The sequence below is a fragment of the Cydia pomonella genome, unplaced genomic scaffold (genome assembly GCF_033807575.1).
Source record: "Cydia pomonella isolate Wapato2018A unplaced genomic scaffold, ilCydPomo1 PGA_scaffold_68, whole genome shotgun sequence".
NCBI lineage: Eukaryota > Metazoa > Arthropoda > Insecta > Lepidoptera > Tortricidae > Cydia > Cydia pomonella.
The window spans coordinates 81,373-153,461 of NW_026907901.1; the positions used below are offsets into that span (position 1 = coordinate 81,373).

Here is a 72,089-nt window from a genome sequence, read left to right on the forward strand (position 1 = left end):
GTATGCTGCGCTGGGCGGGTGGAGTTACACTTAAGAGGCTGTCAACACCCAATGTCCTTGAAATTGATGTTACTTAAACAGTTTTTTAAGAAAGACTATTTGTTTTAGTCAAGTAAGAAAAATATATGTTCATATTAATTATATTTCAAAGACCGTGGTTGTACTCGATACATGATTGAACGAAATCGGCTCGATAGAAAATAATTGCAAAGATTGGTCTTAAAATCACAATTAAACGGTTTTATGTCTTTATTGTTTTGACTTATGGGTCTGCACTTAAAAATCACAATTTCAAAACATTTATATCTAAACCGCTGTTGAGAAATATTACACTAGTAATCCACTTTTTTTTATTTAAATATTTCTCTTATTATTCCCTTGCCCAGGCCCAGTAACATGCGACAGTGCTATCTCATTTACTCCGATACAAATAGACAGTGTGCGCGCTTTAGGTATTGACAGCCTCTTAAGGACAAAGTGCGCAATGAGCACATAAGGGGGATTTCAAGGTTGCACCTATTACAGAGAAAATAACTGAGACTAGACTGAGATGGTTTGGGCATGTGCAGCGTAGACACGATGGCCATCTTGTTAAAAAGTGCCTTTCCATGACTACACAAAAGAGGGAAGGGCAGGCCACAGACCACGTGGATGACTAACGTCCAGAAGGACATGAAAGAATGTGGCCTGTCTGTCGACGATGCAAAACAGCGGAATAGATGGTGACTCAAAATCAAGAAAGCCGACCCCGCGTAACGGGATAAGGCGAGGACCAAGAAGAAGTTAATTTAAGTCCATTTTTAAGTTATCATTGATTTAAGTTTATCCAATAAGGCCCTTACGAGCACGTACACAGGGCCCGAGGGCCTACCGCGAACCACGTTCGACGTGTTGCCTCCCTGTCACACTTACGTACGAATTTACAAGGTGCGACAGAGAGGCAACACGTCGAACGTGGTTCGCGGTAGGCCCACTGATTACATGTTGATTTGTGTTTAGTACGAGTTCATATATTTGTTACGAAACGCAAGTATGTACAATAGGGGTTACCGATTTTCGAAATGATATAGGGACCGTGCGCGTTGGAGGGTCTGCCATCTTGTGGCCTGAATCGGAACCATAAACATGCACATTTACACGTCACGTGTTTTCTTGTGCATAGTAGGTTCTGCCATCTTGTGGGCTACATCGGAACAAAAAACATCACATTTACGCCTCGCGCCAAAAATCTGACGGCTCCTGTGCTGCCTCCTACAGTTCATGCACGCTCCCTATTTATATGTCATACCTAGTTTTCAATTGTTTGGTTGAGTTTAATATGTTAGCATTATATTAGCCTGTGATACAACAACGCTATATGTAGCATTTAAATATTTTGAATGATAAATAAATAAATATAAATAAATAAGAAAATTAACCATGCCGTTTAGTTTCCTTGAATGTACGAATGTACTACATAGCCAACGAGGGGGGGCCATATCAACGAGGGGGGTGGGTTTAGGGTCGGCAACGCGCATGTAACTCCTCTGGAGTTGCAGGTGTACATAGGCTACGGAGACTGCTTACCATCAGGCAGGCCGTATGCTTGTTTGCCACCGACGTAGTATAAAAAAAAAAAAAATTAGCCATATGCCAAAGTGAACGGAGTTTTATAAAAAAATATGATGATGCGTGTATTGACATTAAGTATTTGTATTTGTTGCAAGCTAACCTATTAGAGAATAACGAATCAAACTATAGCATGAAATCTCTTCTACGAGTATTATGACAAAATATGAAGGTAGGCAGAGAAATTTCTCAAATTATTAAAACTGTAGCATAACATTTTGTCAGAAATGCTTAACTAATCAACACACAGCATAAAGATTTGTTAAAAATCCTTGACAGGTTGTTTAATTTCCAATACAATGTACTGTTTTGTCAAAAATACTTAACAGTTGTGTTTGCTTGCTTATTACACAGAAATAACTTGACTTGACATAGGTATGCTATGTAAAGTATATGTTATACTATAATTAAATATATAATCGAAAAAAATAAACGAATACCAGGATAGAACGCAGTGTCGAGCTTCTACTTGCCATATTGATTCACTACTAGCAGATAACATTGTTTCCAGTAAGGTTTTATTTTTCTCCTTATTCTTTATAATATAAATGATCCATAGAAATTAAAAAACTTTGAATTTACATAAAAAATAACATGCCTAATTATTTTCAAAGTAAGTGTTAAGTATACTTGACTGTGCCAAAGGGATAAAATTGCATGATTTCTATAGTAATCTAAATTGTATTTTTTCTTATTTAATGCATGTTAATTATAAGATGTAATGTTTTGAAAACATGTGTCCCGCCGAGATTCTTGCCGGTCCATATTGGGATACCCTCCTCCAATTGAGGGGGGATTTCAATCTTCTCGGGTCAGAGGTGTAGGGTTAGAGCCAGTGTAGCGTTTTGTGTTGTGGGTACTCAAACAATGATATATACAATTACTTAAATACATAGAATACATCCATGACTCTGAAACAAATATCTGTGCTCATCACACAAATAAATGCCCTTATTGGGATTCGAACCCAGATTCGGGATTGATGCATAGAATTAAAAATAATAATAATATGTGCGATTTTAGATTTTTTTATTTGTGTAAAAATTTGGAGCAGAAAACGGATTTTATACAATTTATTTAAACTACTAACTTTTATAATAACTAAGGATTCAAAATATCAAACAAAGGGGCATAGCTATATACAACAGTGGGTCAAAATATTTTCAAAAAGGATAATGAGGACTGTTCGTATGAGAAAGCTTTATCGTGCAGGTCCTCCACTTTCATCTTAATAAATAATAAAAAAGCCTTTTTTTTCTTGCCTTATTTTAACAGTTTACTTAACACATTCACTGCCAGACAAAAAACGGCGCACTACCCCAGAAACCGGTGGTCTATAGCTTCGTACAAAACAACCTGCCCAGCGGGTTGTCCGGCATCTGAACAGGTGGGTTCCCGGCAGTGAATGTGTTAATTTGCTAATACTAAATGTTAATGTTCCTCCAAAGACAGCAGCTTACCCTCAACCAAGCAATCCCCAGCTTACCCGCAGCCAAATTTAGTGAGGAGAACATATGTTATGTATGTATGTATGTTGTTATGTAGCGTCAGCTGAGAATATGTTTGTGCCTATACATTTTGAGCAAAATCATTTTAAATATAACGGGACGGCAGTGGCCTACCATCTTAAATAAAAAAAATCAATACAAGGTTTTCGTTTATACTCTGTATCTCTAAATAAAAGTAAACAAACAATATGTACATTTTCGGGCAGTTATAGCAGTTATAACGTGTTTTCCTGATAATGGAAATGCAAAATTGTAGCATAGTTGTTGTCATGGTCAGAAACAAAGTATTTATATTGTGAATTTAATGAATTGGTGGCGTAAAAGAAGCACAGAGGCAAAAGAACCCTCGTCATACTGTTCCTTCTTCCAAACGTAAAACAAAATATCTTTTTCTTACCCCACCTGACTAGAAATGAAAAGTCACGTGTCGTGATCCCACAGGAAGGATTCCACATATATATATTAAGGTCATATTTTTACTTAAAGTATATAAACACGTGCATTTTTCATGTAGGGAGCTGCATCTACCAAAACAACAGCTTCATTCATTGTTTTGATGAAAAACAAATGAAAATCAATTGAATAAAGTAAATTACTTACTGCTTCATCTTAAAGGATTGGCAAACAGTCGACCACCGTTGTAATGAGGTGCCTGTTGCTCTTGAAAGTGAGTTGACTAGATGTCGATATTGTCGATAAATTGTTTTTGTTGTTGATTACTGAATGCAAACGCCACCGGCTTCCGAAACCGAATCCAAATGAGCTTCGGAGTGAGTTTGCAACAGTCAGTGTTGCCAACTTAGTATTCAAGCTTAGAGCTAGTGTTGTGCCAAAAAAGAGCTGAAAAAGAGCTAACTTTATCAGCTAAAGAGAGCTAAATAAAACTATTCGAACTTATTATATTTTAATCAATAAAAAACAATGTTCTTAATAATAGCACTAGGTATCATTAATCTTCATCTGACCATGAGTAACATATGTTGTCGTCATCGTGAAAATCAATCACCAAGGAACTTCCACTTGGGCCTGCTGTAGCCTGATCAGGGTTGTTGTATGAAGCCATTGTCCCTATTTTTTTTAGTACCTCAGTTGGCAGTATGTAGTTGTGACAGCATTTTTTTTGACGCCGTAATCCTGCCCTGATGGTAATAATGGCATTCGTGGTGGTGTTGTGTAGTCTATTGCGAGCCTTGTTTTTAACTATATTTAGTTGGCTAAAGACTCGTTCAACTTACCCATTAGATCACGGCAAAGAAATCATCGACAAGGCAAATGAACACAATTCTATAAAAGGATTATTGCCAGCTGCATCTTGATATTTCCAAACTTCGGACCAAAATGAAATAGTGTTGTCCTTTTTCTCCCATGGTACAAGAGCTATATTGACCCACTGTGTTTCTACCTTCGCGATAAAATCCTGGCTGTGGCCCGTTTCTCGTACTAGTGAAGTTATTCTTTCCTTTACTTGCTTCAATGTGTTTGAAACTGACAACTGGTTGACTTTTTTCAAAACATTGTAATTTTCTGGAAGTCTCTGTTTCAGTTGTTTTATGAGCTCTACTGTGAACTTCACACATTTATCCCTGAATTGCTCTTCATCTTGGGTTGAAAATCGATTGGTCTCTCGTATTTCTGAAAGCTTACTTTCGACTTTGAATCCTAGATAAGGATGTGGAACCAAGAAATCTTCTAAATTTTGTATTTCGAATACATTGATGTTCCTAGTAGGATTCAGAACTTTTTTCCCGAGAGATTCTATAGCCGTTATTAGGTCATTAAGTAATTTGCTAGGATCAATATTATTCGACTGAATTTTTTTTACTAGCCCCTGTAATTGATCCAAAACGCTGTGGATATATAACAAATATGCTTCGTTTGTGGGATTCGTGTATAAATTGTAAAGTGTTTCTGCACTGTAGCATTTTTCAGTGTTCCTTGTAATACCAAAATGTAATTTTAATTCTATCCATTGGTCTAATATTCTTTTAACTGCAGTTTCAACAGAAAGCCACCTGGTTGCACATGCTTGTGTAATTTTTAGCGGTTCTTCATCGTTAATTGTGAGATATAAATTTCTGTATGCGTTTTGTCTGTTTGACGATTTCGAGAACCAGTTGTAGGTTTCCTGTATAATATATTCGAGATGCCTAGGTAAATTTTCGGCAGAAGCATGAGAAACTGCTAGTTGAATTGAATGGCACGAGCATTTAATCATGACGAGATGGGGTACCTCCTCTTTAAGTTTCTGGTATACTCCGCTATGTACACCTGTCATTACATTGGCGTTGTCAACTCCTATACCAGAAAGCTTTTTGATGTCAAGTCCATGTGCAAGTAGTGTTTTTTTTACAGTTTGCGTAATGGATTCAGCGTCCCCTTTACTTAACTCTCCAAGCGTAAGGAAATTTGACACTATCTCATATGAAGTCTTACTAAAATATTGAATAACAACTCCCAGTAACTTTGTTACACTTATATCAGTGCTCTCGTCTAACAAGAGGCTGTACGGCCCATCACCAACATCTTCACGTAATTTGGACGCAAAATGTGGCGCCAAAATATTTTTTATTATAGCTGTACATTTCGTCCGGTGCAATTTTATATCAGCTTTAAATTCTTTTTTACATAAAGCCCCAAGATGGTCTACCGGTAATATTGAAGAATGAGCGGCAATATACAATGACAGAGAAGCCTCAGATGAGCTCTTCAATTCGTCGAACTTTGGCTTTGCCTGAAAGGTCAATTTTTGTTGTCTCGAAGAAAAGGGCTCCGCAGCTTTCAAGTGTTTTTTGCGCTTTATGTGATTAATGAAGTCATTTTTTTGGCGTTTATTTCGCATCGACAATAACTGCAGAAGGCTTTCGTATTATTATTGCTGACTTCTTTTAACCAGCCCTGAAAATCAGGCTCAGAGAGCCATTCCTGGCGGAATTTCTGGGTGTATGGTTTACTACAGGACATAATTTCACAATAGCCTTCACTTCAGTCACTTTCTTAACAAACAAACTTAACTTTAGAACAAAACAAGCACCAATCTCTCAAATGACATAAACTTTTCACATACGTGTGAACCAGATCCGTGACCTCGGCGTAATCATGGACTCAAAAGCTTACCTTTGTACCCCACATTGATAATATCTTAAATAAATCTTTTAAGCAGTTGGGATTCATATTGCGCGTAGGTAAAGATTTCAGGAGACCTTCGACGTATAAGATATTATTTAATAGTTATGTCTGTAGTCGATTAGAATTTGCTAGTTCAGTGTGGAACCCGCTATATAAAATTCATGGCGATAGAATAGAGAGAGTGCAAAAGAAGTTTGTAAGAGCAATTGAATATCGCACTGGAAATAAATACATAGATTACACTACCGCTATAAATTAAAATTAAATTAAATTATCATTTATTTCGACCATCTGGGATCACACAACAAACAAACAAACATAATACATTACAATAAATTAAATAAATAAATAAGTTAATTAATAAAATTTAACAATATTCCGATTACATTAAAATTAAATAACCATGTTAGTACCTACTTATCTTACGTCTAGTGTTAGTATACAATATTATTATTACATATTGTCGAATACATGGAGCGCACTGCAGTGGTTCAGATACGCACCATCCAACCTGCTTGCAAACATTGCTAGGATGCTGTTGGTGCTGGCCCTCACCCTGCTGATCAGCGAGGCGGCGCGTTTGCGCATGATGGCAGAGAAGCTGTCCACGCGCGCCTCCGCAAACATTAACGATGCGCTGCAGTAGCGAGGCAACCCCATCAGCACCCTAAAAGCATTGTTGTATTGCACTCGCAACGCGCTGTACTGTTTCTGCGTGTAGTTAACCCACAGGCTACTCGTATAAAATGAGGTACAAAATGCTCGGAATAATGTTACCTTTACGGCAGTTGAGCTACGAGCAAACCTGCGGGCAATCATGTTTGCTCGAACAGCCAGCGCCCTTCGCTCCCTTTCGACGTCGGCACCGTCCTTGAAGTCAGAGGTGATGATATGCCCCAAGTATTTAAACTGATTGACCAGCTTCAGGGGATTCCCATTCAACTTTAAGGCTGGTACTGTCGGCAAACACTTCCCTCTGACTCCAAACACCATTAACTCACTTTTCGCGGCATTGTACTTGAGCCCATGCGTAATAGCATACCTCTCACAGACCGCTATGAGTTTAGAGAGACCACATGGCGACGCGCTCAGCAGCACCATATCATCCGCGTAGCTAATATTGTTTACGTTAATGCCTTCCACGTGACATCCGATATGCGTACTACTGAGCTCGTCAATTAGTGCGTTCACGTATAAGTTGAAAAGCTTCGGTGAGGTTAACCCGCCCTGCCTCACCCCGCATTCCAACCTATACGATTCCGACAGCGCCCCCGCCCATCGAACACTGTTGACCTGCCCTCTATACCAGAATTTAAAAATGGATATGAGCTCCCGAGGGACCCTCATATCCACCAATTTGTCCCAGAGTATATCGTAGCTGACTAGGTCAAAAGCCCTCGACAGATCTAGAAAACACGCATACACTGGCGTGTCTCGGGCGGTGTAGTACTTGACAGTCTGCTTTAGACACAGTATCGCACTTTCCGTTGATAATCCGGCCCTAAAACCGAACTGGTTATCGTGCAGCTGTACGTACTTATCTAACTGTGTGTTAAGCAGACTGTCCAGCACTTTCGCTACAATAGTGGCAAGCGAAATTGGTCTGTAGTTAGTTTTGTCCGATGTGTTTCCAGTCTTGTTTTTCACAATCGGCACAACTATTGTTTTCATAAGCTCAGCCGGTAAATAAGAGTGTCCCAAGCATAACGTAAATAGCAAAGCAAGAACACGAGGTAAATGCGAGCCAGCATGTTGTAGGTGTTCGAGGCTGAGTCCATCATGACCTGGGGATTTGCCTCTAGACATGCTCTTTATAACCCTAGCTACGTCTTGAGCGGTTACTTTTGTCCCTATTATAATAGGCTCACTCATGGTCTCAGCCTCGACCTCCGAACGTGACGGTCCCAACGGTGATTTAACTAAAAACAGTTGTTTAAATAAGTCTGCTATTTGTTTGGGATCACTGACGCCATCGATACTCGCGGGAAGACCAGGTTTAGTACTCATGCTATTTGTACATTTCCAAAACTGCTTAAAATCTTTATTGGAATGTAATGATGCCATTTTATCAAATTTAATTTGCTCCTCGTTCTTCTGACACCATTTTAGGCGCGATTTAAATACCCTTCTGCTCTCAATCATTGCATCATATACTGGACCCGAAATAGGCCGATTATACCACACCCATGCTTGATAACTACGCCTGGCCTCCCCGTGAGCTTTGCTGACGTACCTATTCCAGCCTGCGACTATTTTGTTTTTTCTACGTGCCTGCGTAGAGTTGCTAATGATAGCCGAACATTTGAGGGCTTCTATTACATCCTTATAAAGTTTGTCAATAACAGTTTTATGCTCAGCTATACAACATACTTTATGCGACATATAACATTCACATAAATGACCCGGTAAGTCTATAGAACCTAAGCGCTCGTGACATTCATTCTTATACATTTCTATCTGTTTCGCATTTCTGTTTCCCCAGATTACCTTATTTAATACATTTTTATAACAAGACTTTATGTTCAGTACTGTAAAATTGCATTCAATTATGAGCGGGTAATGATCGGACCACATCACATCAAGCTTAACATAAACATTCGTAATAGTATCTAACGTGGCATTAGATACCAAACAATGATCCAGCCAACGCCGTGAACCGTGAGCCTCACTGACGAACGTATACGATCCCGACTGTACGCCCAGCCTCTCAACGTCCGCGCATACCCATTTCACCTCGTCGCAAAACGACACCAATTCGGAGTAAAAGGGCTCACCCGGATGTGCATTAAAATCCCCGAGTATATAGATCGATTCAATGTTCTCACTCGTAATTATTGCACTTACCGTCGCGAGGCAGTCCGTAAATTCCGGTAAGTTTTCCGATTTATCCGTGGGCATGTACACACTAATCACTAGAAAGGACCTATTATTCGAAAAAATTTTAATGGCACAGATTCTTGGATTATCACTTTTGATTACTGACACCTGTTGAAAAGCTCCCTTTTTCCAAAGAAGCGCAACACCGCCGTACGGCCTACCTCGCAACATTCCAGACGAAGTGTCAACGGCAGAAGTCCCCATACCCTTAAAATTGGCATCGATACCATCTAGGAAAGAAAGTTCATCCGGCAGCAACCATGTCTCCTGTAGGGCAATTATGTGACAGGAACGGCATAATTCACGTATGCTATCAACGGAACGCTTAACGTTTTTGCAATTAAAACTGACTACTTTACATGTGTCCTCTCTATTCATTAACAACACGATCATTAATGCCATTGACAGCGTTATTTGAAATACGCTGCTTATAGTGAGCAAACCGCTTGAAAACAATGCCCTTAGGCCATATTTCCGTATCCAGAAACCGCGGCAACATTTCTTTACTTACAAAGAATTTATAAGCATTGTGATCATCCTTTCTCTTTATGTCGAGTTTTTCTAAAAGCACTCTTTCCTTAGTTTTCGAATAAATATGCTCACAAATGTCCGACTCTTTGGTGTCCTTATGTACTTTTGTTATGAATATCGGGACTTTCGGCTCCGCTGCTTTAAACTTGCAATCCAAATCGCTTCCCGATCCTATCTTAGGCCTAAATTGTGGTTTAGATCTATTTTTCCTTATATTTTTCTTTTTGCCAACAATATGCCAAGTATCATCACTCTTAGGCATAGAAGGCGGACTTGAAGGCATTATCGGTTTCGTTTTCACCACCTCGGCTATAGTTATATTGCAAGTGTTTATTTGTTTACTTGAATTCATAACGTTATCACAATCTCGGTCGCTCAACTTATGAGCGGTCGTCGAACTCGATGAACCGGTTTCGCGCCCCGCAACCTGTATACTAGTTGCATCTATCTTATCGCTACCTGCCACCGGGCTTTGTGTGTTTGATTTTGCACACGTTTTTTGCTCGCAATCGTTGCTCTGGTATAAAAATGATGATGATTTTATGTTTTCACTGCTAGCTTCTACAACTGTCTCATCCAGGTGTAGAAGGCCTATAGGACCGCTGTCGAGACAAGCGCCTCTTATTGTATTTACGTTCCTAAAACATGGCGAAGCCGACATAGCCACTGGTGTCGTATACAGTTTGTTGTTTTTAAATTGACTCACTAACTCTTCAAACTGATCACTTGTCACATAATATGAAATGCTATGAAATGCTATGAAAAGACATAATATTTTACCCTTGAGCTTGCGTCGCGAACGCACTGATATTATACTTCTCTATAAAGTCATTAACAACATCATCGACGCCCCTGAGTTATTAAAATCTGTTTCATTTAGAGTACCCCGTCGTTGTGAGCGAGCATGTAGAAAGAAGAACCTCTTTTATATTCCTCGTAGTCGAACCGCATATGCGAGAAACGGTTTCATTAGAAGAGCATGCAGGATATATGATGATAAGTTTCAAAATGTAGATATTTTCAGTGAAAAGTTCGGTAGTTTCAAACAACTTACATTGAAATGTATTAATGGACTTAAATTAGATAGTTAACTTTAATTTAATTGCAATTATTGTTTGTTATTAGTGTTATTGCAATGTACTTCATCTTTGTTTTTATTTTTGTTAGGATGTACGAGCATTATTTGTAACTTCGATTTGGCAACTTAGAATTTCAGGTTTAGTTTAGTAATTATATGTATTTAGGTTATATGGTTTTCATACTATATTTAAGGAAACTGTAGGTCTATAAGTTTATTACCCTATATTGTAACAATTTATCAATATAAGAGACTGTTTGTTTCTAAATAAAGAAAAAAAAAAAAAAATACGTAAAATGAATGAATACCATGTAAGCGCAAGGAAGAAATCGTGTACGGCGACTGTGGGGAATTCCCCGTTCGCACCGCGCCGTCGACCCGAATCTCTTTATGATCTATGGTTAAGTACAATACAAAATGGTTGCGTTCAATAATTAACCTGCACTTTGGTAGTGGATTCGAAGCCGGAAAGCCACCGTGGTATGGCTAACTGAAAAAGAGCTGGAATAGTCGTAAAAAGAAGCTAAGGAGCTAAACGGGTTTTTTTAGAGCTGATACATGATAAATAGAGCCAAATCTAGCTCTAAAAGAGCTGAATTGGCAACACTGGCAACAGTGCTGCCACTGTTGCCAGCCAAAACTGTCACAGTTGTCATAACCTGAGAAACCTGAGAAAACTTCAAAATTCACAAGCTTGAAATAAAAAAAAATGTGTTTTTTTTTTTGAGAGAAAAACATAAATAAAGATTGTAAATGTAAATACACAAAAGCTTATTTGGTAAACACATGATGTAGAGTATTATTAGTATTTAAACTATATGTTCTGTTTATTTTGTATTATTTTAATATTAAACTTAGACATTTTTACTAATTATTATAAGCTTAATGACTGCAAATTATATATATTGTTATTTATAGCGTAGCGGTCACCATGTTACATTTGAAACGTAATGTATTCTTTGATTTAAAATCAAATAAAGCACGGTTTTTGAGTTGCCTGTTACATTTATAGTCTGTGCTAATTATTTTTTTACGACCACAGACTGATGAAAAGAGTACGAAAATGAGATAATAATAACAGCCATGAAGCATAGGAAATAGAAAACAAACGGTGTTTGATGTTTTTTTTTTTACGGCATCCCCATTTTTTTAAGGCCGCGAGCAACGCAAGCTTTGATAGACATCATTATAAATAATATTTTTAAGTTTAGTTTATTGTGTTATACCGGTAAGTTTTACAATAATTTGGTTGTTTTTCATATTCAAACTTAAATAAGGTAATTAATTAATTGTGGTGTGAGCTTTTACTTTGTTTTTCGGCACGTGTCGTTAAGCCTTTCGGTTTTCGCTGAATTTGTGAAATGAAGGATCATGTTCTGTGAAAATACTAAATAAAGTGTGTGTTCACAAGAAAACACGCTTGGATTTATCATTACCGGCTGATTACCGTTGAAAACTCACTTGTTTACGGTTATTTTAATGTTTTATTTTTGACCGTTATGTTCCCATTGTCTGACAGGCCGTTATTGAATTCTATGAAGTTCGTTTGCGTCTCAAACTTTTTTTTTATAAAAAAAAATATATTTATTTGAGTACTATTGCATTACGCGAATTGTTTATAGACTGCAATGTAATATACATCGCGTCTAGCTTTTCCCATTTTGGTATTTCAGTTGCAACTTCTGGCTTCACCTTTGTTCCCAGTACCACTTCTAGAAGGTCATGGCTCCGCAACAAAATCATGGATTGGAATTTCCACACATTCCAATTCGAGGCTCCTTCCAATTTAATGTGATTTCCGGACAATTTAGTTTCTTCCATGGTGTTTCGTCGTCCCGTCCTTGCGTTGCAAGTATTTTTCCTCCCAGTCGACTTAACCTCAAAATGCGCGCAACGTGCCGCGCCAGTGCCGACAGTAGTTTTCTTCGACTTAACAGTGTCCTACTCAAATGTTTTACTTTATTTTATAGGATTATGTGCCTGGGCCCATAACCTCTTGGAAATTAAGTAAAACAAGTGATTCTTTTCACAAATATAAATGTATTTTACTTTATATTCACTGCAGTTAACTTAACCCGCCACCATAGATACACACAGTAAGAAAACGCGACAGTGCTGCCACCATATGTCATAACAATAATGAGTAAACGACTAAACTAGATTACATTGCAGTCTACCAACAATTCGCGTAATGCAATAGTACTCAAATAAATATATTTTTTTTTATAAAAAAAAAGTTTGAGACGCAAACGAACTTCATAGAATTCAATAACGGCCTGTCAGACAATGGGAACATAACGGTCAAAAATAAAACATTAAAATAACCGTAAACAAGTGAGTTTTCAACGGTAATCAGCCGGTAATGATAAATCCAAGCGTGTTTTCTTGTGAACACACACTTTATTTAGTATTTTCACAGAACATGATCCTTCATTTCACAAATTCAGCGAAAACCGAAAGGCTTAACGACACGTGCCGAAAAACAAAGTAAAAGCTCACACCACAATTAATTAATTACCTTATTTAAGTTTGAATATGAAAAACAACCAAATTATTGTAAAACTTACCGGTATAACACAATAAACTAAACTTAAAAATATTATTTATAATGATGTCTATCAAAGCTTGCGTTGCTCGCGGCCTTAAAAAAATGGGGATGCCGTAAAAAAAAAAACATCAAACACCGTTTGTTTTCTATTTCCTATGCTTCATGGCTGTTATTATTATCTCATTTTCGTACTCTTTTCATCAGTCTGTGGTCGTAAAAAAATAATTAGCACAGACTATAAATGTAACAGGCAACTCAAAAACCGTGCTTTATTTGATTTTAAATCAAAGAATACATTACGTTTCAAATGTAACATGGTGACCGCTACGCTATAAATAACAATATATATAATTTGCAGTCATTAAGCTTATAATAATTAGTAAAAATGTCTAAGTTTAATATTAAAATAATACAAAATAAACAGAACATATAGTTTAAATACTAATAATACTCTACATCATGTGTTTACCAAATAAGCTTTTGTGTATTTACATTTACAATCTTTATTTATGTTTTTCTCTCAAAAAAAAAAACACATTTTTTTTTATTTCAAGCTTGTGAATTTTGAAGTTTTCTCAGGTTTCTCAGGTTATGACAACTGTGACAGTTTTGGCTGGCAACAGTGGCAGCACTGTTGCCAGTGTTGCCAATTCAGCTCTTTTAGAGCTAGATTTGGCTCTATTTATCATGTATCAGCTCTAAAAAAACCCGTTTAGCTCCTTAGCTTCTTTTTACGACTATTCCAGCTCTTTTTCAGTTAGCCATACCACGGTGGCTTTCCGGCTTCGAATCCACTACCAAAGTGCAGGTTAATTATTGAACGCAACCATTTTGTATTGTACTTAACCATAGATCATAAAGAGATTCGGGTCGACGGCGCGGTGCGAACGGGGAATTCCCCACAGTCGCCGTACACGATTTCTTTCTTGCGCTTACATGGTATTCATTCATTTTACGTATTTTTTTTTTTTCTTTATTTAGAAACAAACAGTCTCTTATATTGATAAATTGTTACAATATAGGGTAATAAACTTATAGACCTACAGTTTCCTTAAATATAGTATGAAAACCATATAACCTAAATACATATAATTACTAAACTAAACCTGAAATTCTAAGTTGCCAAATCGAAGTTACAAATAATGCTCGTACATCCTAACAAAAATAAAAACAAAGATGAAGTACATAACAGATATCACCTATATGACAGCCGACATGTGTCCTGCTGAGCCGTTCGATCAGCTCATTCACATATAGGCTAAATAGGACGGGGGATGACAGCCCCCCCTGCCTTACACCACAATTCAGCCTATACATATCTGAGTCAACCCCTGCCCATCTGACGCGATTGACCTGGCTGTTGTACCAATATTTTAATAAAGCCACGCACTCCCTAGGAAGATTGGTTTTTTGCAGCTTGTCCCATAGTATATCGTACACAACCAGGTCAAACGCTTTGGACAAGTCCAGAAAACACGCATAAATTGGGGTGTTCCTGTCCTTGTAGTACTTGACAGCCTGCTTAACGCACAAAATTGCACTTTCAGTCGACAGACCTGGCCTGAAGCCGAATTGAGCGTCGTGAATTTTAATATGTTTACAAAGTTGCACGGTAATCAAGCTGTCAAGCACTTTTGCTAGTACAGTGGCCAGAGAGATAGGTCTGTAGTTCCCCATGTCCGAAAGATCACCAGTCTTGTTTTTGACCAACGGAATTACCACTAAACTAGTAAGTTGCTGGGGCAGATAGGTGTGCCTCATACACAGAGTAAAGAACATTGCCAGCACTCGCGGCAAGTGAACCCCAGCGTACTTGAGGTGCTCGATGCTGAGCCCGTCATGTCCCGGTGATTTACCCCTTTGCATGTCTTTAATGATTTTGTCAACTTCACTAGCTGTAAATCTCAGGGAGCATTCACCCATGACAGTCTCAGCATCACCCACCTCACTCACATTTGAACTCAGCAAGGGACTCACGGCAAACAACCTGCTGAAATTGTCCGCGATAGCCTTCCTGTCGCTTTCTCCCCCCACGCTCACAGGGACCCCTGGTTTCTTGTTAAATTTATTAGTGTTTTTCCAGAAAGCCTTAAAATCCTTAGCTGTGCGGTTCGAGGCAAGAATATCACTCTTAATTTGTTCTTGCCTGTCCTGACACCACTTCAGCTTGGATTTAAAAAGCTTCCTGGCTTCACACATGTCCCGGTAAACGGGCCCCATTTTAGGCCTATTGGCAGACACCCAGATTTGAAATTTGTCCCTGGCATCCCTGTGAGCATGAGCCACGTACCTGTTCCAGCCGGCCACCTGTCTCTGACTGCAGTGTTTTCCCTGCGTTTTCTTGCTAGACTTTTTTGCTGCCTCCGTCAGCGTATTCACTATATAACTATGCATATTATCTAATACTAGTTTATGATTAGATTCGCTACATAGCCTATCTGCGCATGACGTCAACTCAGCAGGAAAGTCTAGCAATTTTAACTTACTGTGGCAGATTGCTTGGTAGAGCTCCACTTGAGCTGCCTCTCTTTCACCCCAAACTACGCCCTCATTCCGTGACGTCACGCTATCGCAAACAATCTCAACTTTATCCAGGTCACACTCCATTACAAGCGGCAAATGGTCGGACCAATACACGTCGTAGTCAACCTTGACATTTCGCACTGTTTTTCTCGCTGCCTCTGTGACAATGCAGTGATCCAACCATCTGTCACAACCGTGGGCTTCACTTGTAAAAGTATACGTATCAGAGTCAGCGCCCAAAAGCTCAATATCTATACAATGCCACTTTTGTGTTTCACAAAACTGCAATAATTCATTGCAAAAAAGCTCATCGGGATGCGCATTAAAATCCCCTAAAATGTACACTGCCGCAATACCGGGATTGTCCTGACTGATAGCGCTAATTTCACTTATACACTCAGTGAATAACGGTAAATTTTCCGGGGAATTAACTGGCATATACACACTAAATATTAGAACCTCAGTATTTGCCATTGATATCTTAATGGCCGCTAGCCTAACACTACTACACTTCACAACCGATACGTCCTTAAACGCCTTTTTCCTCCATAGTACCGCTACTCCACCGTGCGGACGCCCAGTTAGTAAACCGGCACCGCAGTCGACCGCCGTAGTCCCAGTGTAAGCGAAGTCGTTGTGTACCGTGCCGAGCAATGGCAAGTCGTGCCCCAACAGCCATGTTTCTTGTAGTAATAGGACATCAGCTAATTCACACAACTCCCTTACTCCTGCTAACGACCGCTTTAGAGACTTACAGTTAAAACTTATCATTCTGGTTATGCTACTACTCATTTCGCTTCGAAAGATCCAAATTTCCACTCTCATAGTCTTGACTCGACCGCTTATCTTGCCTATCCCTGACGATAAAGCGCCTGAAATAAACACCCTGCGGCCACAAAGATTCATCCATAAATATGTCTAATTTTGCACTTGAGACGAACAGCTTATAAGAGTTATAGTCCCTCTGTCTCCTTGTTCTCACTTTTACTAAGGACACTACTTCTTTAGTTTTATGTTGAATATATTCCTTGATGTCATTCTCCGACACTTCCTTATGCACATTGTATATAAACAAAGGTATCTTATCCTCAGCCGCTTTAAACTTTAGATTAACGGTAGGTTCCGCATTACCCTTAGACCCAATAAATTTGTTCTTAAGTTTTTTTCTTTGAACCTTTTGCCATTCCTCGTCAACTTTTTGCGGTTTCCATTGCTCCCCATTTTTCAACAGGGCCGCAAATGTTTGTTTATCATTATTTCGCTCCGTTCCGCATACCTGTTTCTTTGCCGATAATAAATGATTCCTATTAGATATGTCCATATTTTGCTGCACCGGAAACTCAACCTTATTGCCCGTTGACTTGGTCGAGAACGCCTCATCATCATGCTTCGTTCCCTCGCTAGACCGGTCCGGCGTAGTACATTCGGGCGGTAACTCGCATACGTCATCGTGCGCTTGCGCTAATGGCTCTGTACCTCTAGTCGGCCAACTAATCTGCGCTGGCGCTTGACCTTGGCACGGTGAATGCAACCCGGCTCGGTCATTGCCCCCTGACTCGCCCGGTGATCTATCGCCTAGCGACAATATACCCATCGGGCCGCTGTTTAACAAATAAGCACCGCGTTTTGTATTAACATTGACTTGCCCGCGCACTAGAGCTGCATATTTATCTTCATTCCACTTGCTTTCCAGATTTTCTAACTGTTTGTTTTGTAATAATGTTCTATAATATATTAATATAATAATATATATAATCCAATTACAAGAATGTGTCGCCAATATAATGACCTACTAGCCGGTGATCATTGCCGGTGATTTTGACCCCCACATTGCTAGGTTTAAGAAATGCTTGGCCGACATCCTTCTCTCCTCTCACTGACAGATGACATCAGCTTTGACTTGGGTTTGTCTCATTTGCGATGTTAAATCTTAATAATGTAAAGTAAACTCTGTTATAGTGTAATGTTTAAATAGTTATTTTATTTGTTGATATGGTGTTCAATCATTTGTAACATTTGCGCTTACTTGTAAAGCATGCTGTGTACATGCTGTTTGTGTTGTTTTGGATCTCGTGCTAGATTCCAAGCCACGATATGCAATTTCCCATTTACCCAATAAAGTTAAATAAAATAAAGTAACTAGTCCAAACAAATTTACGGAGTCCTCAAATGTGTTCCAAGCATTTCCCTTTATTCCTAATCACTAGATATACTCGTACCTTACTGCCCGGTCTGTTTATGATTATCAGATAGTGTTATTTTTAATTATTATATTTTTCATTACGGCGATCTTTTTGTGAATTCACGCTGTTTAGATACATTGTGACATTTGTAAAATACCATGCAATTTTCAATAAAAATAAAATTGATCTAATCTAATCTGATTATATTTTATGTTCAACTTAGTGTGGGTACAAAACACTTTGCCACGTTGCACTCACCACGCCGTAACCGATAAAATATCTAAACACCGAAACGGTATTCTAGCCTTGTTGGTTGGTAGTGACGCTGCCTATGCCTATTTTTATGCTATTGCTTTCGCTTTGGTCGTACAGTCAGCATAAGCAAAAGTAGCGGATCAAATAACGTTTCATAAGTATCTACCATTCTGTAATAGCTTAACAAAAAGTGTCGTCTTTAATATAGAACAACTAAGACTGTAAAAGATATACTTTTGAGCGCAAATTTTAACAATTTATCTATATTTGGAAAAGTTATCCGGAATATCAGATACTTTTGGCACGTTGTTTCATCCGCTACTTTTGATGCTGACTGTACACACACAGAATTCGATTTACTACCAAAAGTTACGAATATTGATGAAACTCATGCTCACATTTTTGGTACATACCTACATCTACAGAAACAAGTATTAAGTAATTATACCAGCAACTTAATTTTTGTTTTTCTGTGTGTGTAGCTATAACGTAAGTGTGTATATATTTTTTCCAACACTGACAAATATCTACTAGAATAACATACATTTATTTACTATATTTAACTAGGGACATTCCCCGGCTTCGCACTGGCTACACAAACAAATTATACACCTAAACCTTCCTCATGCATCACTCTATTGATTGGTGAAAACTGCATGAAAATCCGTGCAATAGTTTTCGAATTTATCGCAAACATACATACACACAGACAGACGCGGCAGGGGACTAGTTATGTTTTTTCTATCACTTATTTACCACTGTAGAGATTGAATCACAAAGCTCTACATAAATAGTTTTTTTTTATATTATGTATATATACTAATTCTATATTAAAAATACTGGTAGAGTGAATCTCAATACCATGATCATCGCTGGCCTTTCACATGAATAATATGATCGTTTAAGCAATTCATAATAAAACAATATTATAATTGTTACTTGCTCCGGGTTTCGGAATTCAGGTCATGCTCGCGCTTCTTTTACAGGTGGAGCCACTCAATTCAAACTGTGATTCAACCTCTACAACATACAGTTCGAAATCAACTCACGCCGACTCCGTTGAAACTCACCTCCGCACCAATATGACGATGGTAGTGATGATCGCTACGAGGAAGACGATCGCGCCGAACGCGCCGAGCGCGACCACGGCGCCGAGGTTGAGGCGCGCGCCGACAGTCTCCCGCCGTTCGCCGTCCACTGATTGGGGCACGTTGACACGGGGGGTTTGCTCGGCGCGGATGTTGTTACCGCTGCCGAGAATCTGAGGAGACGTTACAGGTGTTTCATAAAAATAAATTCAATGACATGATTAAGATTCAAAATTAAAAGATTTACTTATTTATATTTTTTTTAATACCTTTTTAAGATAATATTCTGCAAAAAAAAATCATATGTCAACGAAATTGTTTTTTTTTACGGGGTAGGCCTTTGTATGGAAGGTTGGCTGACTTGAAACACCCCATGGAAAAATAGTATTTTATACAATCGGGATATAATGAAGAGCTTTCAGTCAACCGACGAAGCTTTCAGCCAACTGAGTGTACGAGATTGAAAAGCTTGATTATATGATTATTGTAAACAATACTAAAATTACCTAACGTAATACTTACTGTATATAGGAAAACAAACATACAGCTAAAATACGCGAGCAGCCATAATACCTTTATACACGCCCGGCGGGCTGGTTAACGACACCTTCTCGTAACTCATGAGGGCCTGGTACTTACTCCTTACTAAATTCAATTTTTGAACAGTTTTTTTTTCTCGATTTTGGCCACAGTAGCCTGTAGAGACTAACATAAAACGAAAAGCGGTCTTCGTAATCTATGGATATTGCTTTTTTAAGGGTTCCACATACGCGTTCTAACCTATGAAGCAATAGTTGTTACTATAGAACTTAAAATACATAATGATTTGAGCTATCGTTTTGTTTCGTCCTATCTACCGCGGCGACAAGTGATTGGTCAAATTCATTATAGTTGACTACAACGTTTGCTTATGAATATTATAGTTGAGTCAGGAACCCATAGTGAAAACTATATTTCAGTTTGGTATACGAAGTCTTAATTCAACCATTACAGTAGACGAACAGAAAAATAAAAATTTGGCGACAAAAACATTTTTTTTTTTCTTTTTCCTAATCAGAACACAATACCGAGGGCCTACCGCGAACACCGAAGTGCGCAAATTGCGGGCGTCTTTCTCTGTCACTCTAATAACGCCTTAATTGTGAACGGATCCCCAATATTTTTGTTACAGTCGAGGTCATAAATATGTAGGTATACATTTTACACCTTATTGCAATAGATTAAGGTGAAAAAATTTATACATATTTATGAACTCGACTGTACACCTTGTGTACTTACTTGGTTCTCCCTAGGATGACTGGCCACAATAATATGCGGCACATGGCTGGTCGGCGACTCCTGCGCGTCCGTGACCCTCGTTTCATATCTCGTGGTCGGCCGTTCCGTGGTCTTTGGGCGGGGACGGCGCGTCTCCGGCGTGACGAACGGAGTCGGCGCGGGGCGCGGCGTGGAGCGCGGCCGCGTCGGCGGCGCGCGCGACGTGACGCGGGTGGTGGGGGCGGCCGTAGTGGGGGGAGGGAGCGTTGTGGTGGTCGTTGTTGAGCGCTCCTCGGCTGTGGGATGAATAATAACACAAATATTACGGACGTATTGTTTTGAGGATAAATGTTGGTTTTTAGGGTGCAAGATTTAAATGCCCATCGAGAACACTTTAGAGAATACTCAAGCGTCGCCATTTTGGTAATGGGCAAGCTGTGTATGTGTGCATATAGGTAAATGTGTGTGAACAGACCTTGGTGTTACGTATGTATGTACATAGTTGTGTAAAACCGTAAACTGTGACGTCACACTTTTTTCAAAGAGCGTTTGGTGCGCGATAGCATCCATCTAAAGATATTTTGTTAATTTAACATATTTAAGGCCTTTTTAGCGTAAAAGTTGAATTTTAGGACATACGTTTGGTTAATATAGAACGTATTACAACCGTTTCAAAAATTTTGAAAACACCTTATTATTTAGTACTCACTTTTTGTGGAAGAGCGGTTGTCTCTTAATACAGGTATCTTGAATACTTAAATACAGGCACCAGCATGGATATTGAACTGTTTACTTTAAGTTACAGAATATTAATTTTTTTTTTACTTACGTTGACATTTAGGCGGCTGCTGGTCCCAAACGCCGCTCGCTAGACAGCTCGCGCGCCGGGCGCCGACGAGGCGGTGCCCGCGGACACACGCGTACTCCGCGACGGCGCCGAACACGGACGCGTTGTGGGACAGCGTCACGCGCCCGTTGGGGACCTGCGCCGGGGGCTCGCAGTGGACAACTGTAAATGAAGAACAGGGCTATAACCGCGAAAATAGAATTTCGTCAATTGCGTATAAAATAAATAAGCTTTTGGCAAAATTTCATTTTTGGTACAAGCTTTTATCGCTGACTGTACTTTTTTTTCCACAGGCAACTAATACAATAGACAATTCTAAGAACCCCAAACACACTTAGGTTGCGTTGTTTTATCACAAAGTTCTTAAGGCCACCTCTTGTGTGCCAAAAGTATGCTACATTGGGTTCGGTTCCGGGCGCGTATGAAGGTATGCTCGTGTATCTTAGCTGTATACTTTTGGTTTGTTTACCTATATGATTCTAGTATTATTCTAGTATTATTTTTGTTTTTGACTCCTAGGAAAAGCATTGTATGCAACGTTGTATAAATAGTGCAAAAAATGCTCGTGGCGTATTCCTTTACTTCCGTAACTCACGCCACTCGCCTTTTTTGACCCTTCTTATACAACTGTTGCATAAAATACTATTTCGAGCAAGTGTGATTAAAAACTAGGGCTCCCGGTATCCGTGTTATACGCCGAAACGGATACCCGTGTTCTTAAGCCCGGCGGTGCTAAGAACACGGTTTAAACGGAACCGCCGGGATCCGGATCCGTCTCCAAGAACCGTTCCCAAGAAACGTTTCTCAGATACGTATCTCCGTTTAAACGTGTACTTAAGACCGGCCCGAACGGATCCGAAACAGTTTGAGCCAATGCTTACAAGGTCTACTATTGAATGTTGACTTCAGATGAATTTGTTAGGCGTAAATTTTTTTTTAATTGTTTCTAACTGGGTGGATATTACATATTTAGCCAACTATACTATATATAAATCGAAGTAGGTGTCCCTATTCTATATTGTCTATTATTTTTAATTTTAAACCTATTCGGCCCTAGTTTAGAATCTTATTTTTATAGTATTACTGTTTTTAACCTAATATCATTACATATTATATTTCAATGAAAGAAACACATTTTATATATACTGGTGTAATAGTTTCGTGAAGAATATGTATTCAGACAAATACTACCTATATTAGTTAAAAATAACAGTTAAGAAAATAATTATTAATTACTTTGTGGTTATTTTTATCAATTTACTGCTATGCGAAAACAACAAATCTGCCAATGATGCAAAAAAAATACACACACAAGCGGCATTCGAAACGAAGAATTTCACGCGATAACCTTAAAGACTCATGCTACCTTTCTTACCTTTCGATTATATTGTTTAATACATTAAGATAGATCTCAAAATTGGCAATCATTCATATTCACTTGGGACACTTTCAGTTTGCCGCCCGGTGGCGTTCCATTCACTAGATTCTTAGAACGTATTGTTTTTCGAAGACCCTATTGTACGATATCGCCAAAACAAATAGGTTCCCAAACAATTATCAGAACTGTCACAACCAATTATGAGCTTTATGTCCTTGTAATAAGGTAAACATATCTGCATATATTAAAATTGTAACAGATGCAGCGGCAAAAATTAAAGTAAATGTATCCCATTGTTTTGTAGCCGCACCACACTAAAAGGCATTTTTCTATGACGAGAGTGAGAGCTACAAGATGTTATTACTTAGGTATATATTTGATTGTAATTTGTTTTCAAATTAATCTTAATACTAGCATTTGATTGTTTTTTAATAATTGTTTTAAGATATTGCATTTTTTAATTTTTACGAATATCATTTTGATTTCAATTTTATTGTGTAATCATTTAAATAAGTAGTCTACTCGTAGTCGTACTAATGATTAATTTTTTTTTATTAACCTTCCAAACTTTGTGTTCTAAGATATTACCTATATTTTTTACATACGTTCCCCAAGATGACCTATTTTTGAAATACAACTATTTATGTTATTGTTTGTTATTGATTATGCACTACATTTAACGAAATCTATTGATATCATTTGTTTATATACTTATACATTTTTGTTTTAAACGATATTCGATGGAATTAAGTAAATAATTTTAGTAAATATTGTCAATTTTGAGCCTTTGTTTGACTTCTGTTATATCTAATCTACCTACTGAACTCGACCGATCCTATAAAAAAAAATAACATTACCTATTCCTAAAAAGGCTTTTTCATTTCTCATGGTTTGAAAGTGGGTCGTTGTTTTTCTAAGAAGTGTGCAGAAAATGTACGTTTCTGCACTAGCGTCTTTTTTTCGTAGTTGGTTTTTTTTTACGATAAGCAATTAAACTTTAATTTTAAACGGATTTGTTGTACAATTTCCATTCTGATATTTAACTTCTTATTCTATAAATAACGATACCCTAAGTAAGTACCCTCAAGAAAGACTATAAAAGTTAATAATATGTACTTAGTTATATATTTTTAAACACATGTATCTTACTTTCCTTGTATTCCAAATGAAAATTAGAGTTGAGAGTGAAAATTAACTCAGATGAAAGGCACCATTTCAGCCTCGGACTATTGGCGATGTGAAAAACAGTATGAGTCTTATGTTAGATTTTTTTTTCCAGTTTGATTGTTAACATTTGAATCCCTCACTTTGATTAGAGTCCCTCGCTAGGCTTGGAGTTTTACTGTAAAATTCTTCGTTTCGTTTAGGATTTAATTTACACCCACGCCGTAAATATGTCTTTTTACTCCCTTGTGACACAAACTACTAAAGACTACAAGAATTACATAATAAAAATACAAACATAGTTAGGTTGTCTATGATTTTTAGTAATATTTATATTGACTCCACCATTGCGCATTATGGTAATTCTGATTTTGACATTTATTGCTTTAAGCTAAAAGGGCCATCTTATATTTATTAGTACACTTAAACGTATAAAGTTCATTTTATATGATAATAATATGTAAAACTTTTCGTAAATTCAAAATTAATTACAATACAATTTATAAGTACATTTATTATTGGCAGATCATTATACAAATGATAATTTAATAATTTTTACATGGTTTACTATAATAAGACAAAGATGTCAGGCTCACGTCAGTTAAAAAATAAAAATATATACCTATTTCATATTGACCGAATGTATATTCAAGAAAACTCACACATACATTGTAAGATGATTGACAATTGATTGAATTTTTACCACATAGATACCCCAATAGGACTTATATCTACAGATTATTAAAAATATAACTGTTTAAAATGTTCAGTTGGTAAAAAGAATACCAGATCAAGCACTTGGCAGATTTTATCGTGTACAGTCTTTATTGATTTTATTTTTTATTACTAGCACTTTATATTTATTGCTATCAAGTTATATAATAAACAATAAAGTTTTAGTATTTGAACTTTTATATAAAATACTACTATGGTAGCACTATACAGTATTTCTAATTTTCTACTCGTACTTATTGCAACTTAAAACATTGCAAGCAAAAACTAACAGAGGACCTACCGCGAACCACGTTCGTCGTGTTGCCTCTCTGTCGCACTTATAAAATTTTACGTAAGTGTGACGGGGCGGCAACACGTCGAACGTGGTTCGCGGTAGGCCCTCTGCTCAGAAAACGGTTTTGCAAATAAACCGTTTATTGAATTTCGACTCTATGAACCACGGAATAAGGTTAAATATGGCATAAACGTCATGAATCTTTTGTCTAATAATTTGTAGCTCTTACGTACGCCGGTCCGTTCCTTTGCTACTCGTCAAGGACGTTTCCGGAGCCACGGGTAAATAAGATCCGTTTCTTCGAATACCCGTTTATCCGTGGAAACGGCTCTTAATTATACGTTTCTTAATTACACGTGTGGAACGGGCCAGAAAACCGTTTACTTATTATTCGGAAACGGGTATTCGGAACGTGTAAACGTAACACGGATCCGACCGCGAGCCCTATTAAAAACCTGTTACTGTTTTAGTTGGACGGCAGCGAAGTGAACCTCCCCAGGCTATACCACGCCGTGGAACGCAACGGCGGTCTCAGCAACGTCATACAACGCAAGCGGTGGGGCCGCGTCGCCGACGAGATGAAGCTGACCAAGTTGCAGCACCCGGAGCGCAAGCTGGACCCCATATACATGCGATATCTGCTGCCCTACGCCACGTTGTCCGATCGTAAGTTATTAAGATAATCAATCATTTATTTCATATAATGCAAAATGTGAACCTTGAATGTATGAGAACAGTAGTTGTTTTACCAGGGGGTTGTGTTTAACCGCTCGTGCTAATATTGATACCCGAGTAATGGGAAGGTTTCAAAATCGAATCTAGAGCGTTGTGAGGGTTTCAAGGCACGTGTGTTAAACAAACTTTGCTTTACCACCACACCAACGCAAGGAAAATACTACTCGTAACTGTAAACCATCATACGAAATCAATCCAAAGTGAACGTCATTAAATATTTATCATTTAAAAGTCAATTCTACCAGCCAACATAAGAAAACAACCGCAAAATTTAAATTAAATTACTTTGCAACACATGTGGATAGAATCCAACTTTCTTATCCGTTTTTGAATAATTAAGAGAGCTTTTACGACCTATTGTGGTGAAAATAATCTTTAAACCGAGCCCAAACTACTGTTTCATTAGCAAGTAGCAATTTTTAAGCTCTTTTTCCATTCACAGAGGAACGCCAAAGTATAATGGCGGAAGTGGAAAAATGCTGGACCACCAAGTACCAGAAGATGCTAGAACGGGCCCGCAATCCCTTCCAGCGTCAGAACCGGATGCTGGGCACCGAGTGCGAGTCGGAATCTGACGACGAAGGAGAGGATGGAAACACAGCTGGTGCGCTCCAAGAGGCAGAGGACTGCATAGTGCAGGGGCGCACAATGAACCTCGTCACATTCAAAAAAGTAACTCAGAATCTGTCGACGAAGTGGAAGATGGCTACACAGCTGGTGCGCTACATGAGGCTGAGGACTGCATAGTGCAGGGGCGCACAATGAACCTCGTCACATTCAAAAAGGTAAATCAGAATCTGTCGACGAAGTGGAAGATGGCTACACAGCTGGTGCGCTACATGAGGCTGAGGACTGCATAGTGCAGGCGCGGACCATGAACCTCGTCACATTCAAGAAGGTAAGTCAGAATCTGACGACGAAGTGGAAGATGGCAACACAGCTGGTGCGCTACATGAGGCTGAGGACTGCATAGTGCAGGGGCGGACCATGAATCTCGTCACATTCAAGAAGGTAAGTCAGAAACTGACGACGAAGGGGAAGATGGCAACACAGCTGGTGCGCTACATGAGGCTGTGAACTGCATAGTGCAGGGGCGGTCCATGAACCTCGTCACATTCAAGAAGGTAAGTCAGAAACTGACGAAGAAGGGGAAGATGGCAACACAGCTGGTGCGCTACATGAGGCTGAGGACTGCATAGTGCAGGGGCGGACCATGAACCTCGTCACATTCAAAAAAGTAAGTCAGAATCTGTCGGCGAAGTGGAAGATGGCAACACAGCTGGTGCGCTACATGACGCTGAGGACTGCATAGTGCAGGGGCGGTCCATGAACCTCGTCACATTCAAGAAGGTAAGTCAGAAACTGACGACGAAGGGGAAGATGGCAACACAGCTGGTGCGCTACATGACGCTGAGGACTGCATAGTGCAGGGGCGGTCCATGAACCTCGTCACATTCAAGAAGGTAAGTCAGAAAGTGACGACGAAGGGGAAGATGGCAACACAGCTGGTGCGCTACATGACGCTGAGGACTGCATAGTGCAGGGGCGGTCTATGAACCTCGTCACATTCAAGAAGGTAAGTCAGAAAGTGACGACGAAGGGGAAGATGGCAACACAGCTGGTGCGCTACATGAGGCTGAGGACTGCATAGTGCAGGGGCAGTCCATGAACCTCGTCACATTCAAGAAGGTAAGTCAGAAAGTGACGACGAGGGGGAAGATGGCAACACAGCTGGTGCGCTACATGACGCTGAGGACTGCATAGTGCAGGGGCGGTCTATGAACCTCGTCACATTCAAGAAGGTAAGTCAGAAACTGACGAAGAAGGGGAAGATGGCAACACAGCTGGTGCGCTACATGAGGCTGAGGACTGCATAGTGCAGGGGCGGACCATGAAACTCGTCACATTCAAAAAAGTAAGTCAGAATCTGTCGACGAAGTGGAAGATGGCAACACAGCTGGTGCGCTACATGAGGCTGAGGACTGCATAGTGCAGGGGCGGACCATGAACCTCGTCACATTCAAGAAGGTAAGTCAGAATCTGACGACGAAGAGAAAAATGTGGGAACTCAGCTGGTGCGCTACATGACGCTGAGGACTGCATAGTGCAGGGGCGGTCCATGAACCTCGTCACATTCAAGAAGGTAAGTCAGAATCTGATGACGAAGGGGAAAATGTGGGAACTCAGCTGGTGCGCTACATGGGACTGAGGACAAATAAACACACCCAAAAAAATCGATAGTTAGTACATAATCGAACTATTTTTTTAACTAATATAAATGAAAATACAGGTCTGTTAACTAAAGCTGGCGCGTTCACAGTACTCACACTTATGCAATTTCACTATACAGCATGTTTAAAAATAAACCTCCAAATACAACACAGCGCCGCGCGTCGATCACACGTGACTGACTGACACTAACATTTACAATAACATCATGCTGTATTTATAAACAGTAGCAAAAGAAAAACAATAACTGTCTCCTTCACGCTCATAAGATAGACCGCGCGCGAGAGAGACGGGCAGACATTTCATGTTGCGTATGCAGTGCGACGTCACGCCGCGCGCTTATTCACAGACACTACACAAGCGCAATGTGTAAATGTGTTGATCGCGCCAGCTTTAGTTAACAGACCTGTAATAATAAAAACAGTTTACTATTAAATATTTTTAACAAAATACATAATGGATATATACAGAGGATTACTATAACTAGCTTAAATCTAAAATAGGCCCTTGAGGCATTGTACCTAGGATGCTGGTGGCATTTCCTCGTTGTATCGCAATACTGATAAGTTGTGCGAGGAAGCCGCCAGCTCTTCGGCCACCTCACCAATTACGTCAACCAGACGTTTCGCTTGTGCGCGCTGGGACCCCATTATTCAAATTGTTAACAAATTTGAAAAAAGTGTTTACATACATACATTTCTTATGGGACCGTCTGCAATTATCGGGGGTTCTTATATTAGCGAGAATCCTGAGGTATTTTTCAATAATAATAATAATAATAAATAATAATAAAATTCTTTATTGCACTCTACATAAAAAACAGATACAGAAATTGATAACATATACACATTGGTAGGTAACAACAGGCGGACTTATCGCTAAACAGCGATCTCTTCCAGACAACCTTCAGATAGTGAGATGGCGAACGAAGCGAAGTTAACGGGTGGTGCAAAAAAAATCAAAATAAAGAAAAAAGTAGTAAAAATACAATATAATACATATACTACACATATAAAGTTAAGATAGACTACATTATTACTATATACAAAAAATATATACATATATATATATATATATATATATATATATATATATACATATACATATATAAATGACAAAGGAAGCCATAACAATGACAACGAGTTTAAAAGAATACGAGTATAGGACCTTCATGAAATAGACAAATAATGTTCTTTTAATAGGTTTTTAAAAATGGGAAGTTTAAGTGGATTTAATAATAATCAGACATATAACTTATTGTGGCAAAAACGAGTGCTTGAGAAAATGAAACATCGACAAATATGTTATAGATAAGTCAGTCATAGATTAATAATTTCAAGAATGCAAATCAATTATAAATCGGACCATAATTTCTTTAATACATATATTAAGTATTTAAAAATAAAAACGTTAAATGTAGAATACTGTGCCAAAAAATAAGAAACTACCAATTGGCTGTATCAAAGAAGATATCGAACGTGCTGTGTATTTTGCGGTAGCTATCTTTTTATACAATGTTTAAAATATATTTTCTGCCCTCCGGGCGGACTTTGCTCCCGCTGCGCTAAACGAAGTTGCCGCTTTCCGCCTCCGTCTAGCAGAACAATAGTATGCGCACCACGGCAGGAAACGTAGGACATTCCATCCCGCGTGTTTGTCACCCACGCCTTCGGCTCGGGTAACAATTTTACACGCGGCACGCAATTTCCTACTTTTCCTCCCTTGGGACACAAATAACTAATAACGCTAAGGTAACATCGATAATAGAAATGTCGATATTTGATTTTGTCAATCACTTTATTTTGCCACAATAACTTCTATGTATGGTAATAATCATTCAAAACGGATACGGTCTTCACTGTAGAAAAGATACACTGATTGAGTAGGATGTTATATCTTTTGACGTAATGACTCTTTGTTGCCATAATACAATAGAATAAAAACAGTAGATTGTTAAACAGTGTGTGGAAAGTGAACCATATCACCCGAGATATTTTCGAGGGTGAGATGGTTACTTTTACCCGAGTTAAACACTCTACTTTTCATTTCGACTATGAGGAAAGTCAAACACAAACAAGAAATGTAGGTTATGAGTTATGACTGAAATTGGCGCCATTTACATTTTGATCGGAAAAAATCTAAAACCATAGACAATCCGATCTTAAATTGGGATGTGTCTGAAACGGCCTTCATGAATACGCGCCTTAAAAAAGTGAAACTGAATGAATGAATGTAATGTAATGATAATATTTTAAACATTCATATTGATTTATTAACAAATATTTATGTTTATTTCATACATTTAAATATAAAATACAAGTAGTGTATTTTTTTGATAATGCAATTGACATTTAATTTCGATAATACTTTGTAGGAAAATGCGGAAGCTAATTTGAGAGCTTTTAACTGAATAATATGGCTTATATGGCTTTTAGCCGTTGCTCGAATTACAAATTTTAAAAAAATACTTTCCACCCTAGGGTGGGAAATGCAATTTTCCACCCGGCTATTAGCCTATGAAAGGTGAACTTTCCGATTAGGAGAGATTAATAGTACATTGTGCAACTAGGGGGTAAGTGAAATTTTGGATACGAGGGAATTTAAGACCCGAGTTTGCAATATTCTTACCCTCGGAGTTACACACAATGTTTTTCATCACACTTGCGAAGAAAAAACTAAATTTTAAGCGAAATAATTCTTAAATACGGTGACATATCAAACATTCGTCCGCCATTTTATAATTTCTTGACAGGTGAGGCACAGACCTATTCGGCATTCAGCCACAATTGAAAATTATGTAAAAATATTTTAAACGGCTGTTAAATTAATAAAAATTAAATAATTTTAAACATAAACAAAAATGTTAAATTATAAACGTCAGTATTTTAAAAGTAAAACTCATTTATGCTACTCTGTTTGTTTGAATAAGTGACATAATTAAATAAAAAATCTATAACTCCCTAGGGAGTTGTAGCTTTTTTTCACAATACATAACTCCCGCGGGAATAAAATAAGCCTTTGTCCTTCAGCACACCTGCATGAAATAAGATCTCTTTCGAGCAAGTGTGATGAAATAGTACATTACGATACAAGTGCGAAAAATAGGAAATTCGAAACGAGTGGCGATAAATTAAAACACGACCGAAGGGAGTGTTTTAAATCGACACGAGTTGCGAATTACCTATTCGCACATGTATCGTACAACGTTTTACAGTACATATGGCCCTTTAAATGTTCGACACAGTAACGTAATATGCTACTTCTCGCACTAGTGCTATAAAGTAGCCCCATATGTACTGTAAAATAAATAATGTGATCATATTTCAGATCGCGACGTCGCTCATGGACGCGCACTTCGACCCGTCCAAGCAGCCGCCGGGCGCCGTCGACGTCGAGAAGGCGTACTGGCGCGCCGTGCTGCTTGGCACCGAGCACATCGGTATACATTTAGATTTATAGTACCTGGGCGACCGAGCTTTGCTCGGTTATAACTATTTATTGTAATATGGTGGTGTATAGGTGGTAATCTTAACTATTTTTTTTACTAAATTAAACTTGTCTAAAACAATAAAAATTAAAAAAAAATATATAAATTTGAACATATAAAGAAAAAAGTTAGTCACCGGGCGACATTCGAACCCGTAACACTCGTTTAGCAGTCCGCGTCGTAACCCGCTGAACCAGACGGACAGTGGCCGGCAACACGAAATTAGCGACCATATTCTGCGTCGAAAGAAAAACGCATGAAAACTCGAAAACACGCGTTTTCCCAAACATAAGACTAATCTAGATAGATTGTATACCCCCAAAAACCCCCATATACCAAATTTCAGCAAAATTGTTAGAGCCGTTTCCGAGATCCCGGAAATATATATATATACAAGAATTGCTCGTTTAAAGGTATAAGATATAGATTTATTTATTTATGCAACATACGATTACAAATTACATTCATGTCAATTTATCGACTTCATATTTTTCAGTGACCTCTATTATTATAATATAATAAGGGTGACAGTTGGTAACTACAGTTACCAAAAGCAATTAATTGATCTTTATTGTTTTAAAAGTTGTTAATCAAAAGTTATATCGTTTTAGGAGTACAATATATGGTTTAATTATTTGCTCGTGTTACAGGAAACACCCGGTAGATGCCTCAAACGCATTAATGGGTAGTGTTTCATTAGTTTGTTAATAATTTAATATATTTATGTTTTTTTGTTCAGTGGCCAACACGGCGTCCATAGACACGGGAGAGGAGGGTTATGGTTTCCCGAAGGACCCGCAGGCCGACTACGGCGCGCACCCCTGGAATCTCAAGGTAGGTTTCTAAAAAAAATATCGCTGACTGTACTTTTATATCAACAGACAACTAATATTAATCGAGACTATAAAGCAATTATTAAAATTCTTCGTGTTACTTTACGTATTAATTGGTTTTACACCACACCATTATATAGGTTTCAAAATATACAGAAGTTAGTTTCCAGTTCGTAATTTATGATATTAAAAACTTGTTGCATGTCTATAATAGTACATTATTGCAGAGGCCGGGAAAGAGCAATTCGTGGATGAGATTTGATTTTGTCGGACGACGCGAAGCGGAGTCCGACAAAGAAGACGAATCCACGAATTGCTGTTCCTGCCGAGGCATATATAGTGCTTTTCTCCAAACATGCGAGGAAATCAGGTAAAATAATCATAATTTAAACATGAACCAGCACTCAAATCGAGCCTTCACATCAAAAACGTTAAAATCAATTTCGCTCTTTAATTATTTTTTTAAAGTTAAAGGCACAACTATTCTGCCATTCAGTACCATTCAATATTCGCTCATTCAATATAATTGTGCAATATAAGCTGTATTTGCACGCATGAGATCCTTAAAAAAATATAAAAGTTATATAGTCTTTGATTTTATTAAGCAGTATTCGCACGATCATACACGTCGGTCTTACACGACTCTATCCTATATCTTGAAATGACGCTGACCGGGTCGTGTAGACGCGGCCCGCGGCTATATTAATTGGCTGTATGCCGTCCGCTAAAACACGACAATACTGTTTTTTTTTTATTTGAGTACAATAAGGTGAACATTTCCGAGCATATCGGGGTAAATAATATTATTGTAGTATATTCATAAATATGTATTGGTGTGGGTAGGTTTTTAAAAATAATAAATCAGTCTATATCCAGCTGTCTTTGTGTTTACTTCATGGTGGCAGCGGTGCTCGGAAATATCGAATAAATTACATTATTAAGTGTCGTGCGGTGAACTTTTAACATTAATACAAGTGCACTGTTAGTAAATACGTGTTTTTAACAATGGAGCACGCGCGTCCTCCTACGGAATTAGCTTTAGAAGGCGGCCCGGCGAATCGTGCTGATTCATGGCGCAAATGGTTAAAGCAGTTTAAAGTGTTTTTAAAGGCATCTGGTGTATACAAGGAACCTTCGGATGTACAAGCGAGTTTATTAATAAATCTTATCGGGTCCGAGGGATACGACGTGTACACAACGTTCAAGTTTGATAAAGAGGAGGATCGCGACGACATTGATAAGTTGATTGAAAAGTTTGATCAGCATTTTGGCACAAAAACAAATGTTATTATGCTGCGATTTAAGTTTTTCACACGCAGTCAAGAGCCGGGTGAAGGCATCGATGAATATGTAACCGCTTTGAGAATCATTAGTCAACAGTGCGAGTTTGATAAACTCGAAGATGGCTTGCTACGCGATCGCATCGTGTGCGGGATTAAGGATAGCGTAGTACGGGATAGACTCTTGCGCACAGACGGGTTGACATTAGAAAAAGCTATACGAATATGTCAGTCTAGTGAAATAACGAGTGAAGAGAACCGGGAGATCGAAGGCGTGAAGAAGGAGTCAGTGAGTATGTCGGTAGATGCGTTGAGGAATCGCTCGGGCTGTGGGCGTGGGTCGGTGCGTCGTGGCTGGCGCGGAGGCCGCGGAGGCGGCGCGCGCGCGTCCGGCGGCGGCGTCGGCGGCGCTGGCGCGGCAGCCGGCGGCGCGGGAGCGGCCGGGAGCGCTCGGGAGCGATTATGTGCATCGTGTGCTGAAAGCTATTGTGACGGCGGGGCTCGTTGCGCGGCTAAAAGTGTTAAGTGTTTTTTGTGCGGAAACAGAGGTCATTTTAAAAAAGTGTGTCCGGCGCGTAAATCGAACAAAGTGTATCAACTACAGGAGGACAGCGACGACCTGTATTATTTGGACACTATCAAAAACGTCGATCACATTGAGGACTCAGAGTGGTATGAATCATTACCGTTACTTTGTTCAGATAGATTAGTAAGACATAAATTTAAACTGGACACTGGTGCAGATCTCAATGTAATATCTAAATCTAATTTTGTGAAATTAGGCTTTAGTCTCTCGGATATAAGCGCCGACAATATAAAAGCGCAATCATATTGTCGCAATTATATTCCCTTTATAGGCTCGTGTATTATTAAATGCATATACAAACAACAGGAATTTATGTTGAAATTTATTATAGCGGAGGGGGAATATCAAAGTATTCTTGGAAAATACGCTCTGAGAGAATTAGGCCTAGTAAAACGTGTCTATTCGCTAAACGTTGACGACTTTACTGATTTGTTCAGTGGCCTAGGTAAACTTCCAGGTCAGTATAAGATACCTATTGAAAGCGACGCGTGTCCATGCATTTGTCCTGTACGCAAAATACCGTTAGGTGTCAGGGATCAGTTGTTGACCGAGTTGACTCGCATGGAGAGTTTAGGTGTCATACGTAAGGTTACGCACCCCACCTCGTGGGTAAATGCTATAGTTATGGTTGCTAAAAAAGATGGGAGTTTTCGAGTGTGCCTCGATCCACGACCATTGAACCGCGTTATACGTCGTCAGCACTACCCGTTGCCTACGGTAACAGAGATAGCGACAAAGTTAAAGGGAGCGCGTTACTTCAGTAAGTTAGATGCCAGGTCCGGGTTCTGGATGATCCAGTTAGACGATGACAGTGCCGATCTGTGCACATTTGGCACGCCATATGGTAGGTATCAATTTTTACGCTTACCATATGGAATTAATTCGGCTTCTGAGGTGTTTCACAGTAAAATAAGACAGCTTCTGGAGGACCTCGAAGGTGTCGATTCGTTCGTCGATGACGTTATCGTCTGGGGAGCCACGGAGGAAGAGCATGACAGTCGGTTACGAAGTTTGCTTGAAAGAGCGAGACAAGTAGGTATAAAATTTAATAAGGAAAAGTGTGAATTTTGTGTGAGTGAGGTAACATATTTAGGTCATACTTTTAATTCGGAAGGGATTAAAATCGATGACAAAAAATTAAAGGCTATTAAAGAAATGCCGAGCCCTAGTGACAGGCACTCTCTAGAAAGGTTTCTAGGTATGATCAATTATGTTGCCAAGTTCATTCCTTGTTATTCGGAACAAGTAGCTCCACTTAGAAACCTCCTTAAAAAAGACAGTGAGTGGTGCTGGGGCGAGTGCGAGGAGCACGTGGTGCGCGCGTTGAAGCAGGCGCTGTGTGAGGCGCCGGTGCTGGCGCTGTTCGCGCCGGATCGTCCCTGCGTGCTTTCCGTAGATGCGAGTAGCCAGGCCCTAGGAGCTGTTGTCCTGCAACAGGAGCGTTCGGTTGAGTTTGCTTCTGCCACGCTCACCGACACGCAGCAACGCTACGCGCAGATCGAGAAGGAGATGTTGGCGATTGTTTTTGCTCTCGAGAGGTTCCATCAGTATGTATACGGGAAATCAGACGTGGTAGTTGAAACGGACCACAAACCCTTGGAAGCGCTGTTTAAGAAATCCCTGGATGCTGTACCGGCTCGGTTGCAGCGTATGATGTTGCGTGTTCAGAGGTATGATTTTTCTGTTGTATACAAACCCGGAAAGTACATGTTCATCGCGGATACTTTGTCACGTGCGGCCCTTCCAGACTTAATGAGCGATAAGATCTCACAGGAAGTTGACGATCAAACCTGTTTCTTGTTGCGGTCGGTGCGCATAAGTGATAACAAGATGGATACAATAAGACAAGTCACTTGCAAGGACAAGGTATGTCAAGTTTTAATAAATTACATCAAAAACGGGTGGCCAACCTCAAAACACGAGTCTGATGAATGTGTGCGAGCATTATGGGACGGCAGGGAATGCTTTGAATACACAGACGGCGTCTTATTCAAGAATAATCTGGTGTATATTCCGACCGGACTCCGAACAGAGATGGTGTCGCGGGTGCACGAAGGCCACCTCGGCATAGACCGGTGCAAGCGGCGCGCCAGGGAGGTAATGTGGTGGCCGGGCATGTCGCGTGACGTCGAGCGCGCCGTGCGCCGCTGCCGCACCTGCGCGCAGCACGCGCCCGCGCCGCAGCGGGAGCCGATGGTGCCGCACCTCATACCGGGCATACCATGGGCCAAAGTTGGTTCGGATATTTTTGAGTACAAGAGTAAAAACTACTTGCTCTTAGTCGACTACTTTTCAAACTTTGTCGAGGTATGTCCCTTAAGATCTATAAATTCAGCCGCTGTAGTGCTAGCACTAAAGGATCAATTTGCCCGACACGGAATTTTCCAGTGGAGCTCATTTCAGATAACGGCCCAGCCTATGCGTCGAGGGAATTCAAGAAATTTGCAGAAGTCTGGGACTTTAGGCACTCCACGTCATCTCCCAACTACGCTCAATCAAACGGTCGCAGCGAACGAGCGGTAAGGACAATGAAAATGATCTTAAAAAAATCATTGGACACGGGTTCAGACTTTTATTTAGGTTTATTGAATTTTAGAGCCACGCCGCGGGATGGAATCGCTAGTCCTGCACAACTGCTAATGGGTAGGAGATTAAATACGCGATTACCAATTCATGAGGATAAATTAGTACCGGATAGGGACAACACGGTCGATTAACACGGCTAATTAACACCCTTATACTGCCCATTATTGATTATGGTGATGTGTGTTATCCGGACTTAAACGAAGAGTTGCTCGATAAATTGGACCGCCTGCTTAATAACTGCATTCGCTTCGTTTTTTGCCTCCGCAAATATGATCACGTTTCTTCTTTTCGCGCACAACTTGGCTGGCTTCCCATTCGTCAACGACGCAATATTCGCTTGCTTTCCACTCTTTTTTCTGTGCTTAACGATCCACATTCTCCTGAATACCTCAAATCCTTCTTTCAATATTATGGCGTTACCCGCGACCGTCAACTTCGCTCTTCTGGCAATATGTCTCTGTCCATCCCTCTTCACCGGACTGGGTTCATGTCAAATTCGTTCACCGTGCAGGTGGCGCGTCTTTGGAATGGACTTCCTTTTTACATCAAAAATGCGCCAAATAAGTTCGCTTTCAAAAAATCATTACGTGCTTTCTTTGCTAGCAGAATGAAAGATTCTTAATGTATTTATTTATTAGCTTCAGATGTTTCGTCTTTATTTATATATATGTATATATATCTACATATTTATTTATATATGTATGTGTGTATTATGTTTGTATGTATATGTTATTTCATGTATTTTTGCTTGATTTGTTTTGCTATTGTAATTGTAGCACCGCTCTCAATCTCTCTGCTTAGCCTTAAGGTTGACTGGTAGAGAATGCCTCGTGGCATTAAGTCCGCCTTTTGTACTATAAGATTGTTTTCTTTTGTGCAATAAAGATTAAATAAATAAATAAATAAATTATGATAACATAGTGCGTAATCAGGCGCGGAGTAAACAATGGCACGACGAGCGGGCGCGAGCGCTGCCGGAGCTGCAGCCGGGTGATGACGTCATCGCACTAGACGGCAGTGACGGCAGTGGCGGCAGGAGGCGCGCGGCGCGGGTCACGGGCCGGGCGTCACAGCCGCGATCGTACTTCGTAACGGATGCCTCAGGCAAGCGTTACCGAAGAAATAGGCGGCATCTGATTAAGCTGGAACCCGAGATTGCATCTCACGCATCATCTCATCACGAGATATTGGACGGTGAAGATGCAGGGTGTTCAAGCGATGACAGGGTTTACGACGACGTAGGAGAGTCACTCGATACGGCCCCCGACACCGCGGTTCAGGATACGCGTTCTCAGACCGGTCAGCCTGTTGTCTCAGGGCGTAATGAAAATAGCTATCAACGCTTGCCGAGGGCTGCTGCTATAGAGGCCAGAAAAAAGTTAAAGCAATAATAACCCATGTTAAATATATATAAAATAGGTATATTACATATTTACCTATGTCAATCATGTATATCGTAATTGCAGTTCCTCGTGTTAGCAAAAATAAACCTTATGTATATGAGAACTTTTATATATGAACGATTATTGAATGTAATAGTTAAAGTATGTACCTAAACAAATAATCTTAATGTTAAGTTGGACCTGATACAAGCAAATTTAAAAATATCTAACTGTTTTTAATTAATTTCATTTCATTTATTCCTTGCTTTGTTATTTTAACACAAGTTTGCAATTAAGTTTAGGCATACGTATGATCACAACAATAATTCACAAGGATAGGAAGGATAAACATTATAAATTAGTATGTTATGTTCATAACTGTGCGGCCAATATGTAAGATTAAGATTATAGATACTGCATCTCACGAAGGTAAGCTGTCTAGCGAAATTAGACTTTGATAACATAATAATAAAAGTGAAAATCAAGGCTCTTCATGAAATGTACTAGCTATAATTATATACTGTAAGGAGTTACAATAACTTATAATTACTGTAATCCAAATCGGTTAAAACTTGTAATAATTGGATTACTTCAACAATTCATTAAGAGGGAGATGTAGTATATTCATAAATATGTATTGGTGTGGGTAGGTTTTTAAAAATAATAAATCAGTCTATATCCAGCTGTCTTTGTGTTTACTTCAATTATAATAAATAAATCTTCTCTGCTGGTGTCCGGGCGATATAGCCGTGACGATGTGCGCTCGCTAGGTGGGCTCTTTGGCGTAGACGGGGGTCTGTAGCTCTGTATAAAGACTAGCCCAGCGGGTTGTCCGGCATCAGTTCACGAGCGCCCACCTGGTGGGTTCCTGGCAGTGTCAGCATTCGAACCCTCGACCTCCTCACAGGTCCTGGCGCGGAACCCGAACAACGTGCTCCGCTACCTCGGCCCAGTGCTGGGCGTGACTGTGCCCACGCTCCACCTCAGCATGCTGTTCAGCACCTCGTGCTGGCACCGCGACCCCCACGGCCTGCCCTGGACCGAGTACATGCACAGCGGGGCCGAGAAGATATGGTGCGTGCACTTGTGTGTGTGTGTGTGTGTGTGTGTGTTTGTGTGCGTGTGTGTGTGTGTGCGTGCGTGCGTGCGTGCGTGCGTGCGTGCGCGTGGTAATGTTTATAGCAAATAAAATATTCTTATTCTGTATCAACTATAGTAGGTAGTGACTGCCATATATACTTTGTATCTTTAGGTATTTAAATAAAAGTAACCTAACTATTCTAATCAAAATTAATTTCAATTGGAAGAAACGTAGGTAGGTTACATATTTTAAAATATTTGTATGTATTTATTTATATATGTAGTTAGGTATGTCTTCTTCTTATGGTGCCATATCCTATCGGATGTCGGCGATCATCATGCGAAAGTTTTCTCTAATCTTTGCCGTTCTAGAAAGAGTGGCGGCGTTCTTGGTACCGGTCCAATCCCAAATATTTTTACTCCATGTTGTTCTAGGTCTTCCCTTACCTCTTTTACCTTCTATTTTACTTTCTATAATTTTTCTCAATATGTCATATTTACTATTTATTAATGTGTATGTTAGGTATGTATTAATATGTTTATAAATATGTAGTTTTATATATATATATATATATTTATGTACAAGGCATGTTTTGGGCCATGGGTATTTGGGGTGGTAAATTTAAAGCCTGCAACCCCCTAAGTGAGGGTATCCGGGACATTCCATTTATAAGGTCCATTTTCCGAAGTTACAGCAGTTCTTGTATACAAAGTATGTTTCGAGACTTCATGGATACAACGTGTCATTTGAGGACAATGTCCTCAAACTAATTGTTGCACATAATACTCACACACACATGTGCATTTATTGGTATGTAAGGATTAGTATGAGGACAAGTCCTCGAAGTATTCGATGTATACGAAGACTTCGAAGTATACGTTGTAACTATGAAGTCTACTTCAGTCGGTATTGTTTTTTGTACATTCATTTTAAAGAAAAACCGGCCAAAAGCAGGTCGGGCCATGCTCAGTGTAGGGTTCCGTAGTTGTCGGCCGTCACAATACACCCACTTCAAAACGGCATTTTAGGATATTTTTTATTACCTATAGGAGGATATTTGGCACTTACGTCCTTTTACTATGAAATGACAACTTTTTGCGATAGCTGAAAAACGTCTGAATCGATTTTATTCAATATAGTTTTCGTTAAAAATACTTATTAGGCCTCACTTTTCTAAATTTTTCCATATTTTTTGGACTCACGGTTCAAGTGTTAGAGGAGTGTGAACCTTGTCCTTGACTTGATTGACTTTATCAAAAAATGGTTTTAAAGGCCCCTATTGGTTTTGAAAGACCTCATATCAACATATTCAAGACCTACCCAAGTATTTAAGAATTCAATTTGCAATACCTTTATACGGTATCATGTTGAACTGTGAAATATTGTAAGACAAGAACCTCTAGTGTATTTTTTTTTTCGAAAGCGTGACGTGACGTACGCGTTTGCGTTAAGTCTCATTTTGTATAGGATTTAGAAACAGCGCGCCATGTGCGACGTTTTGGAAACTCAAAATCCCATACAAAATGAGACAACGCAAACGCGTACGTCACGTTTCGCTATCGAATAAATTTACACTAGGGGTACTGTACACTAGCATGAAGACAATAAAGTTCTATTCTATTCAACGACACCACACAATAGGGTAGAAGCGAAAAAAAATCACCCCACTTCATGTAAGTACCTACGTGATACCCAAAAAAACCTTTTTTTCTTTACATTTTACCGTTTTATAGGCGTCAGCTAAGCCGCGGACGGACATGGCGAAATTATAAGAGTTTCTAGTTCTAGAACCCTAAAAATGGGGTTGCGTTTGATGCTGAAATGAAAAAAAAAAAATTTCTTTCAACATGAACAGTATTCTGATAACAGGGGGACTTATTCCTATTTAGTATGTAATACCTGTGTCAAGCCACTCTTCCAGTAGAGTAGCTACAAATAATAACAGAAATACTACATACTTGTTTAAATCATGTATGTACAATATTAAAATGAGAATGGAATGTGTGTGTGTGTGTGTGTGTGTGTAGACGTGAGTGACTGAGTGAAGGAGCGAGCAAGCGTGCGTGCGTGCGTGCGTGTGTGTGCGTGCGTGCGTGCGTGCGTGCGTGCGTGTGTGTGTGTCATGTCATGTCATCTACCTCTTGCCCCAGCTCCAACATAGGGAGTAAACAACAATAATGTTTAATGTTACCAAATATACATATTATTTACTTATATTGGTGGTTTCATTAGTTTGCTTCAAACAAAAAATATTGTACCAGTTACCTACATTTACAACTTTGAAACTATTTTCCAAGTTACTCAAATAGGATACCTACCTTACAGACGCTTACATTTAGTTTTTCATATTGACTGTTTAATTATTTCAGTTATAGACTACATTAGTTCACATTATATTGACTATTCAATAATTTTAGTTAACTCGTCATAGAAAAAGTAGGTATTTTATACAATAGTTGCATAACTGGTAGAGAATGCCTTACGGCATTAAGTCCGAATTTTGTACGATAAGTTTTTCTTTTGTGCAATAAAGTTTAAGTAATAAAATAATTATTTGTATTATATAGGGTGGAAAAAAATCTACTACTAAAAAGTCCCCATACTACAGGTATGCATTCGTCCATGCTCCACATATGGGTCACTAAGAAAAATCAAGCATGCACGCGAATTAGAACAATAACTATCTGTAATATCTGTATGTTGTTATCCAACTAGCCAAAAACATTACTATACAACAAATTACACCTACATTATCATGCAGTATGACGTTATAATAATCTAAGTGCGTACCTGGTATCTTCGTGACCCATATGCGTGGCACGGACGTGTGGAGATACTTCAGCGTGACACATATATGGGGCACTGGACTGTGAACGTGTTAAAGGAACCATCCTTTTATTTTTAAGTTGAAACAAAACTGCACTCAGAGATTTCTCGAAGAACTTAACCAAACTGGGAATCGAACCAGCTAAAAACAAACCTCGCTATTATATTGCACGGATCGATGCAGTTAATTTTAAAGATAAAATTTCTTAAATAAACATTTGAGTCTTACACTCTTTATTTCAAACGTTATATTATTTCTAAATAGTACGTTCAAGGACTTGGAATTTTTCTCTTTCAACATGCAAATTTAAAAAAATCTGTGAATGTAGTTTTGTTTCTTTTTAAAAATAATAGTTCCTTTAAGTAAAATAAGCTATTTCAAAGATTTAAGGTATTTCCACTCCAGGGACCATAGATTTTTTCCACCCTGTGTATGTAGCTAAAATGGGGCAACTCAATGCCTATTCGCACGGTTTGCCCTGGCGGATGCCCGGCGAGGGACGCACCTATTTGTTAGATATGAGATAGTCATACACACTGTGTGTGTATATGACCAGGGAGTATGTAATAAATAGAGGCACAGCTAACAAATAGCTGCGGTATCCGCCAGAGTAGACGGTGCGTAGAGAGGCCATCAGAGGCGAGTCAGAGGCCCTACCGCGAACCACGTTCGACGTGTTGCCTCCCTGTCACACTTACGTACGAATTTACAAGTGCAACAGGGAGGCAACATGTCGAACGTGGTTCGCGGTAGGCCCTCAGAGGCTTACTCAATAAAGGGTCTAAAATGCTAGGCTAGGCTATGCATTACGGGTATCCCTGCACAAGCATACCTGGCAGGCAAAATTCTACGAGTAGTCGAGTACAGTTTCTCCACTGCCATTAAGTTTTCCCGACAGCAGTGGCAGCATGGTTCCATTTTTATCACTTGTCGCTATGCCCGTCACTTTCGCACTTACATACTTGTTAGAACGTGACAGGCATGGTGACAAATGATAAAGACCCGACCATCTTAGACCTATAGGTAAATAATGCCGGTGCAGACACAACCATCATGCAAAGTGTAGCGTATGTGGCTACCTTAAGAGCTATGGTAGCATGAAACAAACAGGCATTCTAACACCCCCGTTGATGTAGGTACATAAGCAGCACAATAAGATTTAGTATGAAATAAAAACTCTTTCTTAAAATATCAATTTTTATTTAATAATGTAATTAAAAAGATACACACCTTAGTGGATTGAATGTCTCTTGATTAAAGCATACATTTGCGTTATCTGTCGGTACAACCACAACGAGATGTTTGAACTGCAAGAGATATTTGATATTGGTTCTTTTGAGGATGTAATGGGCTGAGATGCCCATTCTACATTGAGTGGCTGTGTCAACAGTATCCTAGCAAAGTACTTGATAATATGTCTGACTGTGGTGGCTGAGCACGTGTCTTGCTGGCGGCAATTTTCCAGTTATTTTACATGTTCAAAGAGATCAACGACTTACGGGCAGTCATGTTCCAACATGTAAAGTAACTTAACAAATTGCCGCCAACAAAACTCGTACTTGGCCACCACCTACGTAGGGCAAATTATCAAGCCCTTTGCTGATATTGGCATTCAGCTATTTAAAGATTACCTCCACTTGTCGAATGTGGGTGGAAGATGCCGAATGGGGATCTCAGTCCTCCTCATTACATCCTCAAAATAACTGATAGTAATCAAAGATATGGAGTTAGTCTCTTGCTGTTGAAAGAAAAGTTGCAGAACATCTCGTTGTGGTTCTGTTGACAGAAAACACAAATGTATGAAATATGTTACCCACAGCGGTATGGAATGTTTAAAACAATAGGTAGAAAAGTAATGACACCCGTTTTTCTATGGCTAGCCATAAAACATCGTGATAGTTACTGGAACACAAGGCAAGAACAAACGAAAATATATTAGCGTTGTTAACAACTGTACAAGCATATTGAAAACAAAAAAAATTGGGATAGCCCAAATTTCCGGAAAACTGAGACCAACCGTAATATCACCAATGACTTAACTAATGTATCAATTTTAATTGCTAAAAATATATACATTATAATTATATTAACTAGAAAATGTATTTCTAGGCCTATCAATATTACCAAATTTTGCATAACATACAGTATTCACATTATACTATTTTTGACCTATGCCAATTACAACAAGAACCAACTTGCTACTTAGTTAGCTTATTCATCTTACTTAGCTTACATCATAACTAACTACTTTCCATACCCAATGAAAATGGTAATTAGTGCTGAAATCCCGCTGACTTAAAGAACTTTGTACTATACATATTGCAACAAAAATGTAACCAACGGTGTTACAATGCTTGTAACTAATGTAATGTGTTATGTATACTATGAACAGTAGCTATGTACATATCTATAATATTAACAGGAATAGAAGCTGTTTACAAGTGTGCGGAACCAAATTAGGTCCGTCTTGATGCAACTGTAAACTGGGAAGAAATTGCTCCCTGGCGATTCCAGGTTCTACCGCCTTTTGGGGTAGAGCTTGACAAAGCTTTCTCACCTTACTTAGGTATTAGAGGTGTCAATACTCTACACCATGGTGTGGAAGGTATAGACAGGAGTCTATATGTAGAAAAAAATAGCAGCTAACGGTACCACCCGACCCCAATACCGATGATTGGTGCCTTGGTAAAAAAGATAAGTTATTTTACAGTACATATGGGGCTACTTTATAGCACTAGTGCGAGAAGTAGCATATTACGTTACTGTGTCGAACATTTAAAGGGCCATATGTACTGTAAAACGTTGTACGATACATGTGCGAATAGGTAATTCGCAACTCGTGTCGATTTAAAACACTCCCTTCGGTCGTGTTTTAATTTATCGCCACTCGTTTCGAATTTCCTATTTTTCGCACTTGTATCGTAATGTACTATTATAGGTGTGTCTACTTGAGGGCAACTCAATTTCCATGAGTAGGGTGAGTACATGTAGCGTAGGCGACAGACGAGGTCGCGTGTGTGTTGTGTGCTTGTAAGTGTATGTGAGTGATGATGCTCCTCTATTAGTCACTAGGCGGGTCCACACAGAGCGAGCATACGCGCGAGGCAATTTCCTCGCGCACAAAACTGCCAGTGTAATCGTGCCTCGGCCGAGGCAGCGCGCTCGGGCGAGGAAAACGCGCGGAAATTGCTTCGCGCGTATGTTCGCTCTGTGTGGACCTGCCTATTAACATATTCACTGTCATTAATATATTTAAACATTATTACAGTAATATTAAGATTTTCTTGATTTAAGCTTATATACTTCCAAGCGAGTTTTAGCTTTTCTTTGGTTGTCAATCCAGGTCTTAATTTGCTGCGGGGTTCGACTTTTCAAAGCTGTGTACTTTTTGGTGGCTTCAAAACATGCGTTCAATGAAGGCAATTTGGAACATTTGGTGGGATCACCAAAACAATCGGCAATTGCAAATTTTTCATCACTGTTCCATCTTACCCGTTTGGTTTTACCAAATGGAGAAGCTGAAAATAATAAAAGACATAAGACTTGTACCCCACATACCAAGAAACTACTACTATTACTATTATGAGCCCATACTGTCCCACTGCTGGGCAAAGGCCTCCCTCTTATTCTTCCACGTGTCCCTATCCTCGGAAGTCTCCCACCAGTCTCTGTCGAAGGCATCAAGTTCGTCCCGCCATCTCCGACGAGGTCTACCGTGACGCCTTACAACTAGTGGGACCCAACAGGTGGCTGTTTTGGCCCACAGGTCATCCGGCATACGGCAGACGTGCCCTGCCCAGTCCCATTTTAGCTTAGCGGCAGTTTCAGCTATGGATATTAGTTATTCCAGTTTTGGAGCGTGGTATTGTACCAAGAAACAAATTAGAAAAATGTATAACATATCAAAATTCCAGGACATTTAACTGAAATCACATTTTCCAAACTTTAGGCCCGGGGTCCTATGGTATGTATGTTAATTACAGTCAAAATGTTTAGTACAAAAATGCACAGTTGCAGAGTGAATAGAGATAAACGGTTATGACGCGGAGTAGCGGTACTAAGTATAAAATTAATTTAAACACTTACTACTACGACGATTTGTACCATCTGTAAAGCTATCAGGTTCAGGATCATTTGGCTCAATTGGTTCTCTTTGTTGTTCTGAACCTGAAAGTGAATCATCAGAAACAATGCGTCGTCTGCGCTTTAGCAACTTCTTTATAGGCTTATCCTCACTTTCGTTAGTTTTGTGGCTAAGTTCGTTGGACTCACTGGAAACTGAATCGTCGGTGATAACAAGTTTACTGCGATTGAGAGATGTTATGGATTTGTCTATACGATTGTTTTCTGTGGGTGTGCTTGTAGATTTATCGAAAATGTTGCTGCATTTATCGTCATCATTGGTTTCGCAATTACCCATAGCATTTTCTAATATTTTTGACACATTGGCCAAATCTCTCAGTGGTACTGGCACTCGATAAACACTTTTATGGATATCTTTGTGATGTCCCATAAAATTTGCAAGATCAGTTACTTCACGCTCTTCAATACCTTGTATAGCTGAATAAGTTGCTACATGCTTTCTTAGAGTCGTTCCTCGAAGTGTAGTAGGCATCTTGGCTCCACACTCCTCTGAAAACTTGCGCATAAGAGGACAAGCCCGTAAATAGTTCTTTTTGTTACCATCTTTTGATGCAGCTGCAAAGATATATTCGTTTTCAGAACTTATCCCAGCTTTATGTCGTAATTTCATCAGTTTTTCTATACATTTTACAATGAATGCATCTAACAAAACTGGCACAACCCTACCAAGTTTACCACGTATGGTAATCCTTACAAATTTTTGTGCGTATTTTCGTGACTCTGGAGATATGTTATCATATACATCGGAATTCACATTCTTGTCAACCGTTTCTTGTTTATTGTAATCTGATATTAAAAGCCTTTCTATTTCTCCTGCTCGGCGTCTATTGAAAGTTTGAAGCAAAACTAATGTACTCTCAGCTAAAGTATTATATGATTCTAGGGTAAATTGTTTTTCGAGGGCATCATAGGCTTCTGACATCTTTGTTTTCAAGAAGGAGTATAAAGAAGAAATATCACTTATTGTTGGTAGCTGAACAACTTTTTCTCTTTTCTTTTTTAATTGATCTTCGAAGACTTTTTTATTAATGGTGGTTGGTATGTCTTCTTCAAATAAAATAAGAAAATCTTCTGCAGCTTTTTTCGCAGTTTCATTTTGGGTCTTAATACACTCAGACATATGCATTTTTAGGCATTTCTTTATTAATGTTCCGATTGTAGTTGCTACCGATGGTGCTGCATACATCATCTTGTCCGGGTCATAGCTAGCGCATATCTTTATACCCTCTAATACAGTGTCGAAAAATTTGGGCTGGAACACTGAAGATAAATCGGCAATGTTTTTATCCTTTTCCTTGACAGCCGTTAAAAAACGCCCTAAGAGTCTAAGATGACTTCTGATCATGTCATGTTGATGCTCCAAAGTGTATTTTTCACACAATTTATTTCCAAAGATTATTATTAATTCGTCATATTTTATTAGTCTTGTTATTGAATCATCCCGTAACACTGGAAATACTTTCCTTCGAAGACATATATTTGCTCGAGGATGAATGTATCCTGTAATTCGTCGTCCCATTATCATCGTCTGCTTAGCACCTTTCTTGTAGTTTTTTTCGCCACAATTACGATAATGTAGTCTCAAAGTTCTTTTTGAAAAGAAACCCTTACAGGTATTACAGCATACATAGTCTTCTGCAGAATTTTCATTATGCACTTGCTGTCTACATGTAATGAGTATTCCTGTATTATGTTGGGGTTGAGTATTATGAATATAATTACCGTTTTTGCGTATGGTCTCTATGATTTTTTGTCTTTCAGGATTTTTTTTCGGTAGCTTTATAAACTTTTTTACTTCAGGTTCAGAATAATGAAGAAGTTCTAGGTGTCTAGCAAATTTTGTTTGAAGTTTATTGCAAAATGGACAAAAATATTTTTTTGTTCTTCTTGTGTCTGACGTTTTTGACTGTGGAACAGTAACTTTTCTGACATCTACAGGTAAACATTTGTTAAAAGTTTCAGATTTTTGTGAAATTTGGGAAATATCTTTTACAGATGTCGTCTGATCTGGTACATAAGTAGAATCACTTGCATTGGTAAGTGTTTTACTAACATTAATAGGTGCTAATTCATCATGTCCAGTGCTAATTTCAAATTCTATTTCAGGATCAACAGGAGACAAGTGACAGTAAGAGATCTCAGCTCCCATTTCCTGGTCAACAGTCTCTATATTAGAATCGAAATCATATTTTTTTATCAACTGTTCTAAAGGCAAATCGGCAACGTTTTCACACGATTCACAGTTTTCAGGCAATAAAATTGTGTCAATAAATGTATCATCCTCATTTTTATTATGGACAGGCTGTCCTCCTGTAATTACTGTATCGCATATTATTCTTAACGAACTATTTCGAGCCTTGTCGATATCAAGAGTATCTGTAAGTTTCACTCTCAACAGATTTCTTTTCTTTTGTTTTGCCTTCTTGGTCTTCAAATTATCATTCTTAATTTCGTTTTCCAATATCTCTTTCGAAACGTTTTCAGACGATTCACAGTCAACAGGCAATAAAATTGTATTGTCCTTATTTTTATTGGGTACAGCCATCTCTTTCGAAACGTTTTCAGACGATTCACAGTCAGCAGGCAATAAAATAGTCTTGTCCTTATTTTTATTGTGTACAGCCTGTCTTTTCTTTTTTCTTGTCTTCTTGGTTTTCAAGTTATCATTCTCAATTTCTTTTTCCAATATCTCTTTTAAGTTTTCAGACGATTCACAGTTCGCAGGCAATAACATTTTATTGTCCTCATTTTTATTGTGTGCATATTTGTTTAAGTTATCATTCTCAATTTCTTTTTCCAATATTTCTTTCGAATCTGAAAATCGGTAATATTATTCTTGAAGTCGGTTAGGAATAAGTTTTTGGCAAAAATTTCATTTTTGGTACAAGCTGACTGTACTTTTCTTTCCACAGGCAACTAATACTCATCGAGACAATTCTAAAAACCCCAAACACAATCAGGTTGCGTTGTTTTACCACAGAGTTCCTATGTCCACCTCTTGTCTCCATCATCAGATCAGCTCGATGGTACCATAATATTGCATTGTCACCCGACTTACATATGTATGCAAATTTTCAGCTCAATCGGAAACCGGGAAGTGGATCAAATTTAACTTGCAAGATTTGATTACAAACAGACAAATGGTCTGGTGAAAGTAAATAATAAATTTTTGGCAAAAATTTAATTTTTGGTACAAGCTTTTATCGCTGACTGTACTTTTCTTTCCACAAGTAACTAATACTCATCGAGACAATTCTAAAAACTCCAGACACAATTAGGTTACGTTGTTTTATCACAGAGTTCCTATGGCCACCTCCTGTCTCCATCATCAGATCATCTCGATGGTACCATAATATGGCATTGTCACCCGACTTACATATGTATGCAAATTTTCAGCTTCATCAGAAACCGGGAAGTGGGTCAAATTTAACTTGCAAGATTTGATTACAAACGGACAACGGTCAGGTGAAAGTAAATAAAAGCTTGTAAAAGGGAAAAAATGGTCAAGTATTAAATGGCCAATAAGGTCGAGGTCAGAGGTTCCGTTCTGTTCATCATCAGCAGTTCCACTTCATCAAATGTCACTTCTACAAATGTAAATACTTGATTTGTTAATAAAAATACTAAGATCACTATATATATGCCTTTAACATTTGAGGAGTTCCCTCGAGTCCTCATGGACCCCATCGTCAGAACTCGAACTTGACAAAAATTTGACTTGAAAATCTAATTTGCTTAACAAACACAGCGAAGAGGACAAATCGCCAAACGTGTACTATGCGTCGTTGAAGAGTACCATTCTGATCATCATCAGCAGTTCCACTTCATCAAATCTCACTTTTTAAAATGTAAATGCTCGATTTGTTAAAGAAAATACAAAAATCACTATATGTATGCCCTTCATATTTGAAGAGTTCACTAGATTCCTCATGGACCCCATCGTCAGGACTCGAACCTGACAAAAATTTGTCTTGAAAATCTAATTTACTTAACAAACACAGCGAAGAGGAGAAATCGCCAAACGTGTACTATGCGTCGTTGAAGAGTTCCATTCTGATCATCATCAGCAGTTCCACTTCATCAAATGTCACTTTTTTAAATGTAAATGCTTGATTTGTTTCAGAAAATACAAAAATCACTATATGTATGCCTTTCACATTTGAAGAGTTCCCTCGATTCCTCATGGATCCCATCATCAGAACTGAGTTTTGACAAAAACGGGACCAATCTTTATATATATAAATTCAAACAAAAAAAATAATTTTTAAAATCGGTTCAGAAATGACGGAGTTATGGAGTAACAAACATTAAAACATAAATAAACATACAACCGAATTGATAAACTCCTCTTTTGAAATCTTGAAGTCGGTTAAAAACAAGGTTTATGTGGATAAAGCTTACCATGTAATTTAAGTACGACTGCAGAATATTTCGATCCTTTGCAGTTTACTGTGCATTGTTTGTTTTTGCCAATTTGCACACGTTTTGTAGGTACTATTTGCAATTCGTCGTTGTTGAATTTCACCAGAGAAAACATTTTATATTACCTAAAAAATAATTCAACTCTAAAATTAATAATTTACTAGCAACCTGCCCGGGCTTTGCATGGGTAGACAAAACTGTTTTTAAAATAATTATTTTTGTTATAATTGTTATACTTTCGTTTATTTTGGGTAAGTGCACATACCCAGGTGCAAAAATATCGACGCTGAAAAGAAAAACAAATATGAAATTGTTCAAAAAAGCAGAAACACTTTCAGAAAAAAAAACATTACTAGAAGGACAACACTAAAACTACTGAATTGGGTTTCAGTGTCATAGATAGTATATATCTTTTTTAAATTATAAAAACGGGACTTAATCGCGTATTGAGTTTTACATTTACCTCCGACGTTTCGAGGGCGGCGTTGTCCCCGTGGTCTAAATTTAAAACTCAATACCCGATTAAGTAAGTCCCGTTTCAATAATTTAAAAATGTGTAAAAAACGTTAAGTTTAAATCAGTATATATCTTGTTATCCCCAGGTTTGCCTGGCAAAATTTAAAGAATCTAGGGTGCTTCAATACATTGTTAATTTTAATATTGTGTAGGCTGAAAAAAAAAACAATAAAATATCTGGACACCCGAAAGTTCATCTCCTCTATGCGAAGGTTCATATTCACTCATGTATGGGGAGGGGAAATACAAAACTTACAACACATTGCAAAACTGTTTTAAAAATTTTCTACATTACTCCTTCCAAAAGCCCGCATATTTTTATTTTTTATTTATTTACACATTCATCTTTGGGTTACCCATTTACATATGTGTACCAAATTTCAAGTCAATTGGTCCAGTACTTTTGGAGCAAATGGGCAGCGACAGATGGACAGACAGAGAGACCCCATAATACATATGAACAGACTGGTGGTAGACAAGAGATAATTAGCCGGTTGTAGGGCTTTATGCAAAACTCCACAATCTTACCCGTTAATCCTGCCGCTAACCAGCAGTGTTGGCACTGCTGTGTTCCGGTAAAGAGGGTAAGATATCCAGTGAAATTAAAATGCCTGTAACATACGGACAGATGGATATACAGATGGACCAATAGAGAGATAATACTCTAAGTCTACGAAACCTATCAAAGTTTATTATTAAAAATTATTACTGTTATTCTTAACCGTTTTCTAATATTACATGGTGAGTGACAAGCAAATGTGCACTAAAAATAACAAAAATAAAAAAAAGTTAAACTACTGGATATCAAAACTTCATCTCCACTCATGTTTGGGAAGGAGAAGTACCATTAAGAGAGCAAATTTTACATAGGTAAGTGTACCAAATTTCAAGTCAATTGGTCCAGTACTTTGGAGCAAATAGTGGGGTGAGTGACTGCAGCAAGTGGTCAATACTGCCTGTACTCCAGCCACGAGTCCCTACATGTACATGGTGGAATCACATCTGTCATTTCATTCAAAAACTCTAGGGAACTCTTTAATAAAACATGATTTTAATTTATAATAAACTGCATTCAAATTAATTATGATGCACCAGAATTCTAACTTTGAAGAAAAACTCTAAATACCATTGGTATGGGCAGTATTTGACCATGTCAGCCAGTGCTTCAAATCATTAAAATTAGTCAAACTAACTTATTTATGAATAATTCCATATGATCTCTTTTGTGGCTGTGCACCTGAACTCCAGTGACTGCGTTCTTTCTGATTAATTCACAGACAATGATACGATGATTTTTTTCTTATTCCAAATCTGAAAAAAAAAACATACATAATGGTAGGAACCTCGTTACCTACGTAGCCTAGCCTAGGTTGTTGTTGTTACATATGCTTATATTAATATACACGACGATGATGGGTTTGCCAATCTTGATAGAAAGAGAACAAAACGGCAACATGATGAACAACGAGAGGGTTCATGCGAAAAGTGCACTGTGCAGTCGGTCCCAAGTCGTGTTATATATACCCAGCTATCAAAAGAAATGCTTCAGATTTGCCAATTAAATCGTCTTAGGGCCGAATCAAACCGGAATGACAGCGGCGCGGCAAGCGCTTTCAGTGGGATAATAATTGTATACTTATCTACATACTTAAAAGCCAGTATCGCTTGAAGTGTTATCGGCGGGTCTACCGGCCTCACGTCGCCGCGGGCAGCCGCCGCGCTCCCCGCGCTGCTCACCATCTTCTTCCTCAGAAGTGCGGTCGGGAGTGACACGAGCCTGTCGCTGCCATTCCGATTTACCAGACTGAGGCCCTTTGATGAGGGACATCATATATTTATTCCATAACTTGCCCCTTGTAAAACAAAATGGCGATCTCGACATGCATCTGAATTTAGGACTTTAGAAATATGTTACTTACCCCTGAGCACAATCGTGTAATACAATGATCAGTCCTTTATGGCAGTTTTAATGTGCCTCTGTGCTCTTCTATACATATATTAATATGTAATTAATATACTCTTTAGTACTCTGTGCCAACTGCCTGCGATTCTCTTCTGATGAGTGATGATGATGACTGATGGTGATGAAGTGAAATACAGTGTTGCCAGTGCCAGGTCCATTAGGTCCAATCAAAAGATGTGTTAAAAAACAGATTGATTAAAAGAACATCAACTTTTTTCACAACATTTACCAAAAGTCATCTTTTAATTATTATATTTCCTCTACTTTTTAATTTTTATTAATTTTAACAGCGAACAAAACGGTTTTTTAGGGTTCCGTACACAAGGTGCACAAATCACGCGCGGTTTTTTCGGCTACTTTTTTGACCTCCCTCCCCCTTGGTGATATTTGGTGAGATTCTTGGCTATTCCCCCCCCCCCCCCCTCTCCCACATAACCTTACGTGTATTTTTTTTTATTTGACCTAACTTTAAGATAAATAGTAGGTATTGTATAGAGCAAATCCTGTTTATACTCATTATTTTGAAGTGCCAAGTGAAGATTTATGTTTAACGAAACCGAGAAAAAGTATGTAGTAGATATTTTATCTTAGTTTCGTTCACTATAAAAAATGCTCATGAGGTCTCCTCCGTCTCCTGTAATCTAATAAAATCAGTTCAGCCGTTTTTGAGTTATAACTCAAAAATCATAGTAAAATGACGTAAGTGCCGCAAAATATCCCTTTATAAATGACCTTTTGAATTTGAACGGATGTATGTTGGACACTTTAGGTAGTTTATTTATATGTAAAGTTATCAGGATTATAATTAAGTTACAAAACTTACCAGTGGCTCGTTTTGCGAAGCTACAAGTTACAATTTACAAGCGGAAGTCTCTTTCTAACCTTATGTATTATAAAGAGACTTCCGCTTGTAAATTATAACTTGTAGCTTCGTGAAATGGGACACAGGTGGATTTAAGTTATTTTACCAAATATTTTGATTTAAGGACGTTTTTTTATATTTCAAATGAAGAAAATATCAAATTATTAAAACCCAGGTTATGTATAATATAAACCCAGGTATAGGTAAAAAACTTAAGTAAGTCACCTGTTGTATGTAGTTGTGACGTGTTCGAATAGACATTTGTTTTGTTTGTGTGTGTGTTTTAAACATGTATTCATGTATTGTCTATTACATGTATCGTATATTGTGTATGGGGTCCCATACATTCCACGACTCTTCTCTTTCCGAACAGACTCTAATTTTATACCAATACAGAACCCTGATATAAACACAACCATGCTTTCTTCAATGGAGATGGATTACGTTCGCAATTGCGTTTGGATTAGATGCTTATAAATAGAAAGCTACAAATTACATACTATGCTTCATTATCAGAATTGGAATCGGAATCTGGCGTCTTTTTGAACATGCTGCTGTTGAATTTGTTAAACTTCAAAAAACAGTAGTACAGTAAACATACCCCGAAAACAGTAGATTCCCTGTAAAAACAGGAGATCTGGCAACACTGCTCGAATGTTGGAAATTGGAGGGGAGGCGTTGCCGCGAAATAATAATATCGAATTATCGATCAAAATACTTCATTATGGATGTACATCAATGTTAACTAAATAATACAAATGTATTGTATTAAATAATTAAGAACATATTAATTTTATTTTCTATAGTCTGCCAAATCGTGCGTAATGAGCTCGATAAAATTAAAATTATAGTCAAGAGATGTACGTATACATATACTCGTATTTATTCCGAGTTGTTACATTGAAATTATAGATCGTATAATAAAAATAAAATATAAAGGTAGTTTTACGCGATTAATGCCGTCATCGGTAACGTCGAGTGACTGTCGTAAAATATATTTTTTGAATAATGAGTTCTGTTATTGACCCGTAATTCACTTGACCAGCTTAGGCGAGTTCGTGCTGTCTCTTGTGTTTGGCATAGAAACAGCAGAGATATATATATATAAACTCCTTTCCTTTTATACAACGTTTACTTTTGGGTCATATTTCGAGGACATTTGTATGATAGATAGGAAGGTATTTTGAGGCCAATTAACATGAATATTGTGAACAGTAAGTTATGTAAGGTAAACATAACGGTTACAGATGTACCTTTAACTCATAATTCATAAAAAAAATATGTATCGTTAAACTAGCTAAAACACCGGTTAACGGCCCTCACTCAGGTCTAGTTTCGGCCCTCAGCGCACCGCGAAAACCGATTTTGGAAAATTGCGGGGATCTTTCTCCTTTACTCTCACTAAGACCTAATTAGAGTGACAGAGAAAAATGCTTGCAATCGACGAACTTCGATTTTCGCGGTTATAGCCCTGAGGGCCTACCGCGAACCACGTTCGACGTGTTGCCTCTCTGTCGCACTTGTGAATTCGTACGTAAGTGTGACAGGGAGGCAACACGTCGAACGTGGTTCGCGGTAGGCCCTCTGTTAATTCTGTTATCGCCAACTTAATTCACCAGAAATATGACTTCTCAATTGGATTCATACATGAAGTTTAAATTTGAACGAAATATTTTTTATTCGGATGATTCAAAGATTTTATTTGTACAACATAGGTAGATTGCAAGATGTTACATAGACTTTGGGTATTACTATGTCGTGCCTATTGGGCATACAAATTTAATAAAAATACACGCTCGAATCATAGACCGATTACACGGTACGGTATAGATTGTTACGGTTATATCATGTTACAAATGCATTTCCGTTATTAAATTATCATTGCTTAAAATAATAAGTAAAAAGTACAAAAATTGCGCGCGAAAAGCTAATGAGCGAAACGCGACGCGACGCCATTGATTGAAACGTTACGTGACGTCATCCATGGTTTGTTAGTTAGTTTTGTTCTGCCGCTTCTTCGACGAACTTCTGCGACGCACCCATTTTGAAAGAAATCTGGTATAAAAACCGGCCAAGTGCGAGTCGGACTCGCGCACGAAGGGTTTCGTACCATTATTTATAAAAACGGCAAAAAAATATGTTTGTTGTTTGGGAGCCCCCCTTAAGAGGCTGTCAACACCCAATGTCCTTGAAATTGATGTTACTTAAACAGTTTTTTAAGAAAGACTATTTGTTTTAGTCAAGTAAGAAAAATATATGTTCATATTAATTATATTTCAAAGACCGTGGTTGTACTCGATACATGATTGAACGAAATCGGCTCGATAGAAAATAATTGCAAAGATTGGTCTTAAAATCACAATTAAACGGTTCTGTCTTTATTGTTGACTTATGGGTCTGCAATTAAAATCACAATTTCAAAACATTTATATCTAAACCGCTATTGAGTAAAATATTACACTAATAATCCTTTTTTTTTATTTAAATATTTTTCTTATTATTCCCTTGCCCAGGCCCAGTAACATGCGACAGTGCTATCTCATTTACTTCGATACAAATAGACAGTGTGCGCGCTTTAGGTATTGACAGCCTCTTAAATATTTATTTTATTCCGTTTTTAGTATTTGTTGTTATAGCGGCAACAGAAATACATAATCTGTAGAAATTTCAACTGGCTAACTATCACTGTTCATGAGATACAGCCTGGTGACAGATGGACGGACGGACGGACAGCGAAGTCTTAGTAATAGGGTCCCGTTTGACCCTTTGGGTACGGAACCGTAAAAATGTATTTTTGTCGCGGTTTAGCTATTCAAAATGTTTTTATATCTCATCTGTTAGTTTCAACTAATTTTTGATAAACACTTGGTTGAGTTTAAGTTTAAATACATTTATTAATTAAATATGTCCTCTATTTGTTCCTTGTTACGTCGATAAAGTGTTTTATCAATAGCTAGCTTATTTTGCATTACACATTATTTCCTGATGCTTTCTATCATTGTAGGTTTGTATCACGACTTACCTAAAAAATGTGAAGAAATAAGTATTTGAACGGGCGCTAAGAGTGTCAAACAACAGCGCGCCTGTATTTTCTGACTACGTTCTGCTTCTATCAATAATATTATAAAAAATAACTACAGTGAGCGTCCATTGGAATAAGTTTTGTTCCTGGAAGAAAACAACACCATAAATACAATACAATGAGAATGACGGAGTGTTCGTGCAATGGCTATCAGACAATCTGTCATGCATCGATGCTTTTATGATGTCTATAATTATATATCGCGACCTATTGAAAATACTTCATTTCTCTGACATAGGAGCTACGAGTATGTGCAAGGTAAATAAATATACCATATATAATCAATGGCTTTTGTGTGTATGTATATATATAATACTTAACATAGTATAGTTACATCTAAATATCCTAAATGACCTATAAATTTATTTTTTACAGGTGTACAGCAAAAGTAGCTGGTAAAACTATAGAACTGTGATGATACATACGCGTAGATGATGTGGCAGAATTAAAAGGTTCAAACGCACATGAGGCTGCCTAGGTGAATGTTCTGGATGTGACTTTAATATGGACTATAAGTATAAAGGAAGATACATTATGTATGAAAAGGGACCTTAATGTCGGTGGCGCTTACGCCGTTATCAACGGTGCTCCCATATTATAAACAACGCTGTGCTACGCAGTGCGGCGTAAGCACCATCGACAATAAGGTCCCCGGTTCATAGATAATGTCACATTTGAAGAATAGTGTTATGCAGTGCAGTGGAACTTTTTAAAGTAATACGAACAAAAAGCTACGCCTTGGTAGTGAAAGTTATATGTACAGTTGATAAAACACCAAAACTTAAGTAATCTTTACTATAACTGCTCTGAACAACATATCAATGCAATTTTCAACTAAAACAGGCCCAGGTAACTGTATATTCTCAAAATGTTATAATCATAGAGTTATGTAGATTATGCTAGATAAATGTAAACATTTGCTAGAAAAATGCATGTTGTGAAATGCAGCAATCCTTCCCGAGGTGGTTTTAATAAATAATAATAAAGTATGGTGGTGTTATTTCTTTACAATTAACAGGAAGAACTACATTTCACACTAACTTTATATTGCTTCCCAGAAATGTGATAATTCAGATTTACAGTATTACTAAGATTCTGTTTACTTTCACACTTATTCTGATACAGAAAACCATGTGCAATCAAGACAACACTATAGTTTAGCAAGAGTTGCAGATGCAGAGGGAATAATTCTGTTTTTTAGTCATGCTAATATTATAACCTATAATATTTATGATTATCATGTGTATTTTTCAGGGTTCCATACCCAAAGGGTAAAAACGGGACCCTATTATTAAGACTGCTGTCCGTCTTTCACCAGGCTGTTTCTCAAGAACCGTGATAGCTAGACAGTTGGAATTTCTACAGATTATGTATTTCTGTTGCTGCTATAACAACAAATACTAATAACAGAATGAAATATCTACTTTTTTCCAATCTCGAAGTTCTCGTCGTCCAATCACAGAAGTTAAACAACATCGGGCGGGGTCAGTACTTTGATGGGTGACCGTTTTTATAGATAGATAGAGATCTTTATTTGCATACCAATATATGTTACATACATGGACTCTGGAAAGGGTGTAGCAAAATAAAAGATAAGTAGTTCATAATATCACAGTTTGCTTACTATTATTTATATTAGTTATATATAACACGGTTAGGTAAGTACATACAAGTAAGATACTTACGGTTATAAATAGTATAGTAATCTTCATATCAATTGTAGTTGATGTGGGAGTTAGGTACTTAAAATGTAATGTAGGTCTTAAAATGTTGTTCCCATACTAGTAATTTGTTTGGTTATTTTCGCCTCTATTGGTACCTACATGGAGAATTAGAGAACACTATATAGATTATACTTTATGAGTACACTTTGGCACAAGACAAAACTTGTAGAGGTTTTTAAATTTATCCGGGCTATTTAACCCTTCTCCAGGCACAGTATGATTTATCGACCACACACGCGCCATTAGAATTTCAACTTTAGCATTCCGTCTTAAGGTTCAAATTAGATTACACTTTCAGGAAATGTTAGTTGACTTCAAATGAATCATCAAAGCTGGATTAAGTGGCATATATTTGGATTTTTTGGGAAAATCTTGTAGATTGGTGCGGCCTGGAAAAGGGTTAAAACAAATCTGGGGGTACGGCAGTGTCCCCGCCAAGTCGAGCTAAAAAGCGGCACAGCCGTACCATCCTTCTCTCGAAGCAGTTCAGGCCGTTTTCGACCCACCTATAACTTGTGGATAAAACTAGAAGCCTGAATTTTCAGTAACCAATCAGACATTGTATAAATACTTTATATTTCAAATTTCATTCAATTTGAACTAGTAGTTTAAGATTATAACAAGTCAGTCCCTACTTTAACGGTCCTTCTGTCTTAAGTTATTAAGTACTTAATTTGCTAACCTAACATCTTATAGTGACCATAATAATATTAAAAATCTTTTATGTTTTAAATAAATAGATTGACTTGGAACTGTTGTGCACCTATACTGTGCTTGCTTGTACGCTTATTGCGAGCTTTAGACTAGCAAGAATTTGCATGCAATTCTTATTATATTGAGGTATCTGATCAAACTTTTGAATGCCCGATCTGATCTGATCTGAATATCTGATCAACCTTAGTAGTCGGTAATGGACCCAAATTGCATGCAAGTTCTTGCTAGTCTACTCTACGCCTCACTTAAACCTACCTATAAGTACTTAGAAGGAAAACAAAAAAGTTGATTTACTTACCTTAAATCGGTGGTAGGCAAGTACCTGTACCTACCCATAGGTATTACTTACCTACGTAAATTTAGTAAGTACCACGTCGCGAAGACTACGATTACTGCATGTTTCAATGACCTTACACAAAATTTCATGATAGAATATTAGATTTCTATATTTTAATAATAAATGACCTGGCCATTGCACGGCTAAATAATACTTATGTATAGCGCTAACCGGGGTATCAATGGGTGCATATTCACATAGTGTGATATTATTAGATGATCTTTCGTCCTGTGCAATTGCCAAGTCATTCTATTTATTATAAAAATATAGACATCTAATATTCAAAGGGTCACAATGACATTTTGTTAGTGAACTCCAGTAGGGATTGAGTTCTACGTAGCGTGGATAGTTCGCCCACAAGGTGGACTGATGATGACAGTCCGCTGGATGCGGGTGGCGCAAGACCGGTGGCACTCTTTTGGGGAGGCCTATGTCCAGCAGTGGACGTCCTCTGGCTGATATGATAATGATGACTGTACCATACGATGCCCATATTAAAGCACAGTCTGATAAATTTTTACTCATATCTACTTAAAGCAACTTATAATGAACCGTACTCGTACTCATACCATACTTTCTAGGTGTACCATACCCATACTCAAACCTATACCTATACCCATGCAGTAGTATACGGCCGTGCCTTTGTTGTTTGTCTCGCTCGACTTGTGGGGGGGGGGGGGGGGGGGAGATAGATAAGCTATCTCGCACATGTGATTGCCAAGTAGCAAGGTAGGTACCTAATTGGTTTTTAGGGCCCCGTACCAAAATGGTAAAAAAAATATTATATATGATAGAGGTTTACATAAAGATTAAGTTCAGGAAGAATAAAACAATTTCTCTAAATAGCAGTTTTTCAGAAACATTAAAAAATAACATTACTCCTACTATCGGTAAAGATATGGCGTTGTGCGCCTGTCTGTATATCCTACATTTAAGAACTAGATAAAGGCACTAACCTACCTACGAAAAAATACCCCCTTATTCATAAATAGTAGAATAAGGGGGTATTTTTTCGTTTTATTGGCGTAAAAAAAACACGTCCTCATAGTAAATTTCAGCCTTCTATCGCTAGCGGCCACTGAGCTAAACCGCGGACGAACAAATAGATACATGTATGGCGAAACTATACCTACGGGTTCCTAACGGGGTCTTTCGCATTTATAGCATTAGTAATGGAGATGGATACTATGATGTAATAAGTCTAAGTATGGATTACTCATTTTATTTAATTAATATGCAATACTTGCTCACTTAACATTACGTTGTATATATAAATTGTATAAAAGTGTATAAAAAAGTTTGGGGACACGCACACTAATGCGCTGTATATAAATTTTAGCGTATAAAACTGCAAGACTCAAAGTAAACGTTCAGTATATTTTTGTATAAAAACACTCGATGACCCCATAGTATGCGTTGTATATGCGTGTTACTTTGAGACACGTCCTCAAAGTATACAAATGTTCTCAAAGTATGCCTTCGACAAAAAAAAAGACCCGAAAGTAAACGTTGTACATAAATATATATATATATATATATATATATATATGCCTTTGCACTTAATGCATCGTGTAGTATTTAGTTACGTTTGTAGGATTAGTTACTTCTTTAGCCTTGCCGTCATGTACATATTGTTTTAGTTTGACTACCATTTCTTATGTATCTCTCTCACTTAAAGGTTAGCTGGAAGAGATCCCTTAAAAGGATAAGTTCGCCTTTGTACACATTTACCGTATTTTTTCTGAGTTATGTACTTGTTTTGTGCAATAAAGTGTTTACTACTACTACTACAATGTCTAAATTTTCGGGTAGTTATAACATTTATTGGTTAACCAACCAAATACAAAACCGCCTGGATCTGTCACTGAACAATCTGACTTTAACCTACATTATTTGATCATGTAATGTTTTCATATACCCTCAACTTAAGGAGACATTTGAGGGTAGATTTTGTTTACTTAAATACGTGGTTGTGCCCAGTAAGATGGCGCCACTTTTTGATATTTAACAAATTTAACACATGATTAAAAAAAATAAGGATCTAAGTCAAATGGCGTTCTAAAGGTTTTAATAATGTGTCGAATGATCTCAGTAAATTTACTGTGGCCACGAAGTTTTCTTTGACAATCCACCTCTATTTCAATTTCTCTTTGGTAAAATAGATCACTGCAGATCGACGTGGCACTCAAAAAGGACCATAATTCAGTAATGAATAACTTTTCGATTACAATTTTTCAATTTTACATTTATACAGTAAATAGGCCACAAGGGCACTTTTACACGTCAACATGGAATTTACATACAAACAAAAACAAGCACATCAACAATTATAAAATACAATTAATTGAAAATATTAATGCAAAATAAAGTATTATTGTTTAAAGAAAAAAGTAAGTAAACTATTATTATTACTTAGAGATGTATGAAGTCTCTAAATGTTGAATTACAAAAAAAAAAAAAACAGATACAAAAAGAAATCTAAAATTACTTAGAGGTGTAAATATCTCTAAATGTCAGAACTAAATGATTTTTATCAAATTATCCTTAGAGATGTAAAGAGTCTCTAAGAGTCAAAAATTCAGTATAATTAAAACATTCATCAGGATAAAAGAAACATACGAGAACCGAATGAGGTGTCTCTCTAAGACTAATTTGATAAAAGTCATTTAGTTCTGACATTTAGAGATATTTACACCTCTGGATAATTTCAGTTTTTTTTTGTATCCCTTTTTTTTATTATTATTATTTTAGTAATTTTTTTGTAATTGTATTTTATACTTAATTGTTGATGTGCTTGTTTTTGTTTGTATGTAAATTCCATGTTGACGTGTAAAAGTGCCCTTGTGGCCTATTTGCTGAATAAATGTTGAAGTTGAAGCAGACCAGTCTCCACATGGCTTTATTCCAGGTACGGCATCCCTCGCGACGAAAGCGCAAATTTCCGTCGCGCAGTAGAAACACTGTGCCCCGCCTACTGTCAGAACAAGTCCATCTGGCTGGCCTCCGAGATCACCATGGTGCCACCCAACATCCTCAGCGAGCATGGAGTGAAGCTGTCAAGGCTGCTGCAGCGGCCCGGGGAATATGTCCTGGTGTTCCCCGAAGCCCATTCCTGCTCAATAACTACTGGGTTCGGGATATCGGAGAGTGTATACTTTGCATCAAACGCTTGGCTGACGGATGTGTTTAAACTGTTTCAAGTGAGTTTTTTTTTGTTGCTATTTAAAGGGAATGACATAATAAAAAAAAATAGGGAGTTATCTTTTTCTTTTTCACAATCCATAACTCCCATGGGAACAATATAGCCCTTTGTCCTTCGGTACACCTGCATGAAATAATAATACATTGTGCAACGAGGGGGGTAAGTGAAATTTTGGATACGAGGGTGGTAATTCCCGACAGCCGGAGGCTGGAGCCACCCGAGTTTGCAATATTCTTACCCCCGGAGTTACACACAATGTTTCTCATCACACTTGCGAAGAAAAAACTAAATTATAAGCCAAATAATTCTTAAATACGGTGATATATCAAACATTCGTCCGCCATTTTGTAATTTCTTGGCAGGTGAGGCATCGAAGGCACAGACATAGTCGGCATTCAGCCACGATTGAAAATTATATAAACATATTTTAAACGGCTGTTAAATTAATCAAATTAAATAATTTTAAACATAAACAAAAAAAGTTAAATTATAAACGTTAGTATTTTAAGAGTAAAACTCATTTATGCTACTCGGTTTGTATGAATAAGTGACATAATTAAAAAAGAAGCTTTAACTCCCTAGGGAGCTATAGCTTTTTCTTGACAATCCATAACTCCCGCGGGAACAAAATAGGCCTTTGTCCTTCAGCACACCTGCATGAAATAAGATCTTTTTCGAGCAAGTGTGACGAAAATAACGTGTTATGGCAACAGGAGCTGCGCAACAGCTGCGAGCCGACCATGTTCTCCCTGGAGCAGCTCCTCCTGAACGGCAGCGCCGACTCCTCGGCCCCTCACCAGGTGTGCTCCGTGCTGGCCACGCTGCTCAGCGCCGAGCTGGAGCACCGCCGCGCCCTCGACCACAAGGGGCTCAAGGTAACGCGCCCGTGTTGCACAGAATACGTCCCTGCCCTGTCTGAGAAAACTAAGTGTATATAGATTCAATCCGCACGGCGGGACCCGCTTGTGGGAGGCCGATGGGATGAAATCACTGTCACAGTCACTGATGGGTTCGAAGGACCAAAAGATGTACGGGTCGTACATCTGAGCTGATATGATTCTTGATGGTTGATTGTGGTCTTGATGGAAACACTGATTTTAGTATATGCATTTATTGATAACCAAGGTATATGAGTACTAGCTAGGAGCACGTATAAACGTAAACTAATTCATAAATCGATGTATGGCGTAATCGCAAATACAGCAATTATTATAAAGTCATTATATTTAATTTAAACGCTGACGCGAGAAATGTGCGATGCTTGCATTGTACACAGGCCGTCCCCACATTATGGGACATCGAGGGAAACCTTAGATATAAGACATAGGACATTTTGATAAAAGGAAACTTTATTTTTAACCGACTTCAAAAAAGGAGGATTAAGAGATGATTGAATTAATTATTGATTCTTTATTCCGACATTTTATTTGCAGGTGCAAGAACGTCCCCCATCGTCGGCGCCGCTCAACACGTCGTACTTCCGCGCGTGGAACACTCGCGACCAAGACGAGTGCGAGTACTGCCGCTCCACCCTGTTCCTGTCCAAGGTTAGACATCACTAAACGTAGCTCGCAGTATCAACCCCCGCCGCCGCCGGTCACGTAGTCCGCGCGTGGAACACTCGCGACCAAGACGAGTGCGAGTACTGCCGCTCCACCCTGTTCCTGTCCAAGGTTAGACATCACTAAACGTAGCTCGCAGTATCACACCCCGCCACCGCCGGTCACGTAGTCCGCGCGTGGAACACTCGCGACCAAGACGAGTGCGAGTTCTACCGCTACACGCTGTTCCTGTCCAAGGTTAGAAATCACTAAACGTAGTTCGCAGTATCAACCCCCGCCGCCGCCGGTCACGTAGTCCGCGCGTGGAACACTCGCGACCAAGTCGAGTGCGAGTTCTACCGCTACACGCAGTTCCTGTCCAAGGTTAGACATCACTAAACGTAGCTCGCAGTATCAACCCCCGCCGCCGCCGGTCACGTAGTCCGCGCGTGGAACACTCGCGACCAAGTCGAGTGCGAGTTCTGCCGCTCCACCCTGTTCCTGTCCAAGGTTAGACATCACTAAACGTAGCTCTCAGTATCACACCCCGCCACCGCCGGTCACGTAGTCCGCGCGTGGAACACTCGCGACCAAGTCGAGTGCGAGTTCTACCGCTACACGCAGTTCCTGTCCAAGGTTAGACATCACTAAACGTAGCTCTCAGTATCACACCCCGCCACCGCCGGTCACGTAGTCCGCGCGTGGAACACTCGCTACCAAGACGAGTGCGAGTACTGCCGCTCCACCCTGTTCCTGTCCAAGGTTAGACATCACTAAACGTAGCTCTCAGTATCACACCCCGCCACCGCCGGTCACGTATTCCGCGGCCTTATAGCCATGCACTTATAATCATTTTCTCAAGTTCCGCGCGTACAGGACAACACTCGTCTTGTTAACACATTACGTAACTATGTCGAAAGTTTAAAGGGCCATATTTACTGTAAAACGTTGTACGATACATGTGAGAATTTCCTATTTTTCGCCCTTGTATCGTAATGTACAGTCGCCATCAGATATATCGGAGCGGTCGAGGTGCTCAAAAATATCTGAACACGCACTTTTAACGCCTTGATAATAGACGTGTGTTCAGATATTTGGCTGTTATTTGGGTTAGTAAATATTTCATAGAAAGTTTATAATATGCGTGTAGATAAAATAGTGTACGTAACTGTACATAATTAGGCATTAAAACACTCGTGTGATCTTTTTAAGAAACTCACTTCGTTCGTTTCTTAAACCCACACTCGCGTATTTTAATGCCTTTTATTATGTAGCAGTTACCATAACTACGATTACAACCCTTTAACTTTTCGACATAGTTACATAATGTGTTAATTTACGCACTAGTGCGGAAAAGTAGCAGCATGTGTACTGTAATAGTACATTGTGCAACGAGGGGGGAAAGTGAAATTTTGGACACGAGGGTGATAATCTAAGACTCGAGTTTGCAATATTCTTACCCCCGGAGCTACTTTATAGCACTAGTGCGAAAATTACCATATTACGCTAGGGAGTTATAGCTTTTTCTTCACAATCCATCATTCTGAAATCCTGCGTCGTTCTGGCCTCTATGGTATGGAGGCTCTACTAATGCAGCGACAGCTAGGGTGGTGTGGACATGTCCTCCGTATGGATGACCGCCGGTTGCCCAAAACCGTATTCTACTCTGAATTGGTGGAAGGCAAACGCAAGCACGGCGGTCAGCATCTGCGTTACAAGGACGTGCTCAAACGACACCTGAATGCTTGCAACATCAACCCTGAGCGCTGGGAGGAGCTTGCTGCAGACAGAGCATCTTGGCGGTCCACCATTTTTAACCACATCAAATCGTTTGAGGAAAACCGCCTCAATGCCTTAGATACCAAACGCCAACAACGTAAAGAGAGACCGAAGCCCTCTTACACGTATACATACAACGCGTCTGGCCAACTCTATTGTAACACCTGTAAAAGAGTCTTTAAGACCAAGTTCGGCCTGGCCAGCCACATTAGGGCCCATAATCGGCGTAATCCGTAATTGCTGAGGTCGCCGTCATCGAAATCGATGAGGAGGACTATATATGAAATAAGATCTTTTTCGAGCAAGTGTGATGAAAATAACTATTATTGTATAGGTGACCGGGCTCACGGGCCGCAAGTCCGCCGTGTGCCCCGAGCACGCGCTCCGCCTGCTGGAGACCAGGAAGCACAAGAACGTGGATCTGCACACGCTCGAGTTCCTCTCGTCGTTCACCACGCCCGCGCTCGAGGAGATGCTGGAGCGGCTCGACGCGCGCACCGCCGGCGACCAGAGCGCCCACGCGGACCCCGAGTAGAGGTCAGTCATATTCACATTTATTTTACGAGGGGGGTGGGGTTAGGGTCGGCAACGCGCATGTAACTCCTCTGGAGTTGCAGGTGTACATAGGCCACGGAGACTGCTTACCATCAGGCAGGCCGTATGCTTGTTTGCCACCGACGTAGTATAAAAAAAAGCATACATTGTCATTTTTTTTTTTAATATTATAGGACATTACTACACAAATTCCGAAAAACTCATTGGTACGAGCCAGGATTTGAACCCGCGACCTCCGGATTGAAAGTCGGACGTCATATCCACTCGGCCACCACCGCTTCCTTATGTACGAAATATCATTTTTAAATAGTATTTATAAATATTTATATATTATATATATCGTTGTCTAAGTACCTTCAACACAAGCCTTATTGAGCTTACTGTGGGACTTAGTTAATTTGCTTTTCGGTGAAGGAAATCATCTTGAGGAAACCTGCATACATCTGCGAAGAAATTCAAAGGTGTATGTGAAGTCCCCAATCCGCATTGGGCTAGCGTGGGGACTATAGCCCGAGCCCTCTCGCGTATGAGAGGAGGCCTGTGCCCAGCAGTGGGACGTATATAGGCTGAATTATTATTATTTTATTAACATAAAACAATAAATTGTGCCTAATAATAACACAGGTAAGGAGTAAATAATAAAAATCTGTAGAAATAAGAAATAAAATATCAATATTAATTCATGGCAAAAATTTATTGGTTTTTTAAAGCTATTCAGTCAGAAGTCCAGTTACGGAAAAGTAGACCTTCTGGATTAAGAAAGATTTCAATTTTGAGACAAATCCGAGATAGCTAGGTGTGTTTTTTATACATGTTATGTAACCCTCTTCAATTCTCAGTCTAAAGTGAAGTCATTAGTAATATTTAGTACATTGTGCAACGAGGGGGGTAAGTGAAATTTTGTACGAACTAATTCGATAATTGTCGTCAAGCTCACCATACTTATTAACCTATCGAATGAGCTAATGCTTTTACGGATACTGGAAAGCGATATGTTAATGTACTACATACCTATGAGGCCTGGATGTTAGTGAGATGACGATATGAGTTGTGCTGGTGTCCGACTTTATTACCTACATATAACATGAGTATCACATGATTATCCACCTGGTTTCATGAGCTTAATAGTCGCCTCCAAACCTCCCCTTATAGCGACCCCATTCCTCACACAAAGTTTACCTTAAGTTCATATTAGCCTCACTGGATCACTGTTCACTCTGAGTACTGATAACGTTGGTCACAATATACCAGAGACACATTATTATTCTAATAACACCATAAGAACGTTCTTGACTTGATCTAAAAGCAAATATCACTGCCGCGTCGATTTGTTCGCACACAACCTCCTTTTTCCTACTGTCGTTCTCATCTACCCTCTCAACTTCCCTCAAAAAATCCCAATAACCTAGAAGCGGTTACTTAAACGTGACTACTAACGCCATCTACTCCATGACGTTGGCAAATATTAGCTGGTTCGCAATACGTTCGCGACACTCCCGCCCAGAAAGAAAATGCTACTCTTAATTGAAATTAGATGTCTATAAGCAAACATATAAATAAATCAACAATCAGATAATAAGAGCCGTCCATTCTCGAACCGCATGGTTCACCCTTTGCGTCGTGAATCGGCACAGCCTGAGACTTTGTGCAATTTCTGATGACGTTACAGAAATGTGCTGAGACACTGCGTTTCTGAGATCGATCCAATCGTGCATCTGGTCTGAGTTGTGATTGTGAGTGATCTGTCTTGAGCTGATAAAGAACAGGATTCTGAGTCTGGTCTGAGCATTCATCAATGTTTGTGCTGAGCCAACTAATAACAGGATCCTAAGACTGATCTGAATACTGATCAATTTCCGTGCTAAACTGATTGAAAGCAGGATCCTGAAACTGGTGTGAGCGTCCATCGATTTCTGAGCTGAGCTTAGTGGGATCACGGCTGCGACCTGTCATATTTGGTCCATTATTGGTCTCTCCGTCAACCCATGACCAGTGTTATTTCCTACACTCCCGCGCGTACGGTTCTAGATTGCTCTGAGCAGTCCCTAGTTGCAATTTAGGTCACGAGAAGAGACCGCGTCATGCGGCCCATGTGTCAGAGAGTGGCAATACGATCTGATATCAAATATCGGTATTATTAAACAGTGGGAACTCCGTTCGCGATAGGTCTATCCCATCTATAACTACCATCTGTGATTCGCTCTGTCACTTTGTCACTTTGCTCTTTTGACATCGTTATTAACATAATAACCTATTTCACCACTTCAAGTGTCACAACTATTACTACAGCAGACGTAAACAACTGTAACTGTTTTGAACACTGCGACGACCGCGTGATCCAAAAGAACATACGTTTTTGTATGCAATGATAGTTACCCAGACAAATGCGGCCGTCTTATCCGAACGGGTGTATGTAACCTAAATTCCCACTACTTCTCTTTACTGTATATTACTCGCAGTAATCTACTATGTTAAGTATTCGCTTTAAATCTATTCGCTTATCCATTAAGGCCACTGTTGACATGTCCATCTCTGGGTGCACCCACTTCATGTCCGGCAGCCCTCCCCAGCCAAGGGAGAATCACGCTATTTTTATATGTATAATCACAAATCAGAATGTAAAATAGAATCCATCTACAACTCGACCACACTCCTTTTTTTATGCTAATTGGACATTCAATAGATGTATCAAATCAGGCTCCCACTTCGAACCGTCAAATCCAAAACAAGTGATGTGATATTCAAGGCACCTTTTCTTACCGTTCATTTCGATTTATGAAGCAGATATTGAGTCAAAATGAACTCTGTTTGTTTGTTTGCAAAGTGGTTTTTATTCTTCTTATCATTCTCTGGTGCGTTTATATCGCGCCTGATGTGAAATAATCTAGTTTAAATATGTTGGGACAGTCAAGTTGTCAGCAACTGTTTTAAACTGTTATATAGGCTTAAAGTATTATATCGCGTCCGTGATTTTATTCACGTCGATTTACGCACAAACATTTTTGCCACACTTTATTCTGTCTAAATTGAGCTACACTGATACCGCCTTTGGGGGGTGGATGCTGGCGAGTACCTCGGTATTAATTCAACGCATTCAAAATGCTTTTCTTTTCTGTTTCTTGCCGTTCTCACATCACACCATTTTTAAACCGTTATAACCTATTAAATATGTCTGCCAGACCTACCTTGCACTTTGCATCATTGCTTTTTGGAGTCATTCGCGATTAACAGCCGTCTTATCTATTTGAAAAACTTAAGATTTCGAAGGGTCATATACGTGGTGTCCTCAGGCTTAACGGCACGCAACACAGTAAGTCCGCTTTTCGTGGCAGCTTTCGATATGTTTACTCTTTGATTACATCCCCGTGCACATGCATCAGTCCTGCTAAGGATGGTAGAAACAGCAATACATATACTGTACATCCGAGGTACCGATCCATCTTCCTCATTCCGATCAGATCTTAAATTAAGCAGAATATCGCCAGTCTTCCGCACCACAGTGTTTTAACTGCTGTGTCCATCAAATTGACCCACTCTGTTTCTTTTATTCATGAATAATCACTTCACAACTTTAACAACCATGCGAGACATATAGATGGGTACTCAGTAGCAAATTCTCAACGTGTGCCAATTAATAAAGAATACAGTGGGTGCGGCGTCTGTATACTCTTTAAGGCTTTGCGCTTTATTGACTTCGCATTCGCAAAGGCTTTTGATTTCTTCAACTGGAGTAAAATGTTCAGAGTTATAAGAAATGGGGATAACGCAACACGTAATCCTTTTATAGTTGAACGAGGAGTGCAACTGTTCACTGAGATCTGTGAATAGACAATGAGTATTGGAAGGTTGTGCGGGTGATGTCCAAGTTGGTGGCCAACTAATCAATAAACTCAGTTTTGCAGATGACATGACTATATTAGGTTAAGTGTCTGTGGAAAATGAATTTCGGTTCTGCTACAAAAGATTGAGTATGCCAGTAATGAGTCCATTTTCAGGATCCAGATCCATACCTTATGATCGATAGAAATGAGACGAAGATGATGCATGTCGATCTTCCTGGTAAAATTAAGAGAATCAATGAATTGCACGATCTTGAGGCAAGTTGTTGGTTTACTTGGTATCTTAAATAAGTGACAATGGTATCTGCGACTAAAAGGTGATCAGAAGAGCTCATATGGCCAAAGCTGCGGTGAAACGACTCGCCAGGATATTCATATGGAATAACATAAAACAAGGATCAGACTAATGCGGGCGCCTTGATTTCTCGATCATATTCTTTACATGTCCGAAACCTAGACCATTGAAACTGAAACCCATCATAGGACAGATGCATTTGAGATATGGTGCTGGCGAAGAATGCTTGAACGTTAGTACGGTACAACTGCTTCAACTCTTGACAAACTCGACATCACCGAGGTTATCCACTGTTTGTACCCATAGCGTTCTTAGTTTCTTCGGCTATCGAGGCCGAACCAAGAAAGGAATAGCCAAGGAAGCGTAGGGATGGACGTATGGTCACACGGCGTTGGGCGAACAGAATAACATTAAAGATAAATCCACATTACAGGCTAGCATACACCGCCCAAGAAAGAGCGGCTTCGAGTGCACTGGTGAAGAACCACACAGGACAGGTGTCCACAGTGACTTATGACGATACGGCAACGAATAAGACTTTGATAAATCTGTCTTGTGACTATTGCTACTGTAGGAGTCTTACATAAACCAATTACGGCTCCTCTTCCCGCAAAATACCGTAAAACTAAGTTATTCAGAACCATATTTTATATTAAAGATTGATACTTTCTGAGCAGCAAAAATATATAACAATCTACAAGATATGACCGACGATATATTTTTCTGGAAATCTATTTTAATTTACACAACTATATTTCTTTCAGTTAGATCGATATTACTTCTGCAAAAATATGGAACTTTACAATCATTCTCAAAAGACACTATAAAATGATTTGGTTTTCTTGCTTTTTGCAATTTCATAAAACTATGCCTCAATTCCTAAAAACAATAAGCCTAAATTCCGCCTAGATTCCTACCATTACCCCCCTCTGCGGAGGCAGTGCGAGGCAAGTCGTATTGCTAGACGGACCTGTGCTGCATTGCACGCGCGAGCAAGCGATATTCTATTTCGAACGCATAGCTCTGCGCGCTCGATCTTTTGCAGCGGGTGGTGCGGTGAGGGGTATAAAGCTCCGCCCGCACGCGCGAGGTCATTGGCGTCGAGTGCA

The 72,089-nt window shown here is 38.9% G+C and overlaps 4 protein-coding genes and 1 long non-coding RNA gene across 7 annotated transcripts in view; 3 read left to right on the forward strand and 2 right to left on the reverse strand.

Moving 5' to 3' along the window:
- Window positions 1–6,499: 6,499 nt before the first annotated feature.
- Window positions 6,500–10,386, reverse strand: LOC133534196 (uncharacterized). Its single transcript, XM_061873283.1, has one exon. The coding sequence runs from the start codon at window positions 9,519–9,521 to the stop codon at window positions 6,696–6,698; it is 2,826 nt and encodes a 941-aa protein (XP_061729267.1). The 5' UTR covers window positions 9,522–10,386; the 3' UTR covers window positions 6,500–6,695.
- Window positions 10,387–25,433: 15,047 nt separating this feature from the next.
- Window positions 25,434–39,684, forward strand: LOC133534198 (protein Jumonji-like). The gene is made up of 5 exons (XM_061873287.1): window positions 25,434–25,646; window positions 26,158–26,387; window positions 31,272–31,383; window positions 32,171–32,265; window positions 39,006–39,684. The coding sequence occupies exons 1-5, from the start codon at window positions 25,559–25,561 to the stop codon at window positions 39,285–39,287; spliced, it is 807 nt and encodes a 268-aa protein (XP_061729271.1). The 5' UTR covers window positions 25,434–25,558; the 3' UTR covers window positions 39,288–39,684.
- A 3,501-nt stretch (window positions 39,685–43,185) lies between these two features.
- LOC133534197 (uncharacterized) lies at window positions 43,186–54,198 on the reverse strand. Of its 2 annotated transcripts, XM_061873286.1 has the most exons (6): window positions 53,007–54,198; window positions 52,281–52,398; window positions 51,616–51,698; window positions 50,551–50,696; window positions 46,093–48,963; window positions 43,186–45,524 (listed from the first exon to the last, which is right to left on the reverse strand). In XM_061873286.1, exons 4-6 carry the CDS (start codon window positions 50,684–50,686, stop codon window positions 45,280–45,282), a joined length of 3,252 nt encoding a protein of 1,083 aa, XP_061729270.1. In that variant the 5' UTR covers window positions 50,687–50,696; window positions 51,616–51,698; window positions 52,281–52,398; window positions 53,007–54,198; the 3' UTR covers window positions 43,186–45,279. The 2 variants fall into 2 exon arrangements, with proteins under 2 accessions (XP_061729270.1, XP_061729269.1); XM_061873285.1 differs by having other exon boundaries at window positions 51,616–52,398.
- A 58-nt stretch (window positions 54,199–54,256) lies between these two features.
- On the forward strand, window positions 54,257–57,983 carry LOC133534200 (uncharacterized). The gene is made up of 2 exons (XR_009801995.1): window positions 54,257–57,252; window positions 57,370–57,983. It is a non-coding gene; the product is annotated as an uncharacterized LOC133534200 (long non-coding RNA).
- Window positions 57,984–62,068: 4,085 nt separating this feature from the next.
- Window positions 62,069–72,089, forward strand: part of LOC133534199 (protein Jumonji-like) — a 14,785-nt gene continuing 4,764 nt past the window's right edge. Inside the window, exons 1-3 of one of the 2 annotated variants that reach the window (XR_009801994.1) lie at window positions 62,069–62,969; window positions 63,685–63,846; window positions 64,405–66,828. Coding sequence is in view for 1 of the 2 variants with exons in the window: in XM_061873288.1 (XP_061729272.1) it covers window positions 62,784–62,969; window positions 63,685–63,846; window positions 64,405–64,533 (477 nt within the window). In the remaining variant the exon portion in view is untranslated. Of the gene's footprint in view, window positions 62,970–63,684; window positions 63,847–64,404; window positions 67,522–72,089 lie in introns of those variants that run through there. The other variant, XM_061873288.1, reaches the window with a different exon arrangement.

Bases quoted from the DNA above. Each gene is read 5' to 3' on its own strand.
- LOC133534197 (XM_061873286.1), bottom strand. From the start codon at position 50,686: ATGTTTTCTCTGGTGAAATTCAACAACGACGAATTGCAAATAGTACCT. The intron at 48,964-50,550 runs GTAAGCTTTATC...ACCGATTTTCAG, and splicing joins AGTCGTACTTAAATTACATG to ATTCGAAAGAAATATTGGAA. The intron at 45,525-46,092 runs GTAAGTGTTTAA...TATTATTTTCAG, and splicing joins TGGTACAAATCGTCGTAGTA to CTTCTCCATTTGGTAAAACC.
- LOC133534196 (XM_061873283.1), bottom strand. From the start codon at position 9,521: ATGGCATTAATGATCGTGTTGTTAATGAATAGAGAGGACACATGTAAA.
- LOC133534198 (XM_061873287.1), top strand. From the start codon at position 25,559: ATGAAGCTGACCAAGTTGCAGCACCCGGAGCGCAAGCTGGACCCCATA. The intron at 25,647-26,157 runs GTAAGTTATTAA...TTCCATTCACAG, and splicing joins CTACGCCACGTTGTCCGATC to AGGAACGCCAAAGTATAATG. The intron at 32,266-39,005 runs GTAGGTTTCTAA...ACCTCCTCACAG, and splicing joins CGCACCCCTGGAATCTCAAG to GTCCTGGCGCGGAACCCGAA.